Source organism: Taurulus bubalis (assembly GCF_910589615.1).
Source record: "Taurulus bubalis genome assembly, chromosome: 10".
Classification (NCBI taxonomy): domain Eukaryota; kingdom Metazoa; phylum Chordata; class Actinopteri; order Perciformes; family Cottidae; genus Taurulus; species Taurulus bubalis.
In genome coordinates, this window is record NC_136598.1 from 19850187 (window position 1) to 19922275 (window position 72089).

The window sequence follows — 72089 nt, forward strand, 5'->3', positions numbered from 1 at the left end:
TGTAGAACGCATCAGATTTAAGTTGACAATCACTGTCCCTTGTTTCACACGTATCCACTATCATTTGTCCCAAAGCAAACAGACGTATGTGTCAGGTTCAGCGCCTCAGGACAAATAGTTAGCTGTCAGATGTTATCATGCACAGATTTACTTACACAACAACAGTGGATTAGGTAGACTTTCTGGAATTTGTCTTGTGGCAAACCTACCTATCTGGGCAGTTCAGTTTACTGGAACAAACAAAAGTGTTTGTGCTGAACTATTCAACACACACAGATATTACTTCACCGTAGTTGCTGGCAAGCAAATGTTAAATTCCTCTGCCACTGTTAAGTGAAGTTCTCTACCCGTCGCTTTAAATGTACCATGATGCTGACTGAACCCTGCCTCTTCAGTTGCATAGTGTTGATTTATTGGTGTTTGAAGTGGATGCCTGATTAAATGAATGTGAAGTAATAATGTGAATGCTCCCCTGACCTAGTTTCCAAGCCTCGGGGGGCAAACGTTACAGAATTATCAATTGACCCTTCGCTAATTGACCCCCATAGCAAAAGCAGACCGCCCAATCATGGCGCAGCATCGGGCAGCTCCAACCAGGGTCCTATCCTGTTCTACTGCATAGAAAATGTTAGATTTGGTTTTGTGGGTGGCGAGCTAGTCGTGGTTAAGCGTTGTTCCAGGGGCACTTGTTATAGTGATGCTCGTTACCCGGTAGATCATAGTTATGCTGGGAGTGCAGTTAGTGACAGTGTGGGCTCCACGGTAGCTCCAGCAGCTTGACGAAGTAGCAGCGGGGTCGGGGCTTAAAGAAGGGTAGATTAAATGTCAGCTACTTTCATTTGAATGAAATACATATGTAGGCAGCTGTGTAAATGGACTGTAGCATTTATCTATCTATCTATCTATCTATCTATCTATCTATCTGTCTGTCTGTCTGTCTGTCTGTCTGTCTGTCTGTCTGTCTGTCTGTCTGTCTACTTTAAGGCACAAAGAGATTCCATTTGCAGTTGATAGGATGGAAACATTGCTGTATCAACAATCACAAACTGTATGTGAAGATGATTTTCTGAATGTATAAAAACATTTTTGAGCCTTGTCTGTAAAGAATCGTAGGAAAAGCTTTTTAGTTTAGTGTTAAATTAGATTTGATTTTATATTTCTTTGTTTTTCTTCAGATACGGTCAATATTTATTTTTTACAAGCGCTGTTGTAACACTTCAATGATTTCTAGAAAACCTACTGAAACAATGAATGTCACTTCTGTCTTCCCCTTCCTCCGACATTCTGTTTATATTACTATGAATTCATACTGCAAACAAATGAATGCTGTATTTTATTGACAGTTATCTGATATTGTTATGGATTGTATATTTGCTTGTTGCACCTTTTGCATGTCTGACACTGCCTTCTTTCTCCCATGACAGAAATGTACAATAAATCTTTTCTAGGGAAACATCTCAAGTCTCCCTCTCTCTTGCTTTGTGTCTTTTTCACTCCTGGGTTTGATTTTGGTCACTGGAAGTAAAAAGAATATATACAAAAAAGATAATTGAAGAATTTTAATAATGGTTTCCTGCAGCTCCACAAGGAGAAAAGGAGAAATTGAACAGAGTGAGGATTGTGTCTGTGCAAGACCATCTTTAGCTCATTTTGTTCCGCTGAATTCACTTAGTGGCTGACTCACTGAGTCTTGCCCACAGTGATCGGGATCCTCAAGCCAAAAGCTCCTCGCTGTTACTTCAGGTCTCCGTGAAGAAAATGCACACACACACACAAAGCCTGGCAGCAATATGCTAAAATCATTCCATATGTAAATTAAACCGAAGCGTTCCTTCGTCTACATGTGTATCTTGGTACTATTTGTGCAGTCAAAAGAGCTCCAAACCTGTAAGATTGAATGCTGTTGTTTCACACATCAGCTTAACTGACTTGACATTCCCAAACTGCCATTATTTTCCCATTTTAGCATTCAAAAGCACTTCAAGAGACACCTTTGTTGCGGAGGAATGTCTGGACATACTCAGAGCAGATAAGACTCGACATTCAAATCGTCTGCCATGTTTTATGACCCCGTCTTTGTGCTTTTATGATTACTCACATTCCTGAGGACGTAGCAAATCATCCAATTGTTCATAAACTTAAATACACTTTTCCTTGATAATCTAGGCCTAGTCATAGTAAGTATATAATATAAATATACATTTTGTATGTCTGTTTTTATAACACTTTTGAAACTTACTATATTCATACATTTTTTTTGCAACAAACTGTCCTAGGATACTTTTATTACAATGTTACTTGCTATGAATGTATGTATTACATTTTCTATGGCATTTAAACAAATAATGTCATCATTATATATATATATATATATATATATATATATATATATATATATATATATATATATATATATATATATATAATGCAACTCCTTCCTATCTTTCAACAAAACCAAAGCAAATCCCCCACTAACTGACTGGTCACTGTCCCACTTCTCCCTAATCTCCTCTCAGATCTTAATAAATCACTATCTGGTAGGAAGACCTGGACCCCATCCCTTTCACTTTAGTCACGGCTTGTCTCCCGGCCCCCCACCCACTCCTCCCTGTCTACTGGCTCCGCCCCCTCGCTCTCTAACTCGCTTCAGTCACACCGATCCTCAAAAAACCTGCCGTGGACCCTGACATCCTTAACAACTACCGACCCATCTCCAATCTCCATTTTCTGTCGAAAATACTCAAACACACTGTTGCCAACCAACTCAAAACCCACCTGGACTCCAACCACCTCTATGAACCATTTCAATCTGGATTCAGATCTCATGACAACACAGAAACCGCCCTAATCAAAGTCACCAATGACCCCTTCCTCTCCTCTGATGACCACTCCCTAAACATCCTCATCCTACTAGACCTCAGTGCAGCCTTTGACACCATCAACCACTCCATCCTCCACTCCCGTCTTGAGCCCTCTCCTGGTTCAAGTCATACCTCTCCAACAGTTCATTATCATCAATAAATCAAAGGCTGACAGGCCCAAGGTGTCCCTCAAGGTTCAGTACTCGGCCCCCTCCTCTTCATTCTCTACTTGCTCCTCCTTGGCAACACCATACGCCACCACAGTCTCCAGTTTCCACTGGTACACTGACGACACACAGCTTTCCATCTCTATCATCCGACCCCCCACTCCACCACCACCAACTGCCTCTCAGATATAAACCCTGGATGCAAGACATCCTCAAACTCAACGGCGATAAATTTAAAATCCTCATCATCGGCCCCAAATCCCACCACAACTTCTCCCTCTGCATCGATGGCACCTCTGTTCCTGCTTCCACACACATCTGTAAACTTGATGTCATCTTTAATCCAACCCTATCCTTCCAACGCCACGTCAATCACATTACAAAAACCGCCTTCTTTCATCTTTAAAAACATTGTCCGTCTACTACGCCCTCCCTCTCCTGTTCAGCCGCTAAAATACTCATCCACACCTTCGTGTCGAAAATATGTAAAATAGTACATGACTGTTATATAAAAGAGCAGGAATGATTTACAGATTTGTCAGGCCAACAGTGGATATTGTGTGTGTGTGTGTGTGTGTGTGTGTGTGTGTCCTGTATGTGAAGGTACTTTAATGCGCATCATAGATGAGTGCTCCCCATTCTTTGGCAGTGTGGACTAGCTTCCTGTTGCACAATCTGCAAAGCAAGCGTCAGAGTGCGCCGTCAGCTTACGTGTGCATGTCATGTCATTGGGCTTTCTGGCAGGTTTCATTATTGTGCAACAGCAACACGATGAAGTACTTAACAAATGGAGATTGGGAACTTTGAGACAGACCAACCATTGCCTGGTGAAAATATGACAATGGTCTTAAGAGCCAACTCTATATTGGACAAGACTTCAAGACATGCGCACTTATATTAGCAAGGCCAACAGCACCCTCTGGCGGTCACAACGCACTAAGGATTCACCTGCTGCAATACTCAGCTTCACATTTAGGGTATTCAAATCATGTCATGTGCATCATATGGACTCAGCTTTTCCTCTACTCACTGATTTGAGATGAGGGTTTAGCTTCCCGTTTGGTGAGAATATACAAAGACAAATGCATTGACACAAAAGTCTCCTCCCAAAAGAGATATGGTGGGTTGTTCTCCCCGATTTAGTTACAAGTCTAATTCAATGAAGACCATGGAGTTCAGTGGCATAACTCATTTATTATTGAATAAAAATTGGACATGAACACGTGCAGACTAAAAACCAGTGTAATAAATTGACAACCCTAAACTTTTTCAAATCAAGTCTGCATCTCCTGCTGTAAAAAAAAAGAAAAAAGTTAAACAGATCTATAATTGAAACTGTACAAAACACAGCTTTAGCAACATACATTTGTCAAAAAAAAGATGGAAACAAAATACCACTCGCCCACCTGTCCCTTAATGTGCAAACATACTGATCTTCCTGAATGATCGCCTTTATTTTACATTTGTTCATTCAATGGTTCCACTGAGCGGTTCGCTTTTATAAATCAAAGCGTTCACATTTTGTCAGCAGATATCGATCCATCTTTACACTGTAAATAAGTTTTGTTTTCCCAAAGTCCATAACTTTAACATGTAAAACTAAGAACATAAGGGTAGGCTAGAGATGTTGTGGTGTTCGGGGGGCGGTATCATGGGAGAATGAAGTAAAACATATAGTTGGCAGGACAAGCGGTCTGGGACTGATGTCACTTGCATTGGTGTCTGACCTCGGTGAAAAAAAAGGTTAGTAAACCTACAAGTATGCTGGTAGATACGGCTGCAGCCCGGGTTCCTCAGACGCACACATCCTATCCATAGAAACACAACATCAACCACCTCTGCCAAATATCAGCTACAAGTGTGCCGTTGTGTAGACGAGTCAAATTAATGAGTATTCTATCACTAAGACATTTGTACATGCAGAAGGTATTGGTAGGATTTAGATAATGTCAACATCGTTTCCATGAATGCCACCGACGACAAGGCAAAAGTCTATATATGTATATATATATATAAATTAAAAAAAAAACTTAATATTTTGTTACTTGTCTTAGGCAAACAAAAATAAAAAGGTTGAAGAGAATCAACATTCCTGTAAATCATAGAGTTTAAATGGTCATTTTCAGGATGCATATGAGAAACCCAGAAACCCAACTAGGTTGGCATTAGGCTGGTAATTTACCCAAAAAGAAACCAAACTTGGCATGTTCTCTCAACCACGGCAGAGGTGCAGCATTTGGCTTTGACAGCTGCAGTGAGGACACGTCAGCAATGTCATCCGATAGGTTGCTTCCATAATAGTTTAAATACAACCATTTAGTTAAATTAGAAGAACTTGCAAGATGTCAGTTAATTAAATGAAAAGATTAGGAGTCACATTGCGTTCAGAGGACACGCCAAATCAGATTTAGTTTTGAGTATACCGAAAATACTTCAGTGACCATCAGTCCGAGAGATAGCCTGTTGGTGTGTGGAGGAGAAGGGGTGGGGCCTCAGCGGCGGTGACGGCTATGTCCTGAGTGCCCACTACTGCTGTGGTGTTTGCTCTTGTGGCTACGCTCCCGCTCCCTGTCGTAGGACCGAGACCTCTCCCTCTCCCTTTCCCTCCGGTCTCCTCGATGGCCACCTCCTCGCTCATGTTTGTGTTTCTTTGTCGAGAGCTCAAAGGAAGTGCGGTCTCTGTCTCTCTCCCGTTCCCTCTCTCTGTCCCGCTCCCGGTCTACTTTGACTGGAGTGCGGGATCGCGTGCGAGAACGCGATCGCTTCCTCTTGTGACCGGATCCTCCGCCTCCACTGTTGCTGTGGCGACTGCTGGGCTTGGAGTCGCTATTGCCGTGGTGGCCGGACTTGGTCTTGAGGTGGGGGAGGAGGGGTGAGGGCGGATGGCGCCGAGGCGATGGACTACGACTGTGAGAGCGGGAGCGCGAGCGAGAACTGTACGTCCCCGAGCGACTGCGTCTGCCGTTGTAACTGTGGAAGCAGAGGCAAAAGACGAAGATGAGGAATACATTCAACCAGTTCAACATAAATACAAGTTATGTTAAGACATTGACGGCACGTTTAAAGTTATCGTAGCATACAAGTCAACACTTACATCAGGAAACGAAAAATATTCGAACATATTCGAAGAGATCTTACTGTCTGCGAGGAGACCGGGATCTAGACCGGGAGCGTGTTCTTGAACAAGATCGACTTCGGCTCCGGCTGTTCCTCCCAATCTTCATGTCTTTCCTTACGCTGAAAACAACAACAAATTAGGAACTTCTAAAAAAAATATGAAGACAAGCACTCTTAGATAAGTAACAGCCAACTCTTACTCTGAAACAAAATATTAACTTCAGGAGGAAAAAGAAAGGATGACAATTGCTAAAAATGCGCTTTATGTTATGTGTTTGTTTCCTACCCATTGTGTGGACTCTTGTTGACCTGAGTCCGGCTCTCTGGCTCCTTCTTAGCTGGTTTGAGGGTTAGCTGGGGGTTTGGAGACTTCTCCTCCACCTTTGCGACGCTTGGGGAGCAGGGCTTGGAAGCAGGAGAGAAGCCCCCCAGGGTGGACAATGCAGGGGTACCGTCAGGGTTCAGGCCTTTAGCTTTCAGCTTGGCTTCTGACAAGAACATCTTCCTCCGCTCCACCTCCTTTTCCATCTGGTCATAGTTAGGCTGGAGAAGAAACCACACTGTCAGCTTACAGACGACACTGGCTGCTGGGAGCAGTGCTGCTAATAGGTTTGTTGTGACATTAAGTTTTTCCTATAGCAATCGAATCTATGCACGATGTTTCCGGCTTAGTAGACTGACGAGATGTGGTACTGGGCGAAGAGCCGATCAGTGTCAGATAGACAGATGTATATAGTTTCGGTCAATCTCCCAACCATACAATAAGCCAGTGGTTCTACTGGGAAAAATATTTCACAGGGTACATCACTGAAAAAAGGTTGTAGTAATTTTAGTCTCTGACTCACATGAACAGCGCTTCTGTTGACACTGTGCTGCATTACAATACCTGGCAGAGGCAACTCTGTACCTGCTGAGACGTTGGCTGCTGTGATGAGGCTTTCACTAACTCCACCCCCAACAAATAAGACTATAATTAGTGTCGCTGACTAATGTTTCTGAACTCAATGCACTGAGTGAAGTAAGCTTTAAAATCCCAAAAGTAGAATGTCTTTTCAGTCTACTACCAATGATGGACAGCCAGGTTTATACTTATATTTCATCCACGCTCAAAATGTCATCTGGTCAAAGTTTAGGGACAAATAAAGCATGCTAAAATATCCACAACTATTTATTAACTAATGGATTATTATATGGGAAGCCAGAATAGTGTCTGCCGCTTTCTCTTACGTATACAGGGAGAACAGCAATAATATCCTTTTTATTTATTCATGTTGGCATAAAGTGGTTTTCTTATTTAAAGACTTTAAATGTATGGACTTTAAGAAACATAATTCACTATTTTCGGACATTTTATACACTAAACGACTCATCTAGAAAATAATTGTCAGATAAATTGTTGACAATGAAAATAACCCTTAAAAAAAACAAAACAAAAAACAGTACGACAGTGGTGGCAAAAGTTGCCTCCAAAATAGTCTTTCAATTTTCTCTAAAATAGACAAAGTCTAAAACGTCTGCAAGTCTCAAGATGATCCATGGTCATACTAATACTGTGCTTTAAAAATGACCTACCTTCTTCCTGGTATAGAGTTTGAGGGTGGTGATGCACACCTCTTTAACTTCATCCTCACTGGCTCCAAACAGCAGGTACCAATTGGGTCTGGATGGCAGAGGTATCTGGGAGACACACGCACAAAAGGTGTTATTATTAGGAGGGAGGTACTCTAAGGTATAGCTATAGAGGGTTAGAGTACATTCAGTGCGAAAACAATGTGAAACCAGGATTCAGGTAACCATTTGGTCCTACCTGCAGGGCTCGAGCAGCGAGGAATATGCAGGCACAGGCAATGGTCTCGGCTTGGAATCTCACAAACACGTTGGTCCTTAGGGTATCATTCATGTAGTTCCTATAAAGACAAAAACAACACATAGAAACAAAAACATAGCATCTTGTCTACACAAAGCCACCTCTTACCCATGCCAACATACTTTAGGACGTGTCACGGCTTTAGCCGCAAGTTGTTACGGTCGGTCAATGATCTGCAACACTCCGTGGCTATTTTATCAGGGCTTTATGTTTTTCTAATTTCTGGTTGAGATTTTAATGTGTCATTTCTTTTTCAAACTTGGCTAAATCTATCAACAGAAATAACCTCTTCACCACCCAGACATTTCCGGTGGGTGACCTTTGAATAAGCAACAACACTAACTGCTCAGACATCCTCATGTATAGGCTGCCGTTTAAGGATGAGACCAATAGAGCCACTAACAGCATCAAATTAATCATAAGCCCTGATAGCGATAAAGACAACGGTTATACATTTTAAGTTTCACAGTACTGAACAGCGATATGCATTTGGATCTTTCAAAATGTTAACTTTGTCCATTTCTCTCTGGGGCATCCATGGGAGTGCTGTATGTCACAGGTAAAGCATGAAGACACAAATGGGAAAAGAATCTACTGAAGACCTGCCAACACCATTTTACCACACTGACCGTAGAGTAGCTAGATTAGGATTAATGATGATTGATTTAATGACACATGCCGTGTGTGAGGGGAGGCATGCAGACATACGGATTCAATGCATTCATCAAGAATGCAGTGGCTTTCAAACGGTTATATCTGAGGGAATAGGAAGGCACAGCATGTATGGTGGCATGCACAAAAGCTAGATTTTGGGAGTCAGTGGCATGTTGATGTAATCAAATGATGCAGCACTGGTCTAATTATCTGGCAATGGCATGTGACACTCACATTGATTGAAAGGCTTAACTGCAAAACAGCCACAATATAAAACGAACCCCTATAAGACCACTGATTGTCTTTGTCTGCAACTCATTGCAATCTATGCCTCATTACTTAGGTTGAGTGAAATATCTGTGATATAAACAGATTATGAGTCAGTGGGTTGTCTGGTACAATGGATAAATTAGATTAGCCATGAAGAGTTAGGGAAAAAAGGAAAGACAAAATGGCCAGGGTGTGAATCAGGGAAGTACAGGGTAGGGTGGTGTGAGCATCTATGTCCTTAAGAAACATAGAAGTCCGAAAGACAAAAAAACGTGTGATAACAGAAACATGATGGTTAAACCCCAATTCAGATTACCAAGAGGAACTACAACCAGCACAAAAAGGTAACTTATCACAAAGCAGTGAACGTCTCCAATTGCTGCATTTCAGGCTACACAGTTCCACTCATTCAAATAACGTAACCTTCTCTACGGGAAGGATGCCACACGTACTTATTAACAACATTGCCACACCGGGCGTACTTCCAGTCTATCCTGCCTTCGTCAAATTACCTGCACTTTTGGCATGTCAATGAGAAACTGCTATGCTAACGCTACTATAGATAGCACATGGCCGCTGGATTCTGACTGCTGCGTGGGCGAGACAGGTCCGTGGAGGCAAGACCTGAGAACTGGATCAGCCTGTAAGACAGACACATGTCTGGACACCAAGTAAGTTGGGGACAGGACACAGTATACTACTGTAATTTTTTTTTAAATAGGCAGGTAAATTGGTCCAAAAAAAAGTTATTCTGTTGTGTCTAAGTTTACTTCATTGCTAGATGCAAGTAAACTAGAAAAAAGTCAGAATATAAACGTATATGTAGCTACTTAGCAAAATTGGGTATTACAGTTGAAACCTTTTTAGCAAGACCAATAAATACAAATCCTTTTGGACACCCAAGAGAAAACAAGATGATGTTGGCTGTTGGGAAAGGCCCGCCCGACCCCTTCAGTGAATCTCGTCATTGGGATTGGCTGTCTGGAGAAGGGCAGCCAGCCAATGAAGGGAGCTTCCTTAGGTCATGTGGTTGGAGGAGGCAGAGTTCAGAGGTTCTTTATGTGACTTACCAGCATGGACTACCCTTTAATCAAAGAGTAGAGAGAAAGGACAAAGTTAAACCAAGTTCCATGGGCACCGCACATCAAACAGACTTTACAGCAAAGCCATGTAAGGGCAGACTAGAGAGTGAGACACGCAACAGATTTGCAATTTAAAAAAATTGCTCCATCAGAAAAAAAAGTGGAAGGGTTAAAATGGAGTGAGGGAACGTCGCAGTCAAACCTGGGCGAAATGGTTGTTGAATAATTTTCAAATATGTGCTTAAGAACACATGGGGCACCTGAACATCACTTATCCGACAGGTGTCGTTTCCACATATGGGTTTGTTCCAAGATCCTAGCAGATAAATAAAGTGCTCTTCAAGTGATTCAACCATTTGAAACTCGTTCAACTTCGTATTTAGCCCAGGTCTGGTGGCACTTCTTGCAGACATGACACAGGTTGCTGCGGTTGGAGATGTTCAGTGGAGAACTAGGAAGGAACTTACCAGGCCGTCTGGACCAGTGTCTGGTTCTTCTCACATTCAAGGACTTGAAGGTGCATGACGATAATCTGGAATCATAAAACAACGGTACGTTAGAAACACAGAAACACCCCAGGTGCTTAATTGTTCATGCTGAGAATAGTCTGCAAAAGCTGTTTCATGTGTGGTTGCACCTACATGGTAAAACCAACTTAACTTACACTGCGCAGCACAACTTAAAGAGTTAGGAGTGTGGCTTAAACTCACCTTGTGGGGATGCTTGACATGCACACAGAAGCCCAGCTCCTTCAGGATCCGCCGTTCTCCTTTGATGACTTGGTTTTTGGTATTTATGTAGTTCTGATCAAGTATCAATGAACTTGGAGTCCTGGTTCATAAAGGAATCAAAATAAAATAATGTTTCCCCCTTTGGAAATATAAATAAATAAAGAAAGTGCCCTTTTGATTTCTTGCACTCTTTTCTTTTTTCCGTTCCAACCAACTTAAAGCAACAGGTTTAACTGTTTGCATGCCTGACAGTTTGCTGGGGTTTGAGGACTCCTGTGGTTCCAGCGAAGCATATGGGATTTTGTAGACCGCTCTCAACCTCATTCACCATTTGTCACAGCTTTAACAGAAATATCAACTCAGACCATCGGCCACACCACGACCCCAACGGGCAAAACATTTTAAAATTAAAACTATGACGTGATGTCACAAATCATGCTCACCTATTCTTATGTACTGTGTATGCCATTAAAGTTAACTGTTAAGTAACCAAAACCACTCGACTTGTATTCATAGTAAAGCAGCATATCCAGACCAAGAAAACTTTCCCTGCAAACAGAACACTGTACCAACCTACAACATATCTGCTGGTTAAACAGAGTATTTTAAATGGCATCAATCCAAACTAAAATATTTACATAAAGCAAATTTTAACATTCATTAAAGCAACCTCACCTTTTTAAAATTGACAACTTTGATTAGATGCATTGTGATCTATAAATCAGTAAAGGGATGTAGGCCTCATGTACCATTTATGATGTGCGATATATATCACAATACCAGAATAAATAGAACTTAAAACACTTTTAGTATAATTCAGCAAATGTATAAACAAAGATCCAATTTAAAGTCAAAATCTTGAATTTTCATGTCTTAAACAGAAAATTAAATGTGAATACTGTCATGCTGAAAATCACATGCATGGTAAACATTATCTGTGATGTCCATTATTTGATATGACCAAAGGTCCAAATCCACCTCTTTACAACAGACTTGCTACAAGTGCATCACGGTTACGTTACACTTAAGGCCGATCCAAATTCACTACATATAAAGCCAATTTATTAAAGCTACAGTGCATGCACTGACCCTAAACAAAAACATAACCCTCATTGACTACAAGTATCCAATTAATTATTATAACGTCAAAAAACAAGGTGATATTTCTATTAAAGCTATGGGTTGGCGAACAGTTGGTGAATGGGGTTTTACTCTTAAAGCACAAACAAGATGCACGGTGAAGAGCAGTCAGTGAAGAAGACTACGTTACCCAATGGTCCGCAGATTGACGGACAGATACCCAAAGCTTAAGAATGAACCACAGGAGTCCTCAAGGAGCCCCGGGGGCCAAGGACCTTCGGCCAACCTGTCATCCCCGATCCCAGTGCCCCACGGTGGTTCAGACCACAGGCTTCTCCCAGAGGAGGGGGTGGGGTGGCCCTGGGGAGGAGAGACCCCCTTGCATCATGGTTGTCATGCCGACTGCTTCATCTTACGTACCATTCCACATCACCCAGGCTTTGGTAAATGTAGCTGGTCGCTGTTAGTTGGTTGCAAGGGAAAAAAGAAGCCAAGTTAATGCCACGGTCTATAGCATAGACATGAACATTTTTCTAAGAAGACAAAGGCACAAGCAAATACAGCTGTGGTGCCTTGTCTTACAATGCAGGCCAATTTTTAAAGTGAGCTTGTCACGATTTCAAATTTCAGTGTAATGTCAAACTCAGATGTTAAGTAGACAATAACACTTCTGAAACTACCAGTGAAGCGGAAACTGAAAAGTTTTAAAATGGTTTAGAGTACAAGGATATACAGAAGAGCACTTTCACAGCAAAAAACATATAATACAACATTATATTGGATAAATGATCCATTTCACAAAAACATGTATTATTTCCCAATGTCGATACTTACTTTTTGCCTCTAATCTGTCTCAGATGGTGAAAAACATTTATGACATCTCGTATTCGTCTGGGTGCTTCCTCAATCTTGGAGGCCAAGTTGATACAAGCCATCGCAACAATCTGGAAAGAAGATAATTGAAACAAAGGATTGGAAGAAAGAGTTCAATAACATATGCCATGCATACAGAGATACTGAGTACTCTTAACATTGAAATATACCAATGAAGAGACACAAATGTATCAACAAGACATGTTCAGTCTACTATGGGTAGCTACCATTGGAATATCCCTGGAAAAATTAAGTCACAGTGGGAGATGTTATTAACTTAACATAATTTGTATGTCCTTAGTTTTGTTTGGGCTTAATTATGATGCACGTCACAATGAATAGTGTGTGATTGAGCATTTACCAGTTTAGCCACTTGTAGAGGACAGTACTTATCATTCCAATCAAATATTTGTAGTAAAACCAAAATAAATTTAACTTTTAACTAATGTTACTGATAGAATGAGATGTATAATGTTACATTGACCAGCTGAATATTTTAAGATCATAATTTAAGGTGTTCCATTAGAGAAAAGGGAATAATGTATTTTATTCGGCATTATCTCTGTACTTCCGAGTGTTTGACTCGTTTAGTCTCAATTTGTAACTATATTCAGTCTTCCCCCGCTTCCTACTTCCAGCAGTTCAAATAATGCTGGTAAACGTATCGACAATATGGCTGCCACGAACGTAACCACAACGATGAGCTACGCTAGGAAAACCGGTCTGACAAAGAGACACAAGCTTAAACCGACTCACCTCAAAACTGTGCTTGACGAAGGACTTTGAGTAGAAAAAACGATGAAACAGCACTTGCCCCGTTGCCATTGCAACCTGCCAAGGAAAACACCGACCATTACGATTGGACTCGTGTAAAGCAGGCCTAACCAACTATGTTACACTTGCACAATGGACGGCCGCCATTTTAACTACACCACGCCAACAGTAGCAAACAGCTAACAGAAGGCCGCGATGTGCTCGAGACTAGAAACGAATATTAACTTTTACTTAAGGCGAATAAAACCACAAACGGACACATTTAAATATACTACGAGTCAACGAGGTTTACCTGTGGTAGCCGGAGAAGAATGCCCGCGGACTGAATCAGTTCACACCCAAGGATGCGGAGGTCGGTCTCCGTGTTCAAGTCGAGGCCGTCGACCATCGACGGCGTCGGAGAGAGCCTTTCCTCCGGGATGAGCGAGTTGTCGATGGTAAGGTACACCTCCGAGTAAACTTTGTCACCGATAAGGATGCCATCGTTGTTCGTGGATGCGTTGGACGATACTGAGAGGGGACCCGCGGCCATCTTCACCCGAAAAAATTAGCGAATATTGGTTATCAGCGACAAGCTCGTCCAGCCTCAACGGAACGACCGCGGAGCAGGGTGACTGACAAAGCACGTGACGTCACCGCCGTGTTAGGACGCAGACTTGTGTGTGCACATCCCCAACGAGAAAATAGTCCCTCAATAATACCAAATCGTTGAATACAAAAGCTACACGACTTCGCTCAGAATTTTAACGAACTTATCTGGAATGTAACATTCATTAATACTCTCACTGTTATTCAAGAAGGCACTCATTTACCGATTATTTTCTTATTATTTGATCATCTGTCTATCGATTGCAACCGCAAAGTCCGACAGTCTAAACAAAGTTAATCACGCATTATACAATTAGATAGTTAATAAACAGATCCGTTGACCTGATATACAAATAGCTCCATTGTTTTCCATTACATATGATGTTATCTCATGCTTCCTTCACAAGCTCCACGTGAGCTCATTTCTCCAATAGCAAAAGTATCTTACAAATTAATGCTAAAACAAATAATAGTTGTTCGTCAAACCTGTTGAATTATCTTCATAAACACTACACACCCTTTGATCCGGCATCAAGAAAACACCAGAAAAAAAGGTTTTAGACATTAACATGTCTTATTCGATTAAGCCAAGTAGTGTTATTATGCGAAGGCTCAGTTTTACAATTAGTAAAAATAATACATTCATAATAATATATTTATCTCCCTAAATATCACTTCATATTAGAAATACACGCATCTCATTAGATAATTTAATTATTGTTGTATGTAGTGTGTCGTTTCCAACATCACGCGAAGGCAACAGAAGGAAGCGACTCGCCACCAGCCGGTTTAGTGACGTCCTTTACGGGAAAGTCCGGACTTCTCACCCACGGAACATATCCATCCGCCAATTATGAGAATTATGAGTCACAGCCGAAACTTTTTTCTTCTTCTTCTTTAAAAAAAAATTAAATCAGTGTTTGCATGCGTAATGTACACACAGGGTCCAGGAAGTCAGTGGTATCAGCTTTGTCATTGTCTGTTTAACCGTTTAAAGCAGAGACCCAGGTCGGGGGAGCAGGACAAGCTGGTTTAAGACTCATTCTGTGCTGGTTTTAAGACTCTGGCATTGGTTCTGTGAAAGAAGGCGCAGCCTCATGTGATTAGCGAGACCAGGGAACATTGTGTTCACTCAGTGTTCAGCCTCCAGGACTGTGTACCCTGAAGCCTTGCAGTAACTAGAAGCAGACAGCAGAGAGAACCAGAGACCCACCGGTTGAGTTTTCTGAAAACCAGGTGCCCTATGGTCTTCCCGGGTTGAAAATGTGTCTTATGAGGATTTATATACTGACCCCAAAAAGCAAGTTTCACTGCAAGTCATTTCATATTTTGTAGTTTGATTAACTACACATTTGTTAGGGAATTTGCACCCACGAAAGTAAAATATCAACTATGGTGGATCCTGCATTATTACTTGATCTTGATACTTTGTCTTGTATAAATTTAGTTTTAAGACCTTCATTAATTTGTTTCTATCAGTGGTTCCAACGTTTTGGCTTGAGACCCCTTATAAGGAAGTTGTGTCCACTTGCAAACTCATCATAGTGATTCCACCCTCGCAGACTGTTTAATTTGAATATGTGTTCAAGGTCAAACTATTTAACACTAGTATTTCCCCAAAATATAATCAAAATCTGTAAAACTAAGATGAATTGAAACTATGTGGGAAACAATTGTTAACAATTACTTTTCTACTTCAGATGTAGATCCATTGAGCTGGTTTGTATTATGCTGTAGTCCTAAATACAGCAGTTTTTTTGTCAAATTACAACAAACTAACTCATGTGTTTTACTGGGTCAACAGGAATGTTTTTACATTTAGTCTGCTGTGTGCAGTGCATACGGGGACCAAACACAGCTCACGGGATGTAATGTTGGGTGGGGGGGTCAGAAGATTGATTGTGTGTGTGTCAAAAACTATTGTAAGCAATAGCACAATCATGCAAACATGGCACAAGGGTCTTCTTTCATAACCTGCTTGAGGCTCTATGTGGCATGTAAGGGACAGACAGATATACACACACACACACACACACACACACACACACACACACACACACACACACACACACACACACACACACACACACACACACACACACACTGAGTTTTCCTAATACACCACATGAGGTGGCAGACTGAGGCCTCATTGTCCCCGTCATTAACCAACACCTACAACCAGCACCTCGGGCCCCGCACTTACGCAGTTACCACGACGACAAGAATACTGAGCATTCTTTCTCCGGTTGCCCGGGTGACACTAATTATAGGGTGTGGGAGGGCTCACGGGACAGCAGAATTCCGGAACGACCAAAACGAAGCAGGAGAGAGGCATTCAGGGCCGCCCAGTGACGAACAAGGGCTTAGTTATACACACACGCCACTCCCTGACGTGTGTGTGTGTGTGTGTGTGTGTGTGTGTGTGTGTGTGTGTGTGTGTGTGTTTACGAGCAACATGCACAGATTCACCAGGGACACGTGTGCATGCCTGCCTTGCTATGATAATTACTGTGAGGAGATCACACACTCCAAATGTGTGTGCAAGGCATGCCTGGTGTGTTTACTTAGGAGTGTTTGTGCGTGCGGCCATTTGTTCAGGCCGATTACATTTGAACGTTGAATAGCGATCACTCATGTCAACGTAATGGTTCTTTATGCTGTGAGCCGACATATATCTCGAGATGTAGAAAGTACTTATCTATTCACACAAACGCGTGCGCACATACACACACACACACACACAAACACCAGGAAGGACACCAGGTCAAGGTAGGAGTAGAAAAGAGAGAGCCGACAGGATCAGAAATGAAGGGAAGGCACAGAAAGAGAGGCCGACAAGGAATTCCTTTTTAGAAACAGGGTCACAGTGGTTTCATAATAAAATAAGGCCAAAGAGATTAGAATAATATTGACAAATAGACATATTTATGTGTGTGTGCCTGAGAGAGAGAGAGAGAGAGAGAGAGTGGCGTTTGTGTGTTGTCAGAACAGTGTGTATCGGGGGATAGAAGAGAGTGCGTTTATGCCCTGACTGGCATAAGAAGAGGTGATCTCTTAAAATGCACAGCAGACATGCGGGTCACGGTGGGAGGAAGTTTAACCGGGATAAAAGGAAATGTCAGCGGTCAGAAGAGCATGTGCAGGGAGAATGTGAGCGGTTGTCAACAGGTCGGCCTCTGTCTGGAGTGGACCCTTTTTGGTGCAGACGTTTTGTCAAAGCAGAAAAAAAATAAAGAGTTGGAAATAGTAACATTAATGATGCTTTGTTTGGTTCAAGTGACCCAGTCAGCCATGTCAGAGTGACAGTGAGGCAGCACGAACAGTACTAGAACTCTGGAACCTGAAGCAGCGAAATAGAATTCAAACATCGATAATGGTATTAATTCCACTTGAGCTTTTCCTGTTTGCCACAGAAAGGGTCTATCCAAAACTGCATCCAAAACTATCAAGGGCTAACAGTTGGCAACAAATGTCTGGTCTTCTTCCTCTTCTTGTCGAGGTTTTCTTCGATTAGACCGTTCAAGCCACAATTGAATAAAAGTGGTCAGAACAATGGAACGTTTCAACATGGAGTTCAAGCCTCGTCTGCTGATGAAGACCATTTGTTCAGGTCGCAAAGTTTCGTAACAAGCCAGTAAGTGGACCTTGAGTTGAGACTGTTTTGGAAATGAATTCTCGAGCAAAACATTTTTTTTTTCCTCACTTATTGCGTGAAATGAATACAGGGTTTGCTGACTTTATACAGCTCAATGCAAATGAAAGAATCATAATTTGGGTCCAGGAACATTCTCACTGGCATGTGACATACGGACACACGCACACACCACATTGTGATGATTACCATGTAATCCTTGTCCTTCAGTGAGTTTACTTGATTTGAAAAAACTGAGTGATGGGGGTGTTAGGACGGAAACAACCACTCACTGGAGACGCACACACACACACACACACACACACACACACACACACACACACACACACACACACACACACACACACACACACACACACACACACGGCAAAGTCTCATGCAACGAGTAAACACACACAAGGCCACAGGAAGGCAACAAAGAGTCAGCGGACACACAAAAAGAAAAAGCCTTTGTCACATAAACGGAATATGTATTGCTGTTTTTTATAAAAAGGGGCAGTGAGGGAGTGTTAGTTGTGGGGGAAGTTTTCCTAGGGAAGCTTATTAAAAATCTTATGCAAACCCATTTCATAAAATTTATAAAAAAAACCTAAGTAAATTTCTATATTTAGAATTCACGACATGAATCACTTTGTCTTGTGGAGCAGGAAAAGTTCCAGTTTTAACCATCGTGACAAAAAAGCAGAGGAGGTAGAAGATTAGCTTTTAATGAAACAGACTGTTCATTGTTTTATATTTCAGAACGTCCTCTCCCCACGGGCCGAGACCTTAAGCCGTATGTGTGTGTGTGTTTTGGCAAACAGAGGAAACGTTGGCAGGATAAAATCATTATCGTCCCACCTTTCTGTGCGAACGACGTTCCCTGTGCATTGTCTCGCAGATGGGTTGGTAGAGACGGACACGAGGAAGTCAAACTAAAAGCTTTCCATGTGTGCCAGTAAGCGGGGAAATGACTTCCATGCCACACACACTTCACACATTTCTCCCATCATGCCAATTTATCCCAAATGTAGAGGGAGAGGAAGGGGAGTGGGGGTGGAAAAGACCTTGCACGGAGTGAATGATGTCAATAACACACAATGCCTGATTGGTGAGGGCTGGTAATTGTTGCGTGTGCATGTGTGTCTGGGGGTGCTTGCCTTACAGTTTCTTTTGTGTGTGCCTGCCTTTTCTTTGTGTCCACGGGTGGCAGGGGACACACTGTCATGCTCCTTTAGCCCTGCCCTTGTGACAGGCTGTGTGTGTGTGTGTGTGTGTCTGTCTGTGTGTACATGTGTGTGCGTGTGGGTTTGTCCTGTGCGTGCCACTGAGAATGCGTGAGTTGGGTTGTGAGAAAACAAGTGCATGTCTGTCAGAGGGTGTGTGTCTGGGGAGTTTGCTGCTGTTTGAGCAGGACTCAGTAGTTGTGTCTTGTGCATAAAGTGTGTGTTAATGTGTCCATAAGTACGCGTGTGAGTTTTAGTTTAGTTTTAGTTGACTCTAAGGGAACAATAAAATACTATTAAAAAAACATGATTAACATAAAAAATATATTTTAAAACAATATTGAAATCGTGTTTTATTTTTGAACCACTGCACTAACTGTAATCCATCCTGATTGCTTTTTACAGTCTCTCCTTCCTCTCCGTCACTAAACTGACCGTACGCTTGACCTCGCTCACTGTGCTGCTGGCGCTCAGTCTGGGCAGTGTCCCCTCTCGTCTTTTTTCATCTCGATTCCAAGACTCAAAACCCCTCCCCGCTCCTCCTCCATCTGTGCCATGGCCTCTGTCTTTGTCTGTCGAGGGAGGGGCGGGTCGCAGTGTGTTCGGGGAGTTCAAAGAGCGAGTAAGAGTTACCCGGGTCTGACTATGGAGATGGAAATGCTTGTTCCCCGGGGGTGTGTGTCTCTTTATGGGGTTTGGAGGAGACCTGGAGGAGCCCTGATGAGACGCTGGGGATCGCAGGCCAAGAAGCTCCCCTTGTGCTCGAGACAGAGCGGCTGTCAGCTCCTCCCTCTCCTCACACTCCCTCCTTACTGTCTCCTGGAGCAACGCCACCTGGAGGGTGGAGGGGGAGAGGGAGAGAGAGAGAGAGAGAGAGAGAGAGAGAGAGTAGTGTTTTTATTTAAGGCATTTAGTGTGTAGCATTCAAGTTTCAAGCCCAAAAAAAATATAACTTTTGGGAAATAAGAGTATTCACGTTCTTTCTGCGAGCGAGCTGAGGAAATCAATATAAACTCATGTATGTGAGTTAAGCACAGAGCTGGAGTTTCAGGCCGTATTATAAAACTTGTATAAAGTTGTATTGTGTTTGTTTAACTTGTCCACTAACATAAACTAATATCTTAAGATAGATGTCATTCATTCATTCCCTCTTAGTGATGAGAGAGACACCACTTGAATGCTGAATATATATAGAGGTGGTAATTCTGAGCTGCTCTAACACTGACATAAACCAAGAGGCTTGGTCAACACAAGCCAGCCACCTGAACACAGTCACAGCGACCTAGTATTAATAGATGTACAGCACAAATAAACCACCAATTAATACCCAAAACAGTATACAGATTACAATTACAAGCTATAGACTCAAATAAAATATAACAACATCAACTATTTATTCAGACAATATGTATGCATTTCTTTCTAAAATCGGAATACAATATACACTAAATGTGTTGGTGGCAAGTTATCATGTGATACTTAGAACCTCTGTCAGTGAGTCTGATTTAAACAAACTTCAGCTCTTGCTATGTGACGGCCAGACAGAAAAAAGAAAAGAAAGCTGCTCACTTCAAGTCTTGAGCCAAAGTTAAAAGAAACAAAATAAATGCTGCACTTGCAAAGCCCTTCTTAGCTTTCTCATCACTTTACATACATTTCCTACCAGTATGGCGCACGTCCATAAACACTGCTCACTGGCTCATTTAATTACAAACACGTGCACATTTGAATGGTTTACGTCATTTCGACCATCTGCTCAGTGATAACAGACTCGTGTTGTATGCATTCCAAAACGGTCGGGTAACAAACGCAAATATTAGAACTTAACAGATACTTTAACGAAAGATTCTGTCAGTTTCCTGTTCCGCCGCGCAAATCATAAGTCATTAGCTCACACATTTGGCACACGTGTTCTTAAAACAACAAAACAACTCTGTGGCTGCCGTTTAGCATGTGATAATTACAGAATGGTAAATGCTAAAACATAGTTAAAGCCGCTCAAGGAAAATATTCATAAAGTCAATGAACTGACTCAGCAATGTCAGTTATACAGCAATATCTATTTATTTTTTAAAGTTTGCTGACAATAGCCACCATAAGCTACTGGACAAAGTAAGTAAGTAAATAAATATCACATGAAACACCCAGATTTATTCAACCGGAATTACCAGTTGGATAATTTAAAACTAAAATACAGTAAAATGATTGATAAACTGTTACTTAAACTACATCAAAACATCCATTTACAAACTCTGACACAACTCGTACAGTATAATCCAAGTCATATTTATCCAGTCGTGAGGAAGTAAACGTGGCCCACACTAAGTTTGTTTAGTTTTCTTTGTTTTTTTGGATTCTTTGTTCAACATGAAGGCGTGCGAGAAATACAAAGTTAGCTTAAAAAAATGCAACGTAACACAGGGCAAGTGATTTATATGCAAGAGATCATTTTGGGGTTGAGGTGTTCCATTAAGGGATGACATTTAGCTCCACCATCACTGTGTGTGCATGTCTCAATCTGGTCCTGACTGTTCTGTGAGGGGAATCCCCAATGATGAAAGACTGTGTTTATACTCTCTTTTTACGATCATCTTTTTGCGTGTTTTTCTTTTCATGTGTCTATAATTGCCAACATATGCGTATGTGTTAATAGGTGCCTATATGCCTCTATATGCATGTTCCATGTGCAGTGTGTCACGCCTTATGCCATTGTCTGCAATTATTACGTGTGTGAGAATGACAGTTTGTACATACGTGTTTGGCCACTTCCTTTCCCTGTGTGTGTGCACGACTTGTAGTGTGAGTCTCCTTCCTCTCTGTTTATATGGAGGCATGTGTTACATCCTGCATGTGTGTATATGCGTGTGATGTCTTGCATGCTAGTCTCGTGGCAGAGAGAGAGAGAGACAGCCATCATTAGGGGCTCCGAGTGAGAGCAGGATTACAGGGCTATTAGATGGGAGTCGCACGCAGACCCGCAGAGCCCCCGCTTTTAATCTAACACTGTAAACCACATTCCAGCCGGCTACACACACACACACACACACACACACACACACACACACACCTTTTTGACCTGGCATGTGTGTGTGTCCTCAGTGTTGTTAGTGAGAGGTTAAAAGTCAGGCGTCTTTTCCCCCAGACACAGTGACCTTTTCCTCTTGTCCTGGTCCAGCTGCATTCAGGGTGGAGAGGGAGGGGGAGGGAGACAAGACAGGCAGAGGGAGACAGAGACGAAGAAAAAGAGAGAGAAACAAAATAAAGAAAGAAAGACAAAGTGAAAGAGTTCAGGAGGGAGCAGACAAAATACAAAGCAGAGGGAGGGACTAAATGGGGCACCACCAGAATGTGTTTGTGTGTGTGTTCTTGTGTGTGTGTCCACGTGCACCATTACACACCGAAGCTTTAATAATTTTTAACCTCATCTCCGTACTGTATCAGCCATTGAATGACGTGCTTGTACTATATTATATATTCACTTTTTAAGATAATGTCAATAAAGTCCCTGGTAGGCCTGAAAAAAACGAAATACACACACATGTATTGCTATTAATGGAATATGTTAAATGATATTTTAATGGTAAAGACTATTCCAACAATCAGAGACTAACAGGAAACTTCCTGGACCGCTAAGAAGAAGACACAGGACTTGGCTTTTCAATTTTGACTACATTGATGAACTATAAGATCACTCGGAGACCCAAGACAAACCTGCTCCATAAGTTAATGGGTTCTTCCTTGGCCCATGGAAATCGGGTCAGTAGTTTCTGTAATCAAGCGAACAAACAGACAAACAAACCAAACTGAAAACAGTCCATGGAGGAGGTACTTATGTCCAAGATTGTACAGCACGCCACAGAACAACTCGACACGACTTGCTTCTTTTTTGGTTTTCTAATGGCAACAGTAGTGGATAGCACCAGATACCGGGTCCTTTTTTGACACCACCTCAGGTCTAGGTTCCTAACAAGCTGAGCCGACGCTAACTGGTGGATTGAAACATGCAGACCACTGATCGGTCAGAGAGAATCGGCATTAGAATCGGCAAATGCGCAACATAGGACACCCTGCACAAACCCGCCATTCTTAAATAGCCCTGCTACCTTCAACTGCTGCAGCTACTTTTATAATTCACATCGAGGGAGTACTTACTATTTACAGTGGAAAAAGAACGAGAATAGTACCTGGTCCCAAAAGCGAGTCAAGTGATGATACCATGCTGTTGAAATTCTGCATTAGTGGAGACTGGTGTGTTGATTTATTGGACACAACTAGAAACAGGGGCCTCAAAAGGTCATCAGGTTCAGCATGTGTTGGTATAGGCGGCCAATGAGATACAAAGTTTAGAGATAAATGTGTAAAAAATGAGTGAATATGTCCTTTAAATTTGTAAAGTAGCATAGTTCAGATCTTTTTTTCTTCTGTTGTTCAGTCTTGAGATGAGTTTTTCAGTGATGTATCTTTAAAATTGACTGGTTAAAAGGTCACTCACATGCTCCCACAGTTAATGATGAAAATGCCTCAACATTCCAGCGGTATCTCGGCAACAGAGCGATATCACAAGGTCATGATCAAAACCTGATTATCTCGAACCAACACACACATACAAACATCCAAAGATCAATACAACTATTATAAAGAACGGGATGATAGAAGCTCGGGTTTGAACCAGATAAGAACTGAGAGTGATCATTAGAGACAGAACTGAAGGACAGTGTTAAAAGGCTAGAGAGACAGACAGACAAAAAGAAAGGAAAAAAGGAATACAAATCACAAGGTCATCTAAAGGGATTATACTGATTGATCTGCTCTAAAAACTACAAACACAGCAGAGAAAGAAATGGCCCCTTTAAATTAGATGAGAAAGAAACCGGTGGTTGGGGGAAGGAGCTGCTGTGCTGAAGGTCCATGAATGACATAAAAGAGCATGTCAGCTGTGAAATTGGCATCAGGGCACCTTGAACTGGCTGAACCTATCTGGACAGGCACTCTGAGAGGGACGCGGTTAAAGAGACAGTGGGTTGACTGTTAGAGGGCTTTTCGGACTGCAGCAGGACAAAGCTGAGCTGAATGAGAGAGTGAGGAGGAGGAGGAGGTGATGGTGATGCTGAGAAGAGGATAGGAGGCGTTTACTTGACTAGTCTTCGGATGGATGCCCGTCTCCAACTTTTAATGATGGGTTTTCAGTGACTTGTATATTAACGAAACATTGAGGCATCCTTATCCTATATAAATCAATAGAAAGACCCGCTGTTCGCGGCCTTCAATGCATCCTCTGTTGTTGCGTACAATGGACAGTATAGTCATGTTTGTGCACCATGATACAAACAACTGTTCAGGATGAAATGCTAAATAAATTATTCAGTGGGATCTTTGCCCCCGTCATTTATAATTCAACTGGGATTGTTTAAGTTTTCAACATAAGATTTACTCCATGCGCAAATGTACATGTATGTTGGGTTGCCAGTTGTTATGTGTATTTAGGATTTTACAATGATGATGCTGCAATAATGGCTACAACAGCAACGGATTAAACTAGTAAGTGTAATGTGAGAGAGGGCTGCTTCCACATGGAATCATCATCCAATCTGCAGTTCCAGCTGTGCAGAGCACTTTCGTGTCTTTGAGCTCATCGTGTCGGTCAAACAACTTTACTGGTTCGCTCCCATCAGTTTTGATGAGGGTTGCCCCTCAAGTCAACACAGAGGTCTGTCAGCACTTTTGCCGTAGTTTACACTGTCAGCTACGAGCCTGGTGACACGATGAGAGCCACTGAGAGGCAGTCGAAATGCAATCCAATCTCGGGACCTGCGCCTCGAGACAAACAAGGTACATTCTAAGAGAGATGAGATTCAAAGTTGAACTAGAAGGCAAGTGTTTGCTTGTGTGGGATTGTGTTTGTTTGTTTGTGTATGTGACTGCATGCATGCTCAGTCACTTCCTTTTGCTGTGACCACACTCACAAAAACACACACACTTACTAAATTGAATCCAACTCTGTTTGAAAAGCATCGGCAGAGAAACACACCAGTAGAATATTATGAATCAAATGTGAATCTCATTTGGTTTTCACATGAACAGTGACAATTTGTTTCAATACTTCTTATTCTTGTGAGGACCATTGAACACCACATAATGCAGAAACATTGGTCACACACACACACACACACACACACACACACACACCTCTTCTTGAAGTTCTGCATTCCTCTCTGCCACCAGCTGTAGTCCAGCCTTCGCTTGGCTCAGCTGTGATGCCTCCTGCTGTTGGGAGTGCTGCAGCTCCTGACGTATCTCCTCCTCCCTCCTCTTCCTCTCCTCCATCCTGCTTCCTCTCTCCTCCTGCAGCTCGTCTTGCAGTGCGTGCAGCACCTGCTCGTTCTCCTCCAGCTGGAGAGGAATAAGTAGTAGATCCCAATTTTTGGATCTTTACATTTTCACTGAATTACGACTATTTAACTGTTCATTTGGTTTGTCAAAATCGGTGAAATGGATAGAAACTGAGTGACGTGTGTACACACGTGATGATCTCGAATACAACAAGAAATTATGCTTTTCCGCGCTTTCTGATCTTAAAACGGACTTGCCCAAATCTGCAGCTAAGATTACATGGAAATCAAGATGACATACATGTGAATAGGTTGCGTGCCACATGTTGGAGGAAACATGTTTTCTGTTACCCCAATCGAGATGTTGCACAGGAAGTGGGTAAAAGGGGAATATGCAGTGCCAGACACAGTGAAAGCTGAAGGGGTAGAGTTGGAATTTTCAGTTTTACTAGACTATGGAAATTCATCAACTGTCACCACATGTCATATATTCGTGATTGTATGTCGACTGAAACATCATTGTGTTTTGGTTGTGACTCATACTATAAGCTGTGCTGTGGGCTGTTATATATATATTCATTGTGTGGTAACAACTGGGAGCCAGTTCACCTAATGTCTCATTGTTTTCTATTGTCTCATCCCCACAGTCTAGATTTGATGCCTCTCTCGGTCTTTCTTCCCCTCAGTACATACAGAGATTTACCACAGGTGTGTGTGTGTGTGTGTGTGTGTGTGTGTGTGTGTGTGTGTGTGTGTGTGTGTGTGTGTGTGTGTGTGTGTGTGTGTGTAATAATACGGAAGGCATGTAAGGGAATTAATGACACATATTAAACACAAACAGAAATACAGACAATAGCATAGGTTCATCAGACAAGCATTACATGCAACAACAAAATGGGAAATCCTGGTCTTAAATTCCTTGAAGGTAGAAGGTCAAAGAGAGGAAATGGAGAAGAAAGAAGGTGAAGGCAAGAAAAAAAAAAGTTTAAAAAGACAGCAGAAGAAAAATCAATAACCTGAGTGATGCATGGTCTTTCATATGCTCTGCAACCACAGGATAATCTATCTTCATGTCAGCTCGTTTGATTTATTCTCAAAATGTGTTGATTGCAAGATGTGAAGAAAGGAGATAGAACGGAAAAGAAAGACAAAAAAAGGACTATTGAAGAAGCTTTATATTGTAAATATAAAAATTGCCCATTACAAGTGCACGTCAATGATATCTTACTGCAGTGTAATATTGTGTAGTGTTAAGTGTCATTTTAACATGTATGCACCTTCTCCTGAAGCTGTGTGCTGTCCCGCTGGCATTGTAGAAGCAGCAGTTGGTTCCCCTCCCTGTCAATTGTCAGCTCTAACTCCGCCTCCCGGCGAAACCCCTCCATCTGCTCCCTCAGATGCAATGCATTCTGGGCTCTCTGCTCTTCCAGGGCGGCAGCCAGCTACGAAATCAAAGAAGAAGACAAAGGATACATTGACACAGCAGTTTAAGAGTGTGTGTTCTTTTTCTTATTATTTATCACACAGTAATGACAACACTGTTGCATTTGACCATTTAAGATACTCCCAAAAACTGCGAGTAGATGTTCAGTCGAGCTGACAACCTGAGGCCTAAAAGGGACAGTGAAGTGTTGATTTCTTCACGATATAAACAGGAAGAAGGACGGTCACATAAAGCATTGTCACAGGGCCAATGTCTGACCAATGTCTGAACTTTTAATAATATATGAGAGGCACTGTGGTCATGCAACGCTTTGTCCCAAAGTGTGACAATGACAGCTGTGTGATTGGTCATCAAACTCTGGCAGTACAAAATTGAATCGTCAGGGACATGAAACACCAGATTTGGCTCTTGGCAGAGTGGGGCTAAAGTTGCATGTGACATATCTTTAGTCAGGCTTAGCCAGGGCTACCTTGTTTTCCAGAAGATCAGACGAACGGAGCGTCAGTGCCACGGGCTTAGGCCGTGGTTGTGTGTTTTTCTTTGTGTGCTTGTGTGCATTTATGCGTGTAAGTGGGGGGGGGGAAAGGGAAAATAATAGATGTGGGTGACAGAGAAACATAAAAGACAGATTGGTGTGTGAAAACGTGTATATTTGAGCCGGTGTGTGCGTGTGTATTATGCTTGTGGTTTGAGAGACTGTATGAGAGGCTAAGATTGCGTGTGCTGGATCAAATGAGAAAACATCACTTCCTCTTTGCTTGGTGAGTGTGCGTGTGAGGATGGTTTGTGTGTGTATATCCTTTTGTGTGCGTGTGTGTGCATGTGCACAGCTGCCATTTGTATTCAAAGAGTGATCACTTCCTTTCCATGACAGGAATAAGCCAGGAAGCCCATAATGAACAATAACTTGTATGAACGTGTGTGTGGAAACTGTCCTGGTGCAAATATTACATCCATAGAGTGAAAGCTGCCTCAATGGGTGATGTATTTTAGAAATGACTTATTCTAAATTGTGAATGGAGAATAATCAGTTAGTTAGCTGAAATACACTTACAGTATATATGTATGTATAACATTACAAAATATAATATTGAAAGTTGCATATTCACTCACAGACGCACCCAAACACATGCAAGCAATCGCATGATTCTCCTGAGATGATAATAACACATATGAGTAAGTGGGGGTAGTTATATATAAATATCAGTTTTGACATGTGCAGTATATACTTTAATGTAGGCCCTGTGTGTATATATGTCAGATGGCATGTACTGCATGCGGCATTTTTGGCTGAACCGCTGCAAAGCGAGGCCTGCCTGAGTCTGTCACCGACCCACTGAGTGAGTGATGAAGTTACATCATTGGCTGGTCGAGCGTTGGTGTTTCCTCATTGGTCGTTGCTCTTTCAAAGTGAATATGGTGCAACAGTATTGCCTCTGCGATCAATCATCTGATCCACTTCCAGTTATATGAAGAATAGCTCAGTGCGTAGTTTGAGCTCATCAACAATTTAAAGTGTGTACTTATTAGCATGTTGCTATGAGACGAAAGAAAAAAACATGTTTGAACAAATGTTCCCATTTCTTAAGCAAAGAGTGTCGTGTACAATGAGTCACTATAACAATAAAACTGTTTGAATTGTATTATGTTATTAAAAAGGTAAAACATTCTACTCTTACACATGTTGCATTCAACTGATTCTGTTTGAGTGTTTTACGTAATCTGATCCTGGTCCTAAGGAAAGACACAATGCTGTTGTGAGCAACAATGTTGTTCTAATACGAATTTGTAACAAAAAAAGACAAAAACAAAATACAGACATGAGACAGTAATGATTTAATGCTCTTAATTTTTTGGGATTGGGGGGGTCCTCTTTGTTGAGACGTTCAACTAAACCTCGGTCAATGTTGCAGCCAGACAGGCAGACGGTGCAGGAGACACTACTACACTGTTTGACTAATAAAAGGCAGATTGATATTGTGTGTTTGTGTACGCGAGTGTGTGTTTTCAGTTTATCTGGTGTCAAACAGACTGGTGGTCTTGGAGCCTCGTAATCTTCTCCACATTGTTTTGTTTCAGGATCCTCTCCTGTTAAACGCCTCTGAACTGTGACAATGGCTTGGATGCCGTCCTAGCGACTATTTACTTCAACAGACCGAACTAAATGTCTGCCAGTCATGAACTGATACACCCAAAGTCACTGAGCGTATGAGTAATGTTTGAGTTCATCAAACATAATTACAATGTTACATCTATAGACCAAATAACCAATATCCAGTTGCACGACTACACAATACGATTAGAGTAGTACAACTTAATTATGAGGAAGTCTGGGTCATGTTTAATTATTATCTTTTAGATAATTCAGCAGCATTGTGTACTGTTGTTGTAATAGTCTAAATCAAAATTAGCAGGCAATTTAAATAGGTTAGGCTCAACTTGCTCACATTGTTTGTTTCCTTTTATTTAAAGGAGCCAAATGGGACATTTCTGCACAAACACAGTTTTGGAACTGATCAGGTTTTATGGAACAAATACTTTTCATTCAAATAAAATGCCAGAATCAGCCCAAAGCCAGCCTACAAATTGGCTTTGGGCATACCTACTGAGTTTGTTTTCCATTGTTTATAGTACTGCAGTTATATGTAATCAGCAGCAATAGGATTATTGTTAGTATTGATAAAGAATTACCTTTGAGGACATTTGCTGTCTGCAGTCTTCTTCCATCTTGGTCAGGGCTCTGCCATGGGACTCTGTCAAGATCTCCCTGTAAACACACACAAGGATATATGAATACTCAGGGCAACATGTATACACACATACTGCAGGATTCAGTCATTCATATGTCTCACTTTGCAATGAAAGAAATGTCCTGCACTTATAACTTAAAAGGAAAATTAATATAGTGCCATCCAACTCCATACTCCGAGGTTCACCTCTCCCTTTCCAAGCGCATCGGAAACCCACAGTGGCCTCCTGGTAACGTAAAAACGTGAAAGGCTCCCTTTAGACCAGCGTTTGGTTTGTCCACTCAGGGTTATTAGAGACATGACAGTTGCAACATGGCAGACTCCACGAAAAAAGAACCCGCTCCCGACAAAAATCCAATTATTAACTTCAGGTGATATACCGTACAGCCTTTTTTTTAAATTAGATTTCCATATCTGCCAATAAATCCCCCACACTGGACCCAATACAAACTAAACTGAATCTGATAACATCAAGCTTCCACAATGTAAAGCAAAGATAACGTAGCATTTGGCAACAGAAACATCTGAAACCATGTTCAAGCCTTGAGATTCCCATATGAGAACATCTTCTTAGTCACTGGAGTTTTACAAAGCCACTTTTCAGACAGGGGTAATGCAACAAATAAAAAAAGATAACAAATGCCTACATTGTGACACCAACTTCAAAAGTCAGAGAAACAGACATGCACACCTTTTAAAAGATAACATGCAGTGGCACAGGCAGATATGACAGGAAGAGTAAAGTGCTCTCACTCATTCACAAACCACACACACGCACACATTAACCATCGTGTCAGCGCAGCACTTTCTGCAGTTGAATAGATAAGCAAGTAAGCCCGACATCACATCTATACCCTCGCAATCCAAAAAGCTCTGATAATATTTGCACATGCTTGTTTTTTGATGATCCTCTCCACATGTCTGGTTGCATAAATAATATTTAACAAGAACACTCCTAACAGTCTCTGGGGGGAAAGAGAGCGGGAGCTGATGAAGGAAAAGAAACATCTGCAAAAGAAAGAGAGATGGAGTCGACATCGCAGGGTGAATTTCATTGGTTTGAGACATAATGTGTTATTTCAGCAGCTGGTCCGGCTGATAAGATGCGAAGCAGCATGGCTCTTTACTTAGCCACAGATAAGTTTAGACATTAATGTTTACGACTAATATGTATACAGTTAGCGTTGTCGGCAAAGGCTGAAAACATGAGAACTTTTCAATGTATGTGTAAATCTCTGTGCCTTTTGTGTGAGTGAGTGGGCCCATCTGTATAAGAAAAGTGTGTGTGTGGTGTGTCTGTGTGTACAAGCACACTTGACTCTGTGTATATCTGATAGGGAGTGGATGGTCTGCTGTATAATGAAGAGCAGCAGCTACATTCCATCTCTTCCTACTCAGGGCAGACACAATATTATTCACTCCACTGGCTTTGGTTAATCACATCAGCCTACTCACACTCACACACACACACACACACACACACACACACACACACACACACACACACACACACACACCAAAATAGAAGCAGACAGACAGACATGCTTGAATGCTCCCAAAGAGTTGCAAGTTTGATGCCAAGATCTGACTCCTGAACCCATTTAAATGCGTCCCAGCCTTGTTTCAGAGAGGAGATATAAGCTTCAAAAAAACCATGTTGCTGTGAGACGAGCATTATGAAACGATCCACCAGTATGAAAACATTTCCGATAGACAGGTTTGGGATAGTTTTGTGGCACGCATACCTCCACACTGGGGATTTTTTTGGGTCAGTCCAGATACAGATACTTAGGATCAGCTCGGAACATTTCGAAAATACTCGACCAAGATAATGACGATTTTTGTCATTTTTTGTGTGTCAAAGCGCAGCCTCTTTAGGGTCTTAGCTGGTGAAAAACCTCTGGAAGTGAGGATTTGGTGTTTTATGAAGCCGACTGAACTGCTGATGTCTGCCTGCCTGCGTGTTTGTATCCTGCTGTCATATATAATTCTGGTTCCCTGATTATCAAAAAAAGCAGACGCCTGCAAAAGGTAAAAGTTTTAAAATCAACTTTTAGCCTGCATGTGCACATGTGTGTGCGTGTTGGCATGTGTGTCTAGGCGTGTGTGTGACCCCCCGGGGAGCGTGAGCGTGCAAATTCAGCCCTCAGAAGGAGGTCTGGGGGGATTACAGGGAGGAATGATGGGAAAATCTGGGAGCACTCTCTCATTCACTCACACGCCAAGCTGCTTTTAAGGACAGGCGAGTGTGGCTATGTGTGTGCAGTGTGTGGGTGCGTGTGCAGTGTGAGCGGCTGCTACCTCATCAAAAGGCACATTACATTTTTCCACTTTATGCTGATACAATCTGCGTCTGCACACGCACGCACACAAAAAAAGCTGATTCTTACAGCAAAGCCCAAGGGCAATTTTAAATATTTTTTCATTGTGTATGAATCAACAACGTAGATCAACAGGAATCTTCCCTGACATCATCTCATAGAGCCTCTATGCTTTTTTTCTTCTTTCTGGGACATAAACTCTCCACCTGGAAAGATGATTAAGAAGTCAAGAATCCGCTCACACTCACCCCGCTTTCAAGGCAGGAACTTATAAAAGGCTTATAAAAATTTGATATATGAATTCACAGCAAATGGCAATGTATGACAAAAAGGACCGAGAGCCACAATAAAAGTAAAAATCCAGACATGGATGATATAATACTTTCCACTCTGGGAGAAAAATGGAGAAAATACAAAAACATAAGGGAGAACAAAGAGCTGTTTGAAAGTGGTAAACAGCTGAAGGAGGTATCTTATTGATGTGCTGCTGAGATTAATCCTTTAAAGTCTTTTATTAGCCTAATTGTGTAAAGCCGAAGGCGTTAAAGCACTTCTCTGTATAGGGAAAGACAGAAGGGAGAGTTTTTTTAGGGAGCATAATGTCTGTCACGAAAACATTCCTCTGCTGCTTGAAACCACTTGAAACAAGTCCTCTCACATTTAACAGATGGATGAGGAACTGCACAGATACTCCTGACCTCTCTTGACTTTTAAATCTTTTACTCTCTCCACTTTTTGCCACTTTCACTCTTTTATCCCCCGCTCCCTCCTCTTTTCCTCTCTCGCTCTGTCTCTCTGTTTTACACTCGCTGTCAGTTATACCAAATCAAGGGTTGGCTGTCGTGTTTCATATGTGTGTGTGTAGATTGCGTGCGGCCCCTGTGACCCAGGCTGTGTGTGCAATGCGACAGCCAGACAGTGTGTAAAGTAACCACTGCAACCACAGCCCTGGTCTCCATCTCTCTCTCTCTCTCTCCTCCCTGTCCATCACTCTTTTCCTCCCTCTATTCATCCATTTCCACTCATATGTATTTCATTCACTCTATTCCCACCCCACAACCCCACCACTCTGCCCTGGGGAGACCATTGTCGGCTGGTTACTACACTTGTCTTTTCACGGTCACCTCACAAATGGTTTTCATCAACATCTGCATTGTTCCACATTATACGATTCAAAACAAGCAAATATAGAGACAATGGGGAAAATTATAATGTGACTGAGTGACTTTTTTCAGTAGGGGTAATTTGGCTTTAAATAGTTTGTTTTGACTTTAGTAGTGTATAAATGCCTCTCATTTGAAAATACATCAGTTTTGAAAGACAAATTTGGCTCATAACTGGCCATTTAAAGTGCGAAATGAATCACCAGAGTATTTCATTCTGGATGTACTATAATTACCTATATTTCATGTTTTATACAACTGACAACTGACTGCAGCAAAATAATAAATACAAGCTATATTTTCTATTTCCACAGCCTCCTGGAGATAAACACATTGTAAGGCATTATAAACCCACATTAACCTACACAAGGCCTATTACACAAGTGAGGTATGTATTTTTTAATCTACAGAACAATCTAACACAATTATAAACATATTGCATAAACGGGTGCCGGGGGGTGGAAAGATGACACTTGTTTCTGGTTAGATCATGCAACAGAAGTGTTGGCACAGTGCGATGTGCAGTGACAGTTTGATGTTGTACAAAGGGTGGAGTCAGTGTGTGTGCGTGTGCGTGTGCGTGTGTGTGTGTGTGTGTGTGTGTGTGTGTGTGTGTGAGAGAGAATGAGATAACAGGGGTTAGAAGAGGACAAAGATGGATTTAGATGAGATTAATATTGGAGACTTGGTAAGAGGAAGCACAGGAGCATAAAGTGTGGTATAAATCTGTGTGTGAGTGTGTAAGGAAGACCCTTCAAGGGAACAGCGTGTCCTTTTTCATGGGTCACTGGAAGTGGTCAAATGCCTTGACTTTATAACGAGGGCAAATAAAAGTCTTGGAATGTGTGTGTGTGGACATGTGTGTGTGTGTATGTGAGAATACTTGTGGTCAGGACATAAAGTGGGCACAATCAAGTCAGTATGATTCAGCCTTTTCCTCTGAGCCTCACTGAACATCTGAAGAAAGGACATTTAGACACGGACACGCACACGCACACGCACACGCACACGCACAGATCATTAGATCTCAAACAACTTCAGCTTAGCTGATGATACTCCAGACAAACTGGCTGGGTGTCTCTTTGTGTCTAACCAAGCCATTGATATTTATTCAAATATTGATATCGAACTAGATGCACAGATAAAGGATATGTTTAGTTGTATATATCATGTACAGTTACTGCACTGTAACTTAAGTATATAACTTACGTATATACTTACTTCAGCAATTTGCATAAACGGTTTTTAATATTCCCTTTATTTATAATTATCTTAATAAGTTATATAGACAAAACCAGAATTATGTTAGGTGTATCTTTTTGGGAGAAAATATAAAAAAAACAGTTTTCCTCTGCTCTTAAACAAGTAAAAGATAATGGAGATAATGTTGTTTTGATCCCATATTAACAAGAACAATTCTAATTTTCGTTTCTGATGAGAGGAAATGCCCCTAAGCTTTGTCAACTGTCCAACTTTATCTCCAAATAGTGCCGCAAGGGACATGTAGTCCAAAAGAAAATATACTGACATGGATAAACACCTGTACATGCAAGGTTATTGAGCAGTAAGCTGGGCAGTGAGAGCTGGCCACACAGGGAGAGGTAGCACCTTACATAAGAGACTGGGCACAGCTCCCAACACCCCATTAGATCCTCCCATTCTTCACTCCGAGGAAGACGTGGGCCCTTGGTTTTATTGACAACGGCACATACACAAGATTCCTTCCTCACCCCATGTCCTCTCAGACACAAACGGGCTGTAAATATTTAACATTAGAACAAAACAGTTCATTTCCCAAAACGGGATAGAGCACAGCCACCAGTCTGTGGTTGTCATGCCACTGTTAATAAAAGGAAAGCGCAGGCAGCCATGCGCTGGAGCTGGCTCCCAGTAAGCTGCAATTGGCCAACGCATAGCAGCCAATTTTACATCGCGGTTCAAAATGTGACACAAATGTGTTTAATCAAAGTCCAAAATAGGGAAGAGGCCAGGTCAACAAAAGTGCAATGGGCAGTTAAAAAACGTAGAAATGTTGATAGTAGACGTATTTTGCGGTTCAGAGACACACTCATCGAGAAATGTTGATATGAAACATATTTTTGAGTTGAGCAACGTCAACATATGGCAAACATTTTATATTGGACTGTACCTACTCTATAGGAGACGGGCTTCTGACTAGCTTTAAGAGGGACCAGTACAAGTCAACTCATCATACACCTTTCACGGTTCAAAATGTGTTTCTGAATTTTGGAGCTTATACTTGAGAAATCAGAATTAGATGCATAATATATTTGTGAATGGAACAGACTGCAGTATAAAAGAGCTTTGAGAGTCTGATTAGAGAAGAAAGGGAACAGAGCAGGACAGGACAGACAACACGATCTTGACCTTTCTCTCCTCAGCTCTCTCGCTTCCTGCTGGACCTTCTCCAGAGCTTCCCTCAGTCGGGCCACTTCCTCTTCAGCTGCGCAGTATGACGACAGCCGCTCCTGCATGATGTCACACCTGCGTTGGCATGACAACCACCTCTCGTGTTTCTCCTCCAACTCCTCTTCTAACCTGTTGAATAGATGCAGAAGATTAAGCACAAACAGACAGAGCTGCTGTCCGTATGGTTATGTATTTTCTATGAGGACACATTCTCATCTGCATGTTTATACAGTATGTCTGGGCATGTTTTGATTAACCATACAAACACACACACACACACACACACACACACACACTTGCAGGCAAACAGTAAATCTATCCTGACAGGTCAACAGGTGAGTGTACGCGTCAGAGCAAGTCGGTTACATAAGAGGGAAGCCGTTTATTCTCTCACCGTATCAGTCTCCTTTTAGCCTGGTGGTTGGCACACACAAACACACCAAAGCTGGGTCAAACCCCAAATTCAGTTTTTATGTGTACTCTATTAAAACACACTAAAGCTTTTCCACACAGCTCAAGGCCCAATCATTTTAGTATTCTTCTGACAGGGAACTTTGGCATGTCATGCAGTATAGTACTATAGTACTGAGAATACTAGTACTAAGTAAATAATAAGTACACGTTATTGTACATTGATGACAATAATGCACACGTGAAGAGGTGTTTTCTCAGCTAATCTCTCCTCCTTAGTCCGAGGAATGACAAGCAGTTTTAACGATCAATTAAGTTAATGACGATCAGTTAATGAAAAGCCATTTCGACAAATATAAACTACACCCATTCAACACAAAGCAGCAACTACTAGATAGCATCGAGTCACTGCTTTCTCTTCAGAAACCAAAGCTATCGACCGCGCAACCATTATCCTGAGGCACTCATGGTCTCCAATCTTGGACAATTTGGCGAATTGTTGTCTCCCATTACATTTCCTCTGAGCTATGGGGGGTGCCCTTCCATCCCTACTGAAATAGCCTCCACCACCCCCCCCCAGTGGAGTGCTATCATGTGTTGAGCTGTATAGGAGCCAGAGGGTGAGATCAGAGACTGCTGTGCGGGAAGGGAAATAAATCAACAGTGTAATTGAACACACCAGGCTGCCGATGGCTTAGAGAAAGAATACCAGCAGATACCATGTGAAAAAATACACACCCAACATACATCTAACGCCTGCACGGAAAGATGAGAGGCTCCATGTGTATATGTCCGTCTGTGGGTGGACGCATGTGGGTTGGGTGTGTGCACACATGTGTTTGCTTGCATATTAGTGTGACGCAGTCCAATAGAAGTGTCTCTGCATATCTATAATATAAGCATGGCTCTGTGCACAGATGAGTTTGTGTGCGTGAGAAACGTGACACCGCGCCAACTGAGGAGTGCTTCCATCTGTTTCTCCATCCTCACACGAGGCTCTCTGCAGTGTCACTGGCACTTTATGGAGCCTAAGATCTCCTCAACTGACCGAAGAGCAGATCTCCGCTGACACTAATATCCCCCACCTCTCCCTGGGAGGAAGGAGATGGAGGAAGAGCAATGAAGCAGAGGAAGAGGACGATTTGGAGGACAATGAGTGGGATAATTACAGGGATTGTGGGAAAGTTGGAGAGAGGGAAAGGATGGGCAGTTGTCATCTGGAAAAGGAAAAAATGCAGAGAAAAAGAAAGACGAGGGCTTAACATACCTGAGTAGTTTCCCCCTATGTTGGTTCTCAGAGTCTTTCTGTTGGGACAGCTTCTCCTCATGCTGTCTCCTCTGCTCCCTGGAGACACATAGAGCAAGGCAGGGTCACTACATTTTTACCATTTGTTGACTCAGAACATTTATGACCACTGAAAATATAATAATCCTCTCCTACAACTAGGCAGGTGGAAATATAATATGTACTCCCAGGGTATGATTTAACATTTTCAAGTGCCATTGAAAAGTACTTGAGCAAGATAACAAATCCATACAACTCGTATTCTGTCTCCTCCTACGCTTGTCTCTGTGTGGAAGAAGCTTCACTTTGAATTCTCCCTCTGGGATCATCAAAAGTTCAAGAAAGCATCACGACTCTTTTGGCTCACAAAATGGTTGTCATTTTTACAACTGAACAGCTTCCCACAAGTCTTTTTCGTGTGTGTTGAATTCAAATAAGCTGTGAGCATTTGTGCGACCGTGTTTTTTAAATCACCTCGTCCTCCATGTGCAGCTGCTGCCTTGCTCTTGAGAAAGTAAATTGGAAATCAGTTTTAATTCTAATTCTGCGTGCCGTTACAGTATGTGGTACTCCCACCTCCTGTGTGTGTGAGAGTGCACACACACATACACACACACACACACACACACACACACACACACACACACACACACACACACACACACACACACACACATTACCCTAACCCTCCCAACCCTGTCGGCTTCCCAGCCTAATCCCCTCTCTGGCGGCATGATCAGTTAATGTGTTTGTGTGTATGTGTGTGTGTGTGTGTGTGTGTGTGTGTGTGTGTGTGTGTGTGTGTGTGTGTGTGTGTATGTGTGTATGTGTGTGTGTGTGTAGCTGGCTGTCTAGCCCTGTGACCTTGCAGCCACACGCAATGAGGATACAGAGTGAGAGGGCTCGCACGTCTGAGCTCACAGGCAGACAGCCTGTTTTCACTGTCAATCTACAATGGACATTTCTGGAAACTGTGTGGAATTATTTGTACATTTGACTAAAGTGGATTCAGTAAAGCAGCCAGTGCCGCTCATCGCTCTATCAATAATTGATCAGATATCTGCATCATACCAGATAGCGCTAGGCTGGTTGGCTTTTGTTCCTTTAAAGTGTATAACGAAGCACCACGATGCCGACAGCTGCATATAACGATATTTAGAAGTATTTTTTTTTCAAATACTAATAGCAGTATTTTCATAATTTAACAGCGACAAAATGTGAGCCGCAGACAGACAGAAGCACAGACATAGGCCCAGATACTCACAAACACAATCAGGGTAATACACGCACAGCTGTCTGGCACCAGTTGTCAGTCTTTCTTTGTACCTCTCATCACACATCTCTATGTGCATTTCATCTCTCTCTCTCCCTCTCTTGCTCTCTCTCTTTTTAAACCCTCTTTTCCTCCCGTGCTGTCACAGCTATGGTGATTTAGAGCAGGCCCCTGAGTGCTCCTACATTCTGCCTGTTTAGCTACAGCCTACTGTTTGTAACCCTCTTTCTATCTTTACGCTCAGAGACGACACGATGCCTGACTTCCAGATTCTGTTTCCAATCATCTTAAGACTTCTTTTCCAAGACACGAGAAGGGAGTTCAGAGAAAGAGAAATGTAAAACAGGAGGTGTTTTTTTGTGCGAATTATTGTGAGTCGCAGGGTTCAAAGAGCAGTGAAGTGCACAGCGCACCGAAGGAGTAGCGGAGCTCATTGGGTATAATGTGGCTGCAGGCATGAGGTGTACCTGGTGTGCACATGGAAACAAGGTGAGACTATATGATCAGTGGGCATGTTGGGGGCGGGTTACAATCACGGCATGTAGCTTCCTTAAATGTAAATTCGTCTAATCGATTTCCATTGAAATGTGAGTCAAATGTGTCCTTGTCACAAGGTCGCGTGAGAATCGTGGGATCACATGTCACACGAAAATCCATCTAGTCAGACTGACTAATGCGTTTGTGTCCGGCAAGCCGGTGACCAGACCACTCAGTGTCTTGTGAGGAGCTACTGGCAGCTGTGGGCCTGGCTTAGGTTTGAGCGAGACAGCATGGGACAGTGACAATTGCGGCTCCTAAAGAGCTTAGCCTAGTAGATGCAACAGCATCCGCAACATCAGAAATGAAAAATGGCACTGAAGGCTTTTGTCTACAGAAAAGAGTGTTTTGCTTTTCTTCCAGCTGACTTTGGTAAGAGTTTGATTGACAGATGGTTAATCCAATCACCTGCCATGTATTCTTTGAAAGTGCCTTTTCCGAACAGCTTATAGAGACGGTGTCAGATGGTTCTGTGTAACAAACCATCTGGCGGGTCAGGTTAAGTTCAATGTGACCTGATCAGGTCACCGCCTCCATTTGTAATAGCTTGCAAAGCATAAACTAAGAAGCAATGTCAAATTATGAATCATAACCAGTCAGAGTAATGTGTTGAAGGAGGAAAAAAAGTGAGCTAGTTTCGTAAGACTATGTCCAGGAAACCACAGTGGATCTGGCTCGCGTAATCGCATGACAACACGCTTTTTTCAAATGACAGACTGCCTACAGCCGACTGTACGGAGTTAAATAGGTGCTGCGGATGACAGACGCTGATAAGAGTCAAACACTATCTTCACTCTGCCTTCTTGTTCGTAACCAGAATAAAAATATACAAATGTTGTGTGATTAGATGTGCCAGCTGGTCAAACAAAGCATCATCAAAGTAAAACAGACAAGCAAAACATGAGGGTGTGCCTCCACAAATTAAAGTGAAGAAAGCTGAGCATAGTGTGCTGTGATCTAGTCTGAGCAGACGACGAAAAAACATGGTGAATCTTGACACTGAAATTGTAATGTACCCGCGACACCCTCCTGAATCTCTCCTCCTCCCACCGTGGTGAATGGCAAGTCACCAAAATACCAAACAACCACATGAGAGGGAAAAGCCTCTTTGCATTTCAGGAAAATAACATTTATTGTGCGGCATGTGCTCACATGATAACAGAGTCCAGAAGGAGAGAGAGAGAGAGAGAAAGAGAGAGAGAGAGAGAGAGAAAAACATGAGGGATGAGTTGATTTCTTTTTTTTATCTGAGAAAGAAAGAAGGAAAAAGGCGTCCTCATTCCAGAAGGGCTGTGATTGATTTAATCTAATATGTGATGAGGGAATGTGACGGAGGGAGAGAAAAGTGTCAGAGTGTGTGTGTGTGTGTGTGTGTGTGTGTGTGTGTGTGTGTGTGTGTGTGTGTGTGTGTGTGTGTGTGTGTGTGTGTCAGGCAAATGGCAGAACAAGATCTTGGAAGGAAATTAGGTCCTTGGATACACCCTAGGATCAATAGTTATTTTACTGCCAGACATACAGGCACAGAAACACACGGTGTGCACACGCACACACACTTTAATATATGCATTCACCCCGCGCGTGCGCCCGCCTTATGAAAACAAGCTGTATCACATCAATCACATCAATCCTTTGCTCTTTCTCTCTTGACCTTCACTCATTCCATCATCCACTCTTTCATCTCTCCTCCCTTGCTCAGCGCATCCATCCTGTCTTTCATCTATCCCTCTCTTCCCTCTAATCCATCCTTTCAACCTGGCCTGCTTATGTGTTGGATGATCCACGTGTTCATCCTCTGATGAAAGGATGAGCTCTACATCTCCTGCCAATCAGAATGCAGCAGGAAGCCTCCCAAACACCTCCGACATACATGTCATCCAGACGTTACAGAAGGGGGGGGGTTTGAGACGCTCTCTGTGATCCTATTTGACAAACGCCGTCAAAGTGCCCGAGGGGAAGGAAGCTGCATACTGTAACTGCACGTCCCTCCTCTGCAATTGTTCGGTTGCCAATGGTATGAGTGGGGAAGTCAGGTATGCTGATCATCATATCATACGAGCAGGCACTATGCACATGCCAAGGAGGTCCGTGGAGAGATACTGTGAGAACAAGAACATTCAGTTGAACACTTAGGATTGAGAAGCGAAAAGATCCTGAGGAGAGTGCAAGTGTGTAAATAGTCACGACAAACAGCCCTTGAGTGTCTCTCGGGATGCTGATCAGACTGCATGCGAGGATCAGAAGGATTCCACAGCCTCTCACTGTCCTCAGACCGCCCCTGAAACATATGTGTATGCGAGTATGCAAGGCAATGCAGCTGGCGCCATAGAAACCTAACAGGTGCGGAAGGCTGATGTTTGATGAAGGAGGGGGGGTCGAGGGTTGGGCAGTTGTCATGGCAACACCTCTTGCACACAAAAAAAAACTGGTACTTTTTATTTGTGGTTCAAGCATCACAGGTTTGTGAAGCTCTGGAGCTGATATGATGAGGGTGAGGGAGTTTAAAACAGGCAACCAATCGGACGGTGAAAGGAGGCTTAGCCAATCAACTCAGACGTCCCGTGTGGACTTAAGTCTCCACCTTGCCTGACTGTCTGCCAACACAACGACAAAAAGAGAAATCATTGGGTTGTGTTCATATTTTCTGAGTGCTGCTGCATTAAACAGTAGAGATGAGCTGCTCAGATAAAGGTGAGCCCCAATTTTCCCTGTCCACAATCCTCCACACACACACACACACACACACACACACCCTTAAGGCTGATTCTCCCATATGTCTGGGTGGGTTGCGTGCGACTGCAAACGTCCCCTCCATCCTCTCCGTCTCAGCCCTGATCCCCGATCCTTGTATTGTATCCCTGACGTGCACATTCCATGCACATACACACGTGCGCACACATTCTTGTGTTTGTTACATGCACACAGTTTTCTGGACAATTTGTGTGGCAGGTCAGAGGGCAGGGGGTCAATATACGTTTATTTCTGATAGCAACAGATATATTTGGCTCTTGTCTTCCCCTTGAACTAGTTTGGTGAGATTTGGAGATTTGCAGAGCAAACCAACTTGTTTGGTAATTATTTTCCTACAGTACTGTATTAATTAGTGTTAGTGCATTAACCTCAACTAAAAACGATCTTATCAAACAATCATGTATGGAGACTAACGCCACACAAAGCATGAGATAGCCTTTCCCATAACTGAGCACTGTGAATTGAAATTTCTAAAAAGGTCAAAAACTAAGATTCTTGACAAAAAACATTTGGGGGAGAGAGGAAGGGAGAGAGGGAGAGAGTGATGAGGTTATAGAAAGAGGAGGAGGAAACATTAGAGAGCAAATGAGTGCTTCATCTGCAGTCTGTCAGGTCAAGTAGTCCTTTAATGTTCTGATATTCAGATAGCAGCAACGTTTAACATTTACTCCCTTGGTGTGTAGGGGGATGTTTGTGTTTTTGTCTACTTTTGCGGGTGTTTCTGTGGGTGTTTGCCCTTGTGTGTGTCTGTGTGTGCCATTTTAAAGTGGTCCATTTGTCAAATATCATAAAAGTCCATCACACAAGATCAAGAAGCACCCTCTGCTGCTTAAAAATAACACTAGAACTCAGAAACACTTGTAAAAGTCACCACTGTGATGTGCAAACTAGTGTCAGGAGATGACCAAATATGGAATAATTTATCTATTTGAAATTCTTGGAGAGTGAACAAACTTGACCTAAACAGTGGCTGTTTTATGGCGCTTTTGATAACAGTAGATGCTGAGTCGTTACACAGAAAACACTGCACACAGTGTCCACGGAGTAAGTTCTTCTGTGGTTACGAAGTACAATGACAACGCTAATAGGCTGATGTTTAGCAGGTGTAATGTTTACCATGCTCTTAGTTCTGCTCTCTAGCAATTCTAATGTTTGCCAATCTGATAGAACCAAACAAAGTACAGCTGAGACGATGGGAATATCATTCATCTTGCAGGTATTTAGTCATAAACCAAACCATTGGACAAATAAAAAGTAAATCCATCCAATAGTTGTTAAGATATTTCTGTCTGGACCAAAGTGGTCGACCGACCTACATATTGATATTGCCATCCATAAGGCTGTGTCACTAGCTAGCTTCATTACAGCTACACATACTGTATATATAATGCTGGGCCATATGATAATGTAGGAGTTTATAATACAACCTTGATTTACGTATTCATAATTGAATCTTTGCAGCAGTATTTGTTTATGGCATGGGTCAGTGTGTGTGTGTGTGTGTGTGTGTGTGTGTGTGTGTGTGTGTGTGTGTGTGTGTGTGTGTGTGTGTGTGTGTATGTATGTGTGTGTGTATTTGTGTCTGCAGGTCCAAGTAAAAAGGGAAAACAAAACGTCATCAGCATACTTTCAAAAGCCACAGGGGCCTATTTTTTTCTGAAGTCCTAAACCCCTGACTAGACCTTTGTGTGAGTGTATACAAGTCAAATCCTCTATTGTTGCAGCTTAGCAGGCCCGGTATGAGGAACGTGAGCATTTCCTGGTTTGGGCGGTGCAAGTGGGGCTTGTTTAGAAGCTTTTGATTGGTAGAGGAAAATTATACAGAGCCATGCCCTGCAGTGACCTTCTCTTTACCCGGCACATTCCACATACCGAAATCCACCTGCGTCCCCATCTGTGCATGTCCATGCTTTCACCACATATGTGTAGACACTTACATCAGCTGCTGAGTTAGGCGCTCTTTCTCTTCTCTCATCTTCTGTAACTCCGCACTGGAACGCTTCAGCTCCTCTCTGAGCACTGTTCCAACACACACACACACACACACACACACACACACACACATACACACACACACACACACACACACACACACACACACACACACATTAAAAAGCTTGTCTGCATAGAACGCTGTCTCAAAGCTTGTCACCAGAGGCTGTTACACCGTGTGATTTACAGAAAGAGAAAGACGGGTACAGTAAGCAGAGTTTTCCATCACATTGTTACGACACCAAATTAATCTATCTACGGGAGTGACTGGATTGGAAGGATAAGCAAAACAAGGAGGAGGAGGAAGGGGGGATGGAGAGGAGGGGACAAAAGGAAGACAGAAATTCCAGACAGAAACATGAGAGCACCTCAAACGAGAGGTGAGGAGGAAGAGTGTGAAATACAGTCAGATTGAAAAGAAAAGCAAAGGGGGTAAATTGAGACACAAAGAAGCAGTTGAAAATGAGAACGGCGAGGAGGAGCAGAAGGAGGGGACAGTGTTGAGAGGAAGGGAGTACGAGGGAGTTTGTGTTCAAGGGAAGCCATGAAACTGTACACCACAGTCTGGCAGTCTTTGTTGTTTCTGACACAAAGTAGCTGCTATGTTGCTACTGTTTCCTCCCTTCACTGTCTGTCCGTATTCACCTTGACAGTTATGATACAATGTATATACAGCAGTGACATACAATTAAAAAACAACACAAAAATAAAATATTTAGAAAGCTACATGCAAATAAACATTGAAGACACAAATCAGTGCTCTAGCAGAACAACAGAGAGAGCATGTTGCAGGCTATATGTGGCTCATTTCTATGTGCTTGAATCTGAACCTGCTGTGATCCTGCAAAGGTAGGGAGTGTAATTTTGTTCTGCACATTCACATTTGCATAACAACTTCCAGGCTGATGGATGCATTTATAAAAAAGAAATAGATCTGGAAGAAACGCTTAACTGCAATATTTAGGCCTTACGTCCGGCCAGCAGCTCAAGGCAACAGTGGATATCACGCAAGAGAAAAGCACTTAAGCTGCAAGTCTGAGTGGCGAATAACTGGAGGCACGTCACTGTTTTCTGAAAAACACCACTTTAGTTGAGCACATAACTTTCGTCAGTAGAACTATTTGCACACTGGCTTCCGTCTTCAAGTAGAAGTGAGAAACATAAAATGAGAAAGGCTCACAATCATGGTTGGGATAATCATCATCATAATTCAACATTCATTCCCATTATTTTCCCCAACGTCATCCCCAATCTAGCTTTATCAGTAGTCTGCCTCAGCTGACAACAAAGTCTTTGCTTAAGGTAAGTCAGAAGAAAATAGACTTTGGGTCATGGATACACACTTGAAGCGCAGGTTGAGCCTTTACACTATTGGTGTAGACAATTGTATTGATTAAATACTAAATACAGTGTCTCTGTTCAATTAGAAATGTGAAAGACGGGCGACTTAAGGACATGGCAAAAGCTTGTTCATTTCAAGTTAACAATTGTATCAATATTAGCGTTACAGTAAGTATTTGCATCAGTCATATTGAAATACCGTAGTACAAAAGTAAGAAAACGCAATTCCTCCCTGTTCACAGTTACGTACCTTCTGGATTACGATGCCTGCTGCCAGGGATATCACTGAGCTCGAGACTTTAATGAATACATGTTCAAGTTATTTTACCGGTAGTGTCTGTTCACAGATTTTCTTTAATTTGCCTCCGACTGCTAATATAATGAAGACCCATTCAATATGGCTCTATTGTACATTTAAGGATACGCTCACTTTACCGAGCTTTCTGCTTAATTCCGATTCCGTTCCGATCTTTCTGCCTCGACTGTTCAGTCATCTTTGAAGTGACCCAATTACATGTTACTCGATTTAACACATTTGAGTTCCTTGTTATAATGATGATACTCCTAAATCAAAATGTCATCTGACTTTGTGTGACTTCTGAAGAAAAATTCTCAGTTCTTCTTTGAAGTTTAAATTAACTAAAATGACCCAAAACAGCACGTTCACGCATTTATTGCAATTTCATTTAATCCTATTTCTGCTTTGTGAAACATGACGAAGCAGTGAAAAGTCTGTTTGATCAAATCATTTAGATGTTAAATGAAAGATAAGGGAAATAAAGAGTTCAACTGATTCCTATAATCGGGCAAAAATCTCAATTACCATACTTATGAATGGAGCCGAACGACGTGTTAACGGCTGATAAAAACAGACACCAACTCATTCGGTGAACATGATCTAACATCACACGGTGTTTCAGATTCATGTAATGCCAATCAACGTGATGTTACCTAGTTAATGTGCAGCTGCCTTAATGACCCAGTTTACATATTTTTCTCAATGATGATTTATAAAGCCTCTAAGGGTGTGACAGTGGAACTGTGCTTTGCTTTAATGACACACGTCCATGCTGCCTATAAAACCAAGAGGTTCAAACGCTCCTCGGGTCACGGTGGCCCTGTGCGCGCTGCAGGTTGAGTCCTTGCTGTTTTAAAAAGCAAAAAAGCAGCAAAAAAAGAAAAGAAAAGAAGAAGAAGAAGCCTACAGACAAAGGCTCTGTGTGGGTGTCTGTTTGCATGGCCGCTAGGCTTGCAGTGTGGGTAGTGGAGTGTGTCAAAGAAGCGTTACGTGTTTGTATTTGTGAGTGTGTTTGTGTCTGTGTGTGTCCACTGTATATTGAAAGAGTTGTCTGTGAGGGTCCTTGTGAGCGTAACGCAGAGCACAGTGGCTGTGTCTCTGGACCGCTCTCAAACTCATCCAGCAATGTCAGCCTGACATTTTCCTCCCCCGGGTCTTTGTTTTCCTCTCTCTCATTGTTTTTCTCTCCTTCATCCCTCTCTTCCCCGTCTCTCTCCTCTCAGCCTTTCTTCGTGTGTTTCTTCCTCTCCTTCTGCAGCTTTGTTTTGATCACTTCTCTCTCGCCCTCGCTCCCTCTTGCTCTCTCTCTTTATCCGCCTCTCCGCAGGAAGAGGGAAGTGTAGGAGGTCCTCCTCAAAGCGGCAATACACCGATAATTGCTTTCTGGTCACTGTGACATGACACGGTTTGCCGGGGTAAAGCAACACACGCAGAGACACTCAGAAACCTATACAGACAGACAATAATAATACCGAAGGCACAATAATTAATGCCAAAAGAACCACTTGCGGGAAAGACACACAAGCGGCACAAAAACACACACGGAAACCCTGTTGTAACGGACACGTCCAAACAGAAATGGTCGTGTAAATACTTGATGGAGTCAGTGGAAAGACTTTCTTTCTCTGCAGTGCTTCTATTATGTGTCACAGAGCTAACACGAAGAAACACACACAAAGGAACAAGACATGGTTGTAAATATCACAGCAACTTCCAGGCAGCTGGCCAGCAAGGTACCGTAACCGCTTCACAGCATTGTTAGGTTGTTGCAGTGCTGCAATTAAAGTACATTTGTGTATCTAGTGTAACGTCAGTAGACGGCAGAGATGACTGTGATTTAAAAAAAAATAGAACGATGACTAGTACGTGTCTCCCCTTTGACATATGGACCAGTCCTCATACAAATCCTTTCTGGGTAACTCAAACAGTATTAAGACCAGGGAAGGTTTGGCGCTAAGAGACGCTTCAGATATTTATGGCAATCCACCAATATAATCAACATCATTTTTCTATCGCCGTCATTAAATATTTACACAGCTAGGTTTCAAAAAACGTAAATGTTACCCAAATTCTTCCCATTTAAGTGTCAGAATGTTAGTAAGATATGTGGCTTATGAAAATGGCTCCAATGTTTACTTTAGTGACTATGGGCTATATATGGGGTGTTTGTTATGGGGTTTGTGTAATATACAAAAATGTTGCCTAAATTGCAATCTTTTCCTAAAATACTACTGGCTCTGTGGTGTTGGCATTTCAAATTTAAGGCCTGCAATGCGCCATACATAGCAGCATCAATCTGCCTCAGCTGACACGCGTAATTTATTGCTTTCAGTGCGTTCGGGCCTTAACACAACTGGAAGAAGAAAAGGTCACTGTATGAGGAATCTAGAAGAAAACTTGATGGAGGTGATACTGCAAGTGAAAATATCTCAGTATTACATAAACTGTGGATTTTATTTAAAAAAAAAAAAGTAAGACTGTAAATATATTTAAAGTAGGGGAGAAACACAGTACCACGCAACTGATTAAAATTTTCCCTCACAAATACTGTGTTCTGCAGTAACGTAGACTATAAATTTACAAATGTCAACATATCATTTCTTTATAGTAGCGCAATTCACAATAATTGGTCACACATTTTCTCTCCACCCAACAAAAACACACAGACACACCCAGCACCTCCAGATATGCCGGTATTTACGAGGCCAATTATAAGGCGTAAAGTATAAATAAAGGTAATCTAAAGGGACCATGTGACACTACAGGGTCCCGTTTATTACAACTACCTTTACAGTTACCTATTAACACACAAACAGCTACACACTGGAGGTCTGCATGACTATCATATCACATTCTTAAGTGGTTGGGTTTATTACGAGTACTAAAATCAATAACAGCTTCAAAACTACAAACTGTCAACTGTCAACTATCAACACACACACACACACACACACACACACACACACACACACACACACACACACACACACACACACACACACACACACACACACTTTCTCGGGAAATAGACACCATATCATATAGTCTAAGGATAGCCCAGGGTGTTGGCAGATGGCTGCGGTTCAGGGATCGGTCTCTCTCTCTCCCTCTCTCCCTCCCTCTCTCCCTCCCTCCCACACACACACACACACACACACACACACACACACACACACACACACACACACACACACACACACACACACACACACACACACACACACACACAGATTCATAAACCTTTAGTCACACTTAGTCATTGCCTTTTAACCTTGATTTCCCTGTCAACCCTCTATCCTCTTTTCCAAAGTGTTGAATGAAAACTCCCACACTTTTTTAAAATTCACCTTCAATTCAAGTTGTCAGTAAACTCAGCTGCTGACATTTGCACAAAATGATCAAGGATGAATTATGTTTTCATCCCCCTCTGCCCTCAGTCCTCGTCTTTGTCCTGCCCTCTGTAAATTTCCACATCGCTTGAGGTTGTTCTCTTGTTTCCACCCTCTTCTCCTCCACCTAACCATAAACCACATTCGTCAGTTCACATTAGGCAACCTCCTTATGTTTCATACCGTCTTCCCCCTTTCCTTCTTTTTTCCTTCTGCTGTATGACGCTAACCACAGAACGCTGACAGACAGGTAGCACAGTTTAATTGTGAGCTAACGCCCATATCAGTCTCAATTCGTACACAGGTGACTGGCTAAGGAGTGTGTGCAAATCAGTTCTAGGACACCAAAAGGTTCTCACGTTCTGGTCAAAGTTCTGCCTCATTTCAACGAACATGTGTCTCATAAATACAACTAATAAGGGCAACCTTGGTAATCTGGAGTATCTAGCAAGAGTTCTCTAGATTTCAAAAAACATCCAACTGACAAATCCAGCCATGCGCTGCCAACTCTTTTATTCAATGAAAGTAGCAAACAGCACTATCTCCAAAAGTCCCTAAATTTAGCAAGAAAGTCGGCAAGTCGGCAACACAGCCCGCCCCTTCTGGCCTCCCTCCAAATATAACAATTAGTACAGTCCTTGGAGAGCGACAAATACCTAATGTTATCTTTTTTTTGTCAGAGTATTAGATTTATTGATTGCTTAATGTATTTATTCATACAAAAATGTATATATTTATAATTGTATTTATTTATTTATTCATATATACTTTAATTTATCCAACGTGGAACTTAGATAACTGGGATCGCTGCAGCAAAATGAATACATCTGTCAACGTCACCCAGTTCCAGTTCATCCCAGTCTCCTAAATGCTGATGTTGGCCGAGCGATGATTCTCACCAGCGCTACAAAGCAGACATGGAGGAGCGCAGCTCGGCCATGACAGCTCACGTTGTTGTTCCCGCAATCCGAATGCAGGCTACGCGGTCTAAAGATACCCGCGGGCCGAGCACCAAAGCAGCAGAGAAGCAAATAAACAAACGGTTAGTTGTTTATAATTTGTGTATGCTATTTCATCCCTAAAATTCCCATTTCAGAATATTTGAGGCGAAAAGTCTACTTTGTAATTTTTTATACTGTTTATTTATGGCAAATCAAAGATTTGCTCCAACATTTTTGGAGTTGCGAAGCTCCACAAACTGGGGCGCATTTAGTCTACTTTATACAAAACCATCCTTTTCTTTGTCCTAGGTAATAAAACGGTATAATCATTCCCATCATCATCTGCATTTTGTTTGTCTGTGCGACAAATAGTTATTTTGGGAACAACAAGATCAAGTTTGATATGACCCCTAATTTAAGTTTCGGAGAGTGAGAGTCTAAATGTGGTAATTAGTTTGGGTGAAATTATAGGTTTCTGTGATCATATGTACTGTGTGCACGTTAGCTTATATGCATGCGTGTGTGCGTTTGTGTGCACATTCCTGGGTGTGTATTTTATTGACATTGTTGGTTCGTGCAGCAGCTGCCTTTCACGTCACTGAACAAACACACACTCACACGGCATCAATACCAACAGCAGACTGTTTTCTTTATCTTCCTCTTCCTCTATCAAATTCTCCCTCGTTCCCTTTCCCCCTAAATCCTCCCCCCTACACACACACATACACACACACTTGGCAGCTGTTTGGAACGTGCAGCAAAGAGAAAAAGACCCACCCATGAGGTGAGCTGGAGGTTAACTCTTCTTCGGGTATTTACTGTCAATGATAAACACAAACGCACGCACGCACACGCACAGCAGTTTGGATCCTCTTGCTTCTCTCTTTAAAATGTATGGTAAGATTTTCATCAGTTTACAGACACACACACACACACACACACAAACACACACACACACACACACACAACGAGTGTTAGCTCAACGCTCTTTCCTCCTTTTTTTCTCCAATATTTCTCTTTCATGTCCACTCAAGCTCTGTATTAAAAAAAACTCTCCCTCTTGCTTTCCGACCCTCATACATTGTCTAAATCTCTGTTTCTCACTCTATCTGTTCAAAACTTCCTTCAACTGAGAAGCTTTAGTTGGTGTGTGCGAGTGTGTCAATGTGTATATGTGTTACCTGAGAACACCTTTGTGCTGTGCTGCAGTATCTGAGATTTGAAGGCCTGCCAGACCCCTGTCAGCTGGCTGAGGAAACCCCGTACATCTGTGAGCTCACTGCCAGAGGATCGGAGCACGGAGAGAGTCGCTCGCAGGGCCTGCTGCTGCCGCACACACGTTCCTCTGACACACACAAACACAGAGCATTTAATCAATTTGTCTCGATAAATTGACAGTACTTCATTCACAGATGCCAAGAAATGTCTGAACATTTTTATGGGAGTTGTCACATGAATACTTAAGACAGTACAGCTAATAGCTACCTAGGTAGCTATTAACAAGTGCTGTTAAATTGACAAGTATGTGAATAAGACAACATTAACCATGAAAGGTGTGGTTCAGAAAGACTGTAGTCGGAATCCCAAACTGGAAATTGGGAAATTTCTTCGAACCAATCTCTCTCTGTCCTTAACAAAATACTTTGACACTTCAATCCCCACATGCTCCAGTGGAGTTTATTAGCGCGTAAGAGCAGGAGACTGTGGTTACTGCTCCCTAGTGCGAATATGTGTAACTGTGGGCTTTTGAGGCAGAGCATTTCTGAAAAAGAGCACAGTGTACGTTCTGGGACAACACTCCCTTGATACATCGTGAGGTTTTAGAAATCCTTCCTGGCAGAGCGCTTTGCCGAGCTGTTAATGTAAATACTGTTTTCACAGAATACTGTAAGTCAAAACTTAAAGCCACATGGTAGATACGATTATGCACATTTAAATGTCTGAGGCAGACATACGGAAGAATACAGACAAAACAAGAATTGAGTACAGAACAAATTCAAGCCCTATTCAAGTCTGCAAGGTAACATTTAAGGGCGTCTGAGGCCAGAATCCAGTGGAATCAGCTTTTAGTGTGAAGTTCTGACCCTATGTTTCATGTCTGCCTCTCATCCATAAACTTCATGGCAAAAAAGCTTGTATTTTAAAGTGAGATTGAGTAGCTAATTCTTTCTGATTGAAAAACTATTAAAATGTAGTTACAAAATTGTATTTGGGTATTACAAATGTGTGTCTGAATGCTCTCGAATGATTTGCAGAGGAAAAGAGTGCTTGAATTTTTTATTTTGTACTTTATAGACTTCCACAGATGCAGGGGATAAATACCGGGTAGAAAGAAAAATGTAATATGTATAATTAATATACAGGAAAAGAACCGGACATACAGTCAAATAAATTATAATAGGTGAATATAGACGACTGATGTAACCGGCGTGTCCTTAAAAGAGGGCACAGCCATGTTTTACAGCACTCCCTCTCTCTCTCCTCCCTCTCTCTGACTCTTAAGGATATATGCTCAGACGAAAAGCACTTTGAGCAACATGAAAGATCACTAGCTCAGCTCACAAAGTCACACACACACACACACACACACACACACACACACACACACACACACACACACACACACACACACACACACACACACGTTCAATCAAGTCACAAACCCATGCAAATCGTGGATGTGGAAAACTAGAGTGCTGGAATAGAACATTCTGTTATTCCAAGAACACTTTTAAAGGAACATGTGGGCGAGAGCACCCTGAACAGTTTCCTATTTTCTTACACACACGCGCGCACACATGGAGGTGGGTGCACACATACACATGTGAGGTATATGGATACATCGCAGGTACAGGAGGAACAGTTACACACACACACACACACACACACACACACACAAACACGCACACGCACACACACACACGCACACACACACACGCACACACACACACACACACAAGCCCGTAGAATCAGACAAACGCTCGGCTACATGAGCGTGGTTGGGCCTCGCGTGCAAAGTGACCTGACAGTTTTTGAGAGCTCAGCGGGGTTGAGTGGTTGTTGTTTTTCTCATTCAGGGTTTGTGGCTTAAGGTGATCAAAAATGAACGCAGTCTAGGGCGAGACGGGATGAGAGGGAAGACTTCGAGCTCCTCCCTGGTGCCTGAGTGTGTGTGAGCGTGCAGAGTGGAAGAGAGCACTGGCACTGCTTGTCACGAGAGGCCGTTTTATAATGTCAGATGACATAAATCATAAGGCTGACAGCACCAAATGGAGGAACAGATATGAGCCAGATCTGTCAACGGTGATAAGGCTAAGATAGTGAAAAACAGAGAGAGGTTGCATGCGTTTCTTCACCCCCTGGTTTACTCATTTAGCAGCTTTCAATGTCAGCAGCCTGATTGAAAAACTTTTTTTTTCCCTGACGTCTCATCTTCTCCTTCCCTCCCACTCTCTTCACCTCCACTCCAGTCACGTCTCTTTCAATCTCTCCAATCTCTATTTCCAGGAAGTGACCAGAGGGTCAGCTGAATTCATTTTCTCTCCTCTTGTTTTTCCATTCCCTCTTTTATTGTTTTCCCTCTATCATCTTACACAGTTGTTTCCCATCTGCCCCGGCCTTCCTGCCATGCATCTGGTCATTGAGCTGACAGCCAATCAGGGGAATGCAGACCAAAACTTTGTTTTCTTTTTTTCATCTTTTGTTTTTGTGACTTATCGCCATACTACTTTGGCTTTTCTGCGCAGTATCACGTCACCATTCCCCGACCTTCTCATGTCACTGTCTTTCTTTGTCTCTACTCACACCAGTTGTTTCCTCACCTGAGAATTTCACCTTGCCGCATCTCTTTTTCGAGTACCTGCCCGTCCTCCTCCTCTGTGTGAGCCGCTTTTGCCAGCCTGTCGAGGAAGAGGAAGAGAGCAGAAGAATGAGGATGAAGCGCCAAGAGCCGTGAGCAATATTCACTTATTGGATAACCTAAGCCTAATGTAATGGAACTGCACTCCCACGGGGTTAAATGAGCTTATAGATGATGCAACTTTAATGATAGAAAGCAGAGGATGATCGTGATGAAATGGAATGAGATGAAAAATTAAAATGTTCCTTAGAGGTAATTGATATAAAGAGAGGCCCTCCCCCGCCTATGTTATCTTCTTTCAAATAATTCAATACATAATAAATTATTATTTGAATAAGTAGAGTAAGCAATGCATGGAGGCAAAGAATTAATGGGATTAAAGTGCAAAATAGATAAAGAAGAATAAAGTGAATCACTCTCAAAGTGCTATTGACGCAGTGTTAAGCACTGAAGTGCATATTCATGAGCGGCACAAGTAGCCCGCATCTGAAGATTAGCAACACGCAGCACACTAAATCCACGCTAGTGACCCGAACTCAATCAGGTCTCCTGTACAACCCCAGTCCAGTTGTTGGCCGTAACCCGTCCAGAAGATTTTATAGCCAACAATAATTTACAGACATGAAGAAGTTAAGGTTTATGCTCCTGACTAATCGCATAGTAGGTGTATAGTATTGCGACGGGCCCGTACTCTGCATCGCCTTTCAGCCGGATTGATTCCAGACAGGAACCATCAAATGTGACAGACAAATTCCAGCAATCAAACCAGAGACATAAACAGTGGGATTGTGTGACCTATGGGCACTACGCAAACAGAGACAACACATCCGTTTTTTTACTAAAACACCACAAATAAGCACTGACAGCCAGACAGAGAGAGGAATAAACACGATGAACGGTAACGGTTAGAAGAAGCAGACGAGACAAATGGAGACTAGAACCAGACAGGTAATAATCATGACCACAAAGTTCAATCAAGAAGTGTATCATTTGAATGAGATATAGTGATACTGCCGGGGGGGGTTCTGCTTATTGGCAAGACTTTAGAAGCAAATGTGAGGAAAAGTTATTTCGGATACAGTCAGATTCTCCTCTATATAGAACAACGCCGCCATTGTTTGTATGACGATGGGAAGAAACATCCCTTTGGTGTTATTACGAGGTCAAACCTTCTCAGTACGTACTGTGTGGCTCTCGTCTTCCTCTCTGCTAACAACGTTCCGAGTGCACTATTCATTACCATTTATTGGGAGTGGCTGTGGTGAAGTAGGCGTATTATGAAATATAACAGAGATATGGAAGCGCAGTCTGCGCCGCCCGGACACTTAAATGCTTAGGATGGGTTAAATGCAGAGTGTATGTACATCTACACTCACCTAAATGATTATTAGGAACACCATACTAATACTGTGTTTGACCCCCTTTCGCCTTCAGAACTGCCTTAATTCTACGTGGCATTGATTCAACAAGGTGCTGAAAGCATTCTTTAGAAATGTTGGCCCATATTGATAGGATAGCATCTTGCAGTTGATGGAGATTTGTGGGATGCACATCCAGGGCACGAAGCTCCCGTTCCACCACATCCCAAAGATGCTCTATTGGGTTGAGATCTGGTGACTGTAGGGGCCATTTTAGTACAGTGAACTCATTGTCATGTTCAAGAAACCAATTAGAAATGATTCGAGCTTTGTGACATGGTGCATTATCCTGCTGGAAGTAGCCATCAGAGGATGGGTACATGGTGGCCATCAAGGGATGGACATGGTCAGAAACAATGCTCAGGTAGGCCGTGGCATTTAAACGATGCCCAATCAGCACTAAGGGGCCTAAAGTGTGCCAAGAAAACATCCCCCACACCATTACACCACCACCACCAGCCTGCAGTGGTAACAAGGCATGATGGATCCATGTTCTCATTCTGTTTACGCCAAATTCTGACTCTACCATCTGAATGTCTCAACAGAAATCAAGACTCATCAGACCAGGCAACATTTTTCCAGTGTTCCTAATAATCCTTTAGGTGAGTGTATGTATGTGGCAATTGTAATTGCACATTTTTGTGCAATTGTTATTGTTTTTTTATGTAAATTATGCTTCTTTATTTCTTTAAGATGCTGTGCTCATTCGTGTAATATATCTATGCTGCTATTTAGGCCTGAACTAAACAAGTGTTTTTATTTTCGAGACAAAATTCCCCAAAAACACGTTTTCTGTGTGTGTGTGTGTGTGTGTGTGTGTGTGTGTGTGTGTGTGTGTGTTTTGTGTGCGTGCATGCCTTTGGTTTTTGAGACATGGCCAGACTCCCACTGTTCATCCATCTGTCCCCACCAGTCCCAAAGCGAGATCAGAAAGAACATTGCCTCCAGAGGGGTGTGTTTGTGTGAATGTGTGTGTGAATTGCGTGTGTATTTTGCATCTGAGTCTGTGTGTGATTTGTGTGCGTGAGCTTGAGCTCCTGTTCTCAGGGCAGTGACTGTCAGTGGGATAACTAGGGTAGTGCCAGTGAGTGCGTGCCAGATTAGAGTACCCCCTACCAGCAGCCCAAATCAACTGCCTCATCAGGACATGTCATATGCGCGCACACACACACACACACATGCGCTCACAACAACAACACTGATCTGCCTGCCACAGTGTTATCGTGACCTACCGAGTCAAATGCTTTCTCTTCTGGGTTGTGTATGTGTTAAAGGGTTTACCAGTTGTGTGCTCCTTCGTATTTTCAGAGATTTGGACTGAAGGTCAACGTCACAAAGCTAGTAGGCTTATTTTCAGCCCACGGATGTGTACAAAATGTTCTGTGACTAGTGATGTGTCCTTTCGTGTCGAGGCATCCAGGTAGATTTTGGTGAAGCGCGTATCGAGGCTTGTGACGTATGTGGTGACGTTTATAAAGCAGGCGAAATAGTCTCAAAAAGCCTTAATTTAAAAAATTGGACACATCAACATGGACTAACGGAGCCGAGGCTCGAAACACCGATCCTCTGACTGAAAGTCGGATATTGTAACCACTGACCCACAGTCACATCACAACCCTCTCCCAATTTGTTTCGACTTTTGATTTTGACCCCGCCATTATATCATAAAGATAGACACAATATTAATAAGTTAAAAATTGATGTATTGGCGTCACAAACATAATTTATTAAATTTAAAGCTTCACACATCAAAGCCATGGTGTCGTTATGATCACTCTGCCTGTTTTACATGTATTGTCCACTTGGTGGCGCAGTAGAGCAAATGAAGCTCCGTGAAGCTTCGGCCCATTAGTGAACCAATCGGATGGAAAGCTTCAATGCTTCAGGAAGCTTCATCTCGCCATCACTATCTGTGACATTCCGCTTGTTTATCCTGGTTTTAGTACTGTGCTAAAACTCAAGATTGATTGAACATTTACAATTAACTGTGGAACATCTTTCCCCTTCTGCGAGCCAAAAAGCCAAATGTCTCAAAAGAATAGCTTTAATTTAAAGTGTACATTTCCTGCTCCTATTTATTTTTGCACTGTGTTTATTGTTTAATGTTACGCACCACCTGCCGAGACAAATTCCTTGTACGTGAAAACATACATAGCAATAGATTCTGATTGAAAGCCCTTTTTTGCTTTAATTGTATCTGATATTGTTTCACTAGTTTACTGTCAATTTGTACAACGACATTTTGCTGCTTCATCTGTTGACACTGGGAATCGTCAGCGTTGCCTTCAAAACAGACAGCTCAAGATAGCACTTCCTTGTTCAGCCACAAGAGACCATCTCTCGCCAGTGATCCCCCATTGGAGCTGCATTACGAGTTCATGTCCATTATTTACTGCTCCAGACCCTTTGTCATTGGTTGATACAGACCTATCACTATTTCTATTATGTAAGTGACAACGTAGAACGAGTGCATGTCAGTGTAAATGTGCTCGCATATTCATATGAATGTGTATTTGAGCTGGCATTTCCTGTCATCATTAGTATAGTGACATAAAAAATGACCCATAATTACCCGTATCAAAGTGTCATCTGTTCGCCCACTGTGTGCGTGCGCGCGCATGTGTGTGAGTTAAAAGACTGTTTTGATCAACAAAAGGGCAGCGATGTCAAAGCCAAAAGCCATTTTACTGTGAACATAAGGAGCACAAATAGAGCGTGATACACCGATACCCAAAGACACACACACGCATTACATACACAACGTATACACATCTTACAAATGTTTATCAAATTTAAAAAAGGGCTCGTCAAGAACTTGTAAAATGTTGTGATGAAAACTTTAAGAAGTTTGATCAGTCAGAGCCTCATTGATAACCATACACCTTTAGAGAAAGAGTGCTGTGTGTGTGTGTGTGTGTGTGTGTGTGTGTGTGTGTGTGTGTGTGTGTGTGTGTGTGTGTGTGTGCGCGTGTGTGTGTGTGTGTTTACATTTTGTTTTTAAAGTTATCTGGTAACCATGTCAGGGATGCCATAACAATGATAGTGATCATCAAAACACACCAGGGTACACAAAGTACAAGCAGTAACAACGATATCATATTATGGCTAACTGAATAAACTTGAAGGATATGAAAGCGCATCTGTGCTCCAGCTTGTCAATTTTAATTTTAATTCTGAAAAGCGGCACGTCTCTGTGTGTCATTTATATGGCTGAGTTGCTATGCTACTGCTCTGACATGTTGATTACAAAATACACTGTCATATTGTGTGTCTCTGTGTGTGTGTCTGTTCTTGACACACACATTAATAAAGTTGTTTTTGTTTATCTTGTTGTCATGAGCTCCACAGTAACATTGAGTAGCCATTATAAATGAATAGAGGTCATTCTCTGCCAGAGAGAGTTTCCCTCGGATGCAACAACTGCAATGTACTCAACACAGACTCCGCTGTGTGTGGATCTGTTTGATGTGGTAATGTGAACTTGAAGTTGGATCTGTGCTAATACCCCACATGCTGGCTTTGACGACTGTTTGACTCTATTAGACTTTACATATTACCTAGCACACACACACACACACAAACACAGAGGGAGAGTATGGTGATTTGTGTCTTTGTTTCTGCGGTTGCTCATGGAAACCAGAAATTAAAATAAAAACACACATAAGTACAAAACTAATTTTCCATAAAGCGATTCCTTGTTACAAATGGATGCATTTCTATTCATCATCCATTTGTGACTACTTCACTCCCACTTGCACACCTGCAAGTCTTCTTATCACTGGTACAATCAACCCCGAGGTCAGGTGTGTAGGTGTGTGCGTGTGTGTGTGTGTTCCCACACATTTGTATGATTTATTCTTCATAACTGCCATGTATAACTTGCTTACCGTGCACAAGAGTGTGCATGCACACTCACACACATTAAATTGCATTACACTCTCTCTCTCTCTCACACACACACACACACACACACACACAGAGAGTACATGTTTGGTTTGAATCCGCCAAGGAGCGCAAACGGAGCGTATTCAATTCCCAGACATGTCTCTAAATGCGATAAGCATGTGCACAAGTTACATGATAGGTTTCAACCTGTCTTCAGTGAGATGAGCTCTCTGTCCCGTGGATCCGTGTCTGTTAGCAAGGGGCTGACTTTACCCAACAGCTAATCTAAACAGAGACAAAAAGAGAAAGCATACCTAATGGGTGTATTTGGGAAAGCATCAACTGTGATGACAAGCCGGGATTAACCCTCGACAAGTGTGTGCCAAATCCAGAAAAGAATCCACTCATCAAAGCCTGAATGAAATCGATTTAGAATTAGCTTTTTTTATGTTTACGAGTACCTAAACTCTGTAATCACGTTTTATTGGCGGAGAGGGTAAAACAAATTTTGAGTGACAGCGTAATTAATGTTCACAGCCTGTAGCAACAACTAGAAAATTAGGTGAACAGCATATGATATGAAGCGCCGATCAAATGCATCTGAGACCTTGAAATAGCAGGTGTATCACAGTGTGGCCGGAGCAGCACATCACCAGTGTAACCGCAGCAGTATCGATTAAAATATAAAGCATATGTGTTCATAAAATAGGGCGTGAGGTGGACAACAGAATGAGGTGTTCTGTGTAGACAGGGTGTGCTTTGCATAGGAATCTGGGAGTAGTCATTGACTCTGACCTAAAGATACCTCGTGTCTACAGCTGACCTAGAAAACAACTAATACATGCCTTCATTACCAGTCAGTTAGATTACTTTTATGGTTTAGTTTCGGGTTTAATCAAAAAAGAAAAAATTGTTCAGAAGCTGCTGCCAGGATCCTGACAAAGATAAAGTGAGTAGAACACATGACATATTACTGACAATATGAAACAGCTCTTACATCCTCTGCAAAACATTCGTTGGCCTAAAACCCTCATATTGTCCGCTGCCTTCTTATGTTGTGTTTATCACTTTTATTTCCGTTTTTATTTTTTATTTCAGTATTTGCTACACATTTTAACCATTGCCAGTGTTCCTATTCATGAATTTGCGTAATTCACAGCCTGAAGGAATAGTAATGTTGATGAGCTAAAAGCCAGTTTTGCACATGTAGGACAAATAATAGTGTTCTACCAGTTAGTAGTTGCAGCGCATTACTGACTTAGTGTTCTTATTTTGATTGATGGACAATGTGCGACAATCTCGTCTATTGCTTTGACTTTGACGTGAAGTTGAACGCCATATCAAAGTCAAACTCGGGACTGGGATGTTGACGTAAACGGCATTTTACAAAAACTGGCATTTATACTCTAATTTGACGCGAACGCGTCTATTTCTCTCATCCCTCTCTCTTTCCCTCCATCTTTCTTTTCCATCTTTCTTTTCTCTCCAGCATCAACACATCTACAATTCGACACATCTCCAGCTCATCTGTGTTTGAACTTGTCTCGCAGGTGACATTTCAAAATCAGGTTTAATAGCACTCTGCGCATTACCACCCTTCTCACCTGTCACACACCTGTCACCCACACGCAAACTCTCTCTCAAACGCTCACGTCGCGTCACGTCGCCTGACACGTGACATTTAAATCAGGTTTGGTTTGTATGGAAAGTGTGTTCTTATGGAGCTACCAGTAAAAGGCTTGTGTGTGTGGCGAGTTTTGTTGTAGTTGTATGTGTGGGTGTAGGTCATTAACAGGATGTCGAAAGAACTGCTATTACTCCCTTATTGTCAAAATCTATTGTACTTTTATGGTAAATTACATAATCTCCCAACAAAAGCTCTATTAAGTCTCTGAGAAATGGAGGAGGGGGCTGTCAATCATAAAGGCATCTCACATAACAACAGTCACACTCCTGCTGTGTAGCCAGCCATTCAGAACATCCTCATTAACTCCCACTCGCATGCCATCTTTCTCCTTTTCTCTCTCTCCCCCTCTTTTAATCTGTTCATTACCACCTGTGTGGGTGAAGGTGTACATTTGCAGCAAAGTTATGGCAAATTGCTGGTGTGCAAAGAGAAGAGCAAAAGAGTGTAAAGTAATCATATTAAGATGGATACATTCAAATGGGAAAAAAAGAAATACTGCACATTTGAAAGCAAGATATATATAGAGAAACGAGGCAAATGATGAAAAGCATCTGAGATAGCAGATGGATAAAGCAAGAGACAGGACGTTAAGGAAAGGCAAAGAATGAAAGAAATGCAAGAAGAAGAAGGGCAACAAAGGAAGAAGTGTAGAATGACAGAAAATACAAAACAAACTAGATAAACAGAAAGAACAAAAGAGCAGGAGCGATGGAGTCCACTGCTGATGCACGACACATCACTGTGCCGTGCATCGTTATCTGACTGAACTTTGACCTGCTGCCCCACGCTTGGCCCCAGAGCACCACTGTGTGTGTGTGTGTGTGTGTGTGTGTGTGTGTGTGTGTGTGTGTGTGTGTGTGCGTGTGTGTTTTGGCTCACTAAAGAGGCACAGTGTATGTGAGAGATAATCAGCTTACATTAGAGCAGATAGTGGATTGGCTCACCAGTCCACCGTACACATAACAACATACGGACGACCTGAAACCCCCCAGCCAGCCATATGAGCATACCGGCTGTGACCTGAACATACAGTACACGCAAACACAAACACTGGAGAAAAATAAGCAAAGTATCCACTATGAATCAATCCTTAATGTATGTTTGAGCCCATTTCTGTACTGTATTCTTTTGTTATATATTACCCAACTTTTATACAGGTACCAGGATATTTGCTGTCACGGCTTCTACCAGTTCCTAATTTTAGTCTTCCCCATTCTCACGATTGCCTGTTTGCATTGCCACTAACCTATTATGTTTTATCTTCTGTCTTATCTGGCCTTAACTTCCACCACTATCCTCAGTTCTGCGCTGTGTCCAAGACCACTCCCTCATCCTACTTCATATATAATAAACAATCAGTAGTTAACTTTGCAGAGAGCTGTAAATTAAGATTTCAGATGATGATGATGATGATGATGATGATGATGACTATCGTCACTATCCGCTATTTTATTTGAGTGTCGGAGTTCTGAGGTGCGACATTTGAAGCTGCTAAACCTGCAAAAATTAGACAGGGGGCGCTTTTCAATATGCTAACTTATGCTTCCTCTCTCCGCTCTCCTTAATGACATTTCACCTAAATATTACTCATGTTTTACCTTGAATGTAGGCCGCATGAAATTCAACTGCTTTTAATCGTGACACCTGACTTCAAATTATGCCCATATCAATAAGAAATTTCACATTTAGCACTAATTTGCTGTATTTCATCTCTGTGTTATTTGAATGTATGTAAATGAGGTAATATTCATACGCACAATTAGTCCCTTTTTCTTTAAAAAAAAAAAGTCCAATTCATAAAGATCGACCCTAATAGCCCTGCGCAGTTACAGTGAAATGAATGGCATTTGCAAAGAGTTGTTGGAAACTGAAGTGCATTTAGAAGGAGTGTCACTTTCCAGTAAAGGCATATTAGATCCAGATTTAACTTCCCCGCCTGACGTTTTGACGACTGTTTCTAGTTGGTCAGGACTTGTGGCTTGAGGAGTGAACACATATTTGTTCTTATTCCCTCTGCCAAGTCTTGCCACCTGAATAATTGCAATCAATCGCAAAAAAAGGAAAATATAAAAACATATGGCCGTATTTGCGGTATAATCCTTAGCGCAATATCATTTGCAAATTGGACCTTGAGACGGGGCAGATAGCAGTCCCAGGTGTAATTGTGCATTTCAAGATGCCATCAGCAGCTGCAATCAGATTGTGAGCGTGTAAAACATATCCACTGTGTAGTTCCATTAAATATTTCACAATGGGAAAAAAGGGTTCATGCATGTCCACTTTACTTCCTGCTAACAATCCCACGTTGCAGTGCAATACATTTTAAGAAAATAATTGTTATGATGATTGTTACCTGTCAGAGATGATACAAAAGGATGATGATTGCAAGTATAATTGACTTAAGAGTCTAATTCCACTCCATTAAAAAAAACAAACAGCATGTGAAAAGGTCAATATAAACTTTGGAACTTCTTAATTCTACCAGCGATGATGAATAGTGACTAAACCACTGAGCCATAGCCCTCAAGTACCTTGATGGCCAAAGTCTTGAGATGTTCGCACTATTCATAGCATTGCCATGAGTCAAGCATTTCATACATATTTCCAAGAATGTAAAATTAGCCTTTGATTGACACCTGCTATGTGACTCAAGAAGGATTTTTCCACCTGTGTGTTTGTGTGTGTGTGTGTGTGTGTGTGTGTGTGTGTGTGTGTGTGTGTGTGTGTGTACACCAATGTCACTAAGTGTGGGTAGCTTTACAAACACTTTTGATGATGACATGTACAGCAAATTAATTTAACTTTTTCAGAAATTGGGCGTACCAAGTGGAAAAAGCAACTGAACCGAAACTAAATGGGAAGTATTGCTTTTGCTGTATAAAGACGCTCTGACGTTAATAAGTGTACTGAGATGAGTAGATATCTATGATATTACACTTATTCACAACACCACGTATATATCCTAGAATATCTGTGTACAGCCCCCAGCGAAACCTGACTGAACTTGTTGCATTCATCTGAAATACAGAACATGTGTAGGGGGAGAGAAATAGCAATGACTGATGGATAGGAAAGAGCTGCACCAGCAGTGTGGGTGAGTGTATATATATTTATATATATATTGTATAAATATAAAATGGTCTGTCATACACAGTATCAAATAAATTCACAGCAATCATAGGACAAGGTGCCTCCTACCCATCAGAGGGGAGAGTGTCGGTGTCGGGTTCAGACTTCTAATTCCTGTATTAGACAACCAAAACCTTAAGTTACATACCTTATTAATAAGGATGCCAAATGTTTTTTTATAGAGTTGCTGTAAGCCTCCATGATGCTCTTTAGATGATGTATGAAGCTTCAAGTCATAAGGCATTAGAAAGACTGCTCTCCCATCGTGTCATGTGTTTCCAAAACAGAATCCTTCACATGCATGCCTTTGTGTTGTATTCCCAAAAATAGGGTTTGTGGCTGAGAACCCACTACACACAGTATAAATGCTGAATATATAACTTATCTCCTTTTATTGTTTGTTGGATAAATGTTCTTGGAAAATTATTTTTCTGAGATGAATAAGATAATTAGGTTGATATAATATGTGCAAAACGTTGACTGCAATCATCTTTCACAACATCTTTTGTGTCACTGCGTTAATAAATGATATAATGTGGCTGTTATACTGGCTGTAAGTGGGCTGTGAGTCTTTATACGAGTTCACAGGTGTACATGACTGGACAGCACAAACGCAGGTGTCCTGAGGCTGGTTACACTATAAGAGAATCTCTGCAGAGACCAAAAAATTGTACTTTCTAAAAAAAAAAGTAGTATCACCACTGACACCTGCCGTTACCCGTTGGGCCTCGGGGGAAAATCCTACAACAAGCAGGATTGCATTGCACATGATGCCATCTAAGAGCCCTCCCAGGCTGCTAATATTCTCATCATGGAGTCCAGTCACGTTGTATAAGAGGATAGAAAAACAGTACAATGAAGCAAGTTGTATTAGTTTTTTTTAGTCTGGCATGTAGAGTGTCGCAAACAAGCTAAAGTACATTTGCATCCACCTACAATATATACTTATCTTCTGTCGATGTAACACCTCGGCCCCCTCATGTATCATTTATGGACGCTGATTCATATGAAAATGCACCAATGGCGTCTAGTTTCGCTGCAGATCTACTAAATATAATCAACAAAGACATTTTCAATTCTCTGATAGCATGAGGAAGACGCTTGTCAAACAATGTGTTCACTAACACACCATTTCCTCCCATAATCAGCCAGATGAGTATGTTTGTTGTTGAGCAAAACAACTCCGGCAAACAAACCTAATAAATATTGTAAAACATTTCTCGTTTCACAGAAATCCAATTGAATCGCTTGGGATTTAAACAGTACAAGTTTCCTCAACTAACTCACTTCCTTAGACGTTTTACCAAGCCTCATATATCTATTTCTCCCTTTCAAGGTATTGGATGATGGAGGCGTTGAAGACGACAGTGGCATATATAATTAAACAGCAAGGTCGGTGTCAGAGATTCACATACACACACCAGCTAGTGGGTTATATGTCTGATTTGTGTTTTTGTGTTTGCAGTGTGACTCACAGGATAATTGCCCACATGAAGCCTGGCATTAGAGATCATTTCACACCAGGGACGGGAAGTACAGACAAACACACACAAACCTCACCTCTCTTCCAGCTGTTGGAGATATTTTCTCAGCTCGCCTATATTTTTATTGGCCTTTTGAAGTGCGTCACTCAGAACTTTCTCTCTCTCCTCGGTCTTCCTCTCCAGCTCGTCTCGCTGCTTCCTCAGTGTCTCTGCCTGTAACTCGCCCAGCTCTCTTCTCACTTGCCTCTCTTTTTCGTCACTGATTGTCTGAAGCTCGTCTTTTATATTTTGCTTCTCCGTCTCATACTTTTGTTCAATCTCCTCACTCAGAGCTCTCTCTGCGTCTCTGTGCTTCTCTTCTAGCGCTTCTCTTGTGCTTTTCTCTTTCTCCTCTGTCTGTCGCTGCACCTCCAGCCGAAACGCCTTCTCCCACTCCAGCCTGCCCAGCTCCAGTGCCTCTCGCTGGGCCTTCTCTCTCTGGGTGGTCTCTCTCAGTCCCTGGAGCTCTTCCTCCAACTGAGCCAGTCGGGTGTGGAGCTGATGGAACTCGTGGAAAATGAGGTAGCTCACACCACAGTAGCGACACACCGTCTCACTGCGCTCCATCTGAGGGTAAAATACATACAATTTGTTGGAAAGGATAATCATTTGTATTGATATTATTAAAAAACTTAAAGACCATGGGTTATTGGTATTATTTATTAGGAGTTCAACAATCAAAAATCAAAAAATCAGCAGGACTGTGTGGGTGTGGTTTGGTAAAATTAAGTATAAACAAACAACCTCACAAGGAACCTCAGGAAATACAATGGAATGCAGTCGTTATTAAATGCTAGGAGTTGTACCTGTGCTAGAAGAAGAAGCTATTAACTAATAGAATACAATGCAAACCCCCAATAGTGTAAAATAAGTTGATGAATGGCAAAGACACAGTGATTAGTGTCATGCTTGGAGCAAGGCATTGACTGCATGCAAAAAGTGCAAATATGAATAACAAAAAACATGGACTGTGAATCAAGATTTCCCATATTCTCTATAATCCCCCCCAAAAAACATCTCAGGCAAGATTTGTCGCATATTCAATTATGAGACACAATGATGCGCCTTTCTCTAGCATAATACATTATATTACCTTTATCATGAAACTACTTTCGTGTGCAGTATATTATATGTATCAAATGAATGTACAAATAAACATACAGTTATACCTTGATGTTTATCAGGGAATGAACATGAGGATGAATCTGGAAATAGCATTCACTTTTGTGTGGTTTATTGTATGGGGCCATTACAACTGTAGTATCAAAGCTGTCTATAAAAACATTTAGAGTGACAACTGCAGGCCCCATTATCCATCACAATCTGTTGAAACCACTGGTGTCAGGCACATCTTTTCATCCATCGACAGTTCAAAGCGGAGGAACACAGATACTCTAATCCTCCTTCAGATATTGTTTTTACTGCTGTCTGTTAGGGAAAAAAAGCCTCTCCCAAAATTATCTTTCTTCCTCTGCGCGTGTCAGTGTATTCTCTCCAAGCTGTTGTCGCTTCTTTCAGGCTTATGAGGGATAAGATCACATCCCCGAGCTTTCATCTTCATGATGATGTGTGGCAGAGAGGCAGCTGATGTTTGGATGACATGCCGACAGCTCCCCTGTCAGAACGCTCCAAATAGATTGCTACATGATGTAAACAAGGTGAAAGAATAAGGAACAAAGCTGACATTGATGGGAAGACATCAGGGAACAGAACCGATCATTTAATTATTGCTGTTAAGGAGCAGAGGCACCATGATGGCCTTTGTCCATTTGGTCATCCACTATGAGTGTAAGTGTGTTGAAACCATCTGAAAAACCCATGTAAACCTGCTGCTTTTCATTCTGGGATGGTCTACCATAACTTGCTATTTCCTAATAAGCATATCTCTTAAGCAGACATTAATGTGAACATTCATGCTTTGCAAATTAAACCAACTAATCTGTTTTGATGACCCCTAAGACCTTTCCCCTTTGGCGCAAGTCGAAGTGTTCTTTGTGAAGCGTTTAAGAGCCCGCTTCCTGTTTAAGTCATCCTTGAAAGAAGACAAGAGAGGACAGCAGAAAGAAAAGGGAACAATTAAACATTCAAAGGGTCAAAGCAGGGTCAAAGCTGTGGTGTTTACTGTCTCAGGACAATTAAAATAGAGGAAGATACTGCGTATTTTCATTGAAAGGCGACTGAAAATAAAAATGCAAAGTAGGTCGACTTCCATCCACATAGCAACAACAGCTACAGGCTGAACTCTATAGATGCTTTTCAAATAGTGTTTGGAAGTTTCTTTGAGGTGATCTACAACTCAACCTAAAAAACAACAAACGCTAAGAGCCTAACTGAGAGAAGACGGCCGAGTAGAAGGACAGAGATCAAAAGGATGGCAGCCTCTGCTTTTTCCTGAAAGACACTGGAATGGGTTTCATTGAAATAACTCTTTTCATCCCTCTCTCTCCCTCTCTGCCTCTTGTGTCCTTCTTCTATATGGTAAGAGAGAATTCAAAAAGAAAGACAGATAAAACACACAGCAACACTTCAAAGTGCTTTTGACGTGACAAATGAGTGACAGGTGCCGCCTTTAAGACGACCGAGCTTCCCCTCTCTCAGTCTCTCCATCAGCCACATCTAGCTTTCTCTCTTTTTTGTCTATCACAGCGGCTTCTTGCCCCATGTTAGCGTCTTGTCTCTCTGTGTCAGGTCAAGGTGCAAATTATGTCTGCCTCCTGTCTTCGGGACAACGGGAGTCTGTCTTCTAGCAGCCTTGACGGACAGAGAGACAACAGGGATAGGACTTCAAAAGAAGAGCGCTGAGGCACTTGGATGCAATGCAAGCCAGCGATAACAAGAGCAACGGCCTCCAGCCATGCGAGCAGTAATGTTTACAATGTTCACCATCTTAGTTTACTGGAAGATACAGGTACTAGAAAGACACAATAAATAACCATACAAATCTATTTCACTACACTCACAATCAAATGGACACATGTTCTATTGCACGGACTGGTGACAGTTATGGAACATTTAAATGACATCTCCTCTCTCGTACAATTCCCCGAGGTTACAGCTCAGAAACCACTTCACTCAGAGCAGCTGTCAATCACAGCTGTCAATCATGACGCCTCACCTCCCTTTTTCATAGCAGCAAATACCCAATGTAAACCAAATGTAGAGGGAAAATTAACACTTAAACATACATCACATAAGAGCCACCTAAAATGACAGAAACAATTTTTGGGACAAAATTGTTTAAAGTGTAATTTGACTTGTTTGGCTCATGTCCCATCCACGGACATGGAGGGAATGTGATTGATGGCCTATACAGCAGACAGACACCAGGCGGGGGATTGAGATGTTTTGGGTTCACTTTTGGCAGAGCTGCCATGTCGTCCATCTTCATACACAGTCTGACTAACCAACATTGCCAATCCTGAAGATTACAAGCTACACGCGTCGATAGGTATTAATAAAGACCAACACGTTTGAGACAATTGATCCAACACCGTATCAACATGTCGGTATGTCATGCAGGTAGCCATGGGAAATGGGAAGTACACAAAAATATTTCTTCCAGAAAAGTCCACAAACTCAATGTAAAAGAGGAAGTACTGGACAACTACTGGAAACTGCAACCCTCAGATATATAAATACCAAAATCCACATTTGACACACCTGAGTTTACATACGATAGTGTTCTTTTAGCTCTTAGCTCAGCCCTCAGTTCAACACCCTGAAAACAGGAGTAAGAAAGAGTATGAGACGTGACTCCTGATTGCCTTTTGTACAGTGTTATGCTCATGGCTTTCCTATAATGTGTTTGGATGTTTGCACAAAAAAAGCAAAGATGTGGTACGAATGATCTTCCCTGAAGGGGTTGGAGACATTTTCCCCGACGAAGATCCTGAGATGGACATCAAAAAAATGGGACAGAGAGGCCGGTATTAGTGTGGGTGAGGGGGAAAAGCTCCACAAAACAACAATGAATTACATTGTGTTGCCATAGAATGCACTCTGGAGGATATGGGCTATATTCTGTTTGCAGTGTGAGTTTGTACGTGTGTGAGTGAGCGAGACAGACAGAGAGAGCCAGAGAGAGCAGGAGTGCGTGCAAGTCTGAGCAATATTTGGGACTGGGGCTCAGGGGGTTTTAGTGTTTACTGTGCAGATGTCCTCATGGTTCCTGCAGGCATAGATACAGCTAAAACTACTAAGTGTGTGTGTGTGTGTGTGTGTGTGTGTGTGTGTGTGTGTGTGTGTGTGTGTGTGTGTGTGTACTATTGAGTGGGGTTTGAATTTGATCCCAAAATGCTTATGCATGTAAATTTGGGTGTGCACGCTCTTTATGTGAGTGATGTAGTCATGAAGACAGAAAACAAGATCGTCAATGTTGAAGTGACCTGAGGGCTGAACCGTTTATTAGCTATGGTTGCACACACACACACACACACACACACACACACACACACACACACACACACACACACACACACACACACACACACACACAGTCAAAAGCACAGTTTGAACACACAGGGGCAGATGAAAGGCACAGACAGACATACACACACGGACCGACAACGAGATACACACATTAAAAACCCACATTGATACAAGTGCAAACATGTACGCGAGTACAAACAAAAGAAACAGACGTAGACAGACGCATACAAAGGCACATTTACTCACATAGGCATCTTGACACAGAGAGGGGACTCACAGAATCGCTCACTCTCAACACACACTGACACACACATGCCCTGAGGGCAGATGGTCTGTGCCACCAGTGGATGCATGCTCCCGTGACTGAGTTTGGCCCCTCGGGGAGACCCCTTGCCCTGGGCACTGACACGTTCACTTAGCACTCAAACCACAAAACTAACCCCTCCACACGCTCGCTCACTCTCTCACACACACACACACACACACGACTACTACTACACACACACACACACGACTACTACTACACACACACTTGCAAAACATACCTGAGAGGAGGAGAAAGATGAGGATGGTTTGAATGAAACAGGGAGGTGATAGAAAAAGGGAGGAAGACTGAGGCAAGAGGAGGAAAAATGTCTTGTTGTCCTTTAAATGTTTCATGCCAGTAGATGTGTCTCTCCTGCACACACAACCCCTTTGTCCTCTAGTGCACACAACACTTCTATGGCTCCCCTTGTGTCTCTCTTATCTCTCTTTCATTCTGTCTCTTGATTGACTCCATTAGCATGCTGGTCTGTTGCCATAAGCGGTTTAAAAATATGAAGACAAACACAGCTTTTACTCAAACCACATTCATCTGGTAAAACGTTTGATTATTTACACAGAGTTTATAAATATATATATATGACAAAACTGTTTATTCAAAAGTCAACACGCTGTATGTAACTATGCAAAACATGTGTAAAGCCTCAGGGTACATCAGTGACGTATAGTCTCAATCCTCAGTCAATAACCACAGAGCGCCATCACTGAATCATCGCCTCTTGCTGTAACTGAACCTCCAGCCTGTGTCTGCACCTAACAGGTAAAAACACTGCTCTGTATGTGAGTGTGAGTTTTTTCTTTTTTTACTCGGACCCCCTCAACAGTCTATGTTATCACCGCATTGCCTGCATGCTCCATCAATTAAACATGGGGCTATTACCTCTCGCCTGATGTGAAACATTTAGGAGGAGGGTGGAGTGGTGCATGTTGGGGCGACAGGGTGGGGGTTCTTCTGCTGGTGGCTGGTGTCTTGCCAGGACGAGGAACATAATTAATTTACGCAATGCCTTTTTAACTCCCTGACTGTCTGCGTGTGTGTCTGTGTGAAAATGTCTGCGCTCATTGTCTCATGTACCGAGGGAGTGAGGAGACGCGGCCGGCGTGCAGACAAGACGCACGAGAAGGACGATGAAACGTCCCGCCTCCTCCGACGTTCATGCTGGTCGGTTATGAAGTGCAGACTTAGAGAGAAGCTAGAAGAGCTGTATTATGAGCGGTTTCTTTCTTGACAACAAAATCAGACACTAAAGGCACAAAAAAAAAAAAATGGGGCAAGGATTGTATGTTTTTTGTTCTTGCATCTAGCAGCTCCTCAACCCCTTTTTCCTTTGTGTGACAACTTACCTGTTTACAAAGCCTACTTTTCTGGTGTAATTACCTCATATGTGCTGCAAGTTTGTGGTACTTAAAGACCAACAGATCAGTCAAAATCTCAGCCCATATCAACAATCTGACAACAGAAAAACTAGATCATATTTGTCATATATAAGTACTCTTTTAATAAAGGAGGGACACCATGCAGGCAGAAACCGAGTAGACAACAGGCCCCAACAGATCTTCACAAACAGACTAAACAATTTATTTTCTCTCATCCTCAGTATCTAAAAACCCCTCGAGTCATTTTGGAGAGCGAGCAGGCTAGAAAAACTACAGCCCACGCTCATAAAGCAGTGTCACAGAGATACTGTGTAGAGGCACAATCCATTGCACACTAATATCTGTTGGGAGGCGTTAGGAGGAGTAAAAGGCACTTAGGCAGGGTTTTTTTTTTCTTGGGTGCTTGGAGGATTAGAGGCATTAGGATTAGGTTTAATCAAGTGATATGATGATGGGAGGCAGATTTAGAGAGGGGGAAAAACAAAGGCAGGAGTGCTGCCTCGCACCATACCTGCATCCTTCTAAACTCGATCACCTTCAAATTCCCTCCCACTTTCAATCTAACAAATGCTTTCTCCTTTCCATCTGCTGCGCTGGCACTTCATCCCACTTCTCTCTCTGTCCGTGAAATCACAAACACAATAGATCACGCAAGCATTTAAGAAGGGATTAAGTTGTTGAGAGATTTATCCTTGTTTTTCCCCCTAATTTTCCTAAATTATTTTTCTTTTTCGGACTCTGACATTGCGTGAGAGCTTGTGGAGAGTGAGTGAGTGTGTGTGTGTGTGTGTGTGTGTGTGTGTGTGTGTGTGTGTGTGTGTGTGTGTGTCCCACTGAAAACATTGTCCAGCTGTGCTCTTGTCCTTGCGTGTCAAAATGAGAATGT

At 42.1% G+C, this 72089-nt stretch overlaps 1 protein-coding gene across 5 annotated transcripts; it reads right to left on the minus strand.

Annotated features, from left to right (window-relative positions):
- Positions 1–4202: 4202 nt before the first annotated feature.
- ccnl1a (cyclin L1a) lies at positions 4203–14018 on the minus strand (the record flags this gene model as incomplete). 5 transcript variants are annotated; one of them, XM_079224779.1, is made up of 10 exons in its annotated part: positions 13769–14018; positions 13459–13533; positions 12664–12773; positions 10729–10849; positions 10486–10550; positions 7953–8052; positions 7718–7822; positions 6432–6688; positions 6167–6265; positions 4203–5998 (listed from the first exon to the last, which is right to left on the minus strand). In XM_079224779.1, the coding sequence occupies exons 1-10, from the start codon at positions 14006–14008 to the stop codon at positions 5521–5523; spliced, it is 1650 nt and encodes a 549-aa protein (XP_079080905.1). In that variant the 5' UTR covers positions 14009–14018. The 5 variants fall into 5 exon arrangements, with proteins under 5 accessions (XP_079080905.1, XP_079080907.1, XP_079080908.1 ...); XM_079224780.1 differs by lacking the exon at positions 4203–5998 and having other exon boundaries at positions 6163–6265; XM_079224781.1 differs by lacking the exons at positions 12664–12773; positions 13459–13533; positions 13769–14018 and adding an exon at positions 12116–12244.
- Between the last annotated feature and the right edge of the window lie 58071 nt (positions 14019–72089).